We start from the raw sequence: 72,089 nt of genomic DNA, 5'->3' as shown, positions 1-72,089 counted from the left end.
TGCCTGAGCAGAAAATCCCAGACTTCCCTCTCCCCAGCCACTTCGTCCAGCTCTTCTCGGGGTATTCCGAGGCGTTCCCAGGCCAGCCGGGAGACATAGTCTTTCCAATGTGTCATAGGTCTTCCCCGTGGCCTCCTGCCGGTCGGACTTGCCCTAAACACCTCCCTAGAGGCGTTCGGGTGGCATCCTGAGCAGATGCCCGAACCACCTCATTGGCTCCTCTCAATGCGGAGGAGCAGCTGCTTTACTCTGAGTTCCTCCCGGATGACAGAGCTTCTCACCCTATCTCTAAGGGAGAGACCCACCACCCGGCAGAGGAAACGCATTTCGGCCGCTTGTACCCGTGACCTTGTCCTTTCGGTCATAACCCAAAGCTGGGAACGTAGATCAACGGTAAATTGAGAGCTTTTCCTTCTGGCTCAGCTCCTTCTTCACCACAACGGATCGATATAGCGTCCTCAATACTGAAAACGCCGCACCAATCCGCCTGTGGATCTCCCGATCCACTCTATCTTCACTCGTGAACAAGACTCCTAGGTACTTGAACTCCTCCACTTGGGGCAAGATCTCCTCCCCAACCTGTAGATGGCACTCAACCCTTTCCTGCGCGAGAACCATGGACTTGGACTTGGAGGTGCTGATTCTCATCCCAGTCGCTTCACACTCAAGGACCTTGCCGAGAGTATAGACCTGGTCTACCGTTCCACGACCAGGACGAAAACCACACTGTTCGTCCTGGATCCGAGTTTCCTCCTCTCCAGTACACATGAATAGACCTTACTGGGAAGGCTGAGGAGTGTGTTTCACGATAGTTGGAACACACCCTCCGGTTCCCCTTCTTAAAGAGAGGAACCACCACCCCGGTCTGCCAATCCAGAGGTACCGCCCCAATGTCCACGTGATATTGCAGACTCTTGTCAACCAAGACAGCCCCACAGTATCCAGAGCCTTAAGGAACTCCGGACGGAACTCATCAACACCTGGGGCCTTGCCACCGAGGAGCTTTTTAACTACCTAGGCAACCTAAGCCCCAGAAATTGGAGAGCCCACCACAGATTCCCCAGGCACTGCTTGGCCTTTCGGTATGCCCGCTGCCTCTGGAGTCCCATGAGCCAAAAGGACCCGATAGGCTCTTTCTTCAGCTTGACGGCATCTCTCACTGCTGGTAGGATTACCGCCACGACAGGCACCAAACACCTTGCGGCCACAGCTCTAATCAGCCGGCTCGACAAGAGAGGCACGGAACATGGTCCACTCAGACTCAATGTCCAGCACCTCCCTCGTGACATGTTCATAGTTCTTCCGGAGGTGGTAATTGAAACTCTCTCTGACAGGAGACTCTGCTAGCCGTTCCCAGCAGACCCTCACAATGCGTTTGGGCCTGCGAGGTCTAACGCATCATCCACCACCATCGGAGCCAGCTCACCACCAGGTGATGATCGGCAGAAAGCTCTGCCCCTCTCTTCACCCGAGTGTCCAAAACATGAGGCCACAAATCCCATGACACAACTACAAAGACAATCATGGAACTGTGGCCGAGGGTGTCCTGGTGCCAAGTACACATATAGACACCCTTATGTTTGAACATTGTGTTTGTTATGGACAATCCGTGACGAGCACAAAAGTCCAATAACAAAGCACCACTTAGGTTCAGATCCGGGTGGCCATTTTTCCCAATCACGACTCTCCAGGTTTCACTGTCCTTGCCAACATGAGCATTGAAGTCCCCCAACAGAACAAGGGAATCACCCGAGGGAGCACTCTCCAGTTATCCCTCAAGGGAATCCAAAAAGCATGGGTACTCTGAGCTGCTGTTTGGTGCGTAAACACAAACAACAGTCAGGACCCGTCACCCAACCCGAAGGCGGAGGGAAGCTACCATCTCGTCTACTGGGTTAAAGTCCAACGTGCAGGCTTTGAGCAACAACAATTGCCACCCCAGCCTCTCATTGCTTGCAACGCCAGAGTGGAAGAGAGTCCAGCCCCTCTTGAGAGAACAGGTTCCAGAGCCCTTGCTGTGCGTCGAAGTGAGTCCAACTATATCTAGCCGGAACTTCTTCACCTCGCGCACCAGCTCAGGCTCCTTCCCTCCCAGCGAGGTGACGTTCCACATCCCAAGAGCGAGCTTTTGTAGCCGATAATCGGACCGCCAAGTGTCCTGCCTTCGGCTGCCGCCCAGTTCACACTGCATCCGACCTCTATGACCTCAATGGGCCCATGAGTGGTGAGCCCATTGGAGGGTTGACCCACGTTGCCTCTTCGAGCTCCCCATGGAGACAGGCGCCCACCAGTCGCTCGCCATCGTGCCCCACCTCTGCGCCTGGCTCCACAGGGGAGCCACGGTGACCCGTGCCTGGGCGAGAAAAAAATCTAGGTCCTCGATTTGTACTTTTCATAAAGGTGTTTGAGCTGCTCTTTGTCTGATCCCTCACCTAGGACCTGTTCGTCTTGAGGGACCCTACCAGGGGGCATAGAATCCTCGGACAACATAGCTCCTAGGATCAGTGGGACACGCAAACCACAAAGGTGGCGGCTCAGAAAGGGGGTTATATAAACATAACTCCAAAACCAAACATGCAATATGTCTAAACATGCCTGTAATATTGTATTAATGTGAGTTTTACTAGAATCAGTTGTTTTTGTAACGTTTGCAAATACAAAAATTGGGTTTTATGATGGACACAAGTTAGTTTTTTTACTAATTTTAACAGTATAACTGTCATACTAAATATGAAAGTTATATAAACATAACTCCAAAACCAAACATGCATTATGTCTAAAAATGCCTGTAATATTGTATTTGTAGTTTATCTAGATTTAGTTGTTTTTTTAAGGTTTGCAAATACAAAATATGGGTTTTAGTCACTATGACAGTATACTGTCACACTCAATCTGACAGTTATTTAAACATAACTCCTAAACCACACATGCAAAATGGCTAATAATGCCTGGATATATGTATCTTTGTGAATTTTACTGGGAACAACATATTGTGTAAGGTTTAGTTAGTTTTTGTACTCAATATGACAGTATAACTGTCATACTAAATCCATCCATTTTCTTCCGCTTATGGTCGGGTTATGGTCGGGTTGCGGGGGCCGCAGCCTAAGCAGAGAAGCCCAAACTTCCCTTTCTCCAGCCACTTCGTCCAGCTTTTCTCGGGGGATCCCGAGGCGTTCCCAGGCCAGCCGGGAGACATAGTGTTCCCAATGTGTCCTGGGTCTTCCCCGTGGCCTCCTGCCGGTCGGACTTGTCCTAAACACCTCCCTAGGGAGGCATTCGGGTGGCATCCTGAGCAGATGCCCGAACCACCTCATCTGGCTCCTCTCAATGTGGAGGAGCAGCGGCTTTACTGTGAGTTCTTCCAGGATGACAGAGCTTCACCTTCACCAGGGGTGTCAAACTCAAATACAGAGTGGGCCAAAGTTTGAAACTGAACAAAGCAGCGGGCCAAGGTTGAACAAATTAACCTTTTAATAGGGACCCATACAAGTTTTGCATTGAATATTGAACAAGCAAGGATTATATAACTTTATAGTGACATGCAAAATCAAGTTTCAAATAATAATAATACTAATTAAAATATATCAATTGCATATCAAATACAATTTAAATAAAAATTGAATGCCTCTTTTCTATTTGCAGCCTTCTGAGATAAATATCAACATTAACTTTTTCCACAGGCTAATAAATTTAAAAATAAAATAACAATGAATAAAACAACCATTCAGGACTTTATACTGCTCAGTTTGCAACACACTGATCTAATTTGATGTGCCCAAGCCAGATACCTGGCATCTTTTTTTGGATACTAGTTCTTTAATGTTGGGGCTCAGGCTTTGAGCCGAGGCAACTTTCATTATCGAACGAAGCCATATCTCATACACCCAATTCTAACATCGTTCAGACCCAGTCACAAGATATGTGCAGTTTCAGCACGCATACACAAATGAATGCAAAGCATACTTCATCAACAGCGATACAGGTTACACTGAGGGTGCCAGTATAAAAAACGTTAACACTGTTAGAAATATACGCCACACTGTGAACCCACACCAAACAAGAATAAAAAACACTTTTCGGGAGAACATCCGCACCGTAACACAACATAAACACAAAAGAACAAATACCCAGAATCCTTTGCAGCACTAACTCTTTCGGGATGCTACAAAATACACCCCCGCTACCACCAAACCACCCCCACCCACACACACACACACCTTGCAGCGTCCCGGAAGATTTAGTTCTTAGGGCAGTGGTTCTCAACCTTTTTTCAGTGATGTACCCCTGTGAACATTTTTTTAATTCAAGTACCCCCTAATCAGAGCAAAGCATTTTTGGTTGAAAAAAAAGAGATAAAGAAGTAAAATACAGCACTATGTCATCAGTTTCTGGTTTATTAAATTGTATAACAGTGCAAAATATTGCTCATTTGTTGTGGTCTTTCTTGGACTATTTGGAAAAAAAGAATTAAAAATAACTAAAAACTTGTTGAAAAATAAACAAGTGATTCAATTATAAATAAAGATTTTTACACATAGAAGTAATCAACTTAAAGGCCTACTGAAAGCCACTACTACCGACCACGCAGTCTGATAGTTTATATATCAATGATGAAATCTTAACATTGCAACACATGCCAATACGGCCGGGTTAACTTATAAAGTGACATTTTAAAATTCCCGGGAAATATCCGGCTGAAACATCGCGGTATGATGACGTATGCGCGTGACAAAGTCCGAGTAACGGAAGTTATGGTACCCCGTAGAATCCTATACAAAAAGCTCTGTTTTCATTTCATAATTCCACAGTATTCTGGACATCTTTTGCAATTTTTTTAATGAACAATGAAGGCTGCAAAGAAGACAGTTGTAGGTGGGATCAGTGTATTAGCAGCGGACTACAGCAACACAACCAGGAGGACTTTGTTGGAGCGCTAGCCGCGCTAGCCGCGCTAGCCGCGCTAGCCGCGCTAGCCGCCGACTTCACCTTGACTTCCTACGTCTCCGGGCCGCCAAACGCATCGGGTGAAGTCCTTCGTCCTTCTGCAGATCGCTGGAACGCAGGTGAGCACAGGTGTTGATGAGCAAATGAGGGCTGGCTGGCGTAGGTGGAGAGCTAATGTTTTTAGCATAGCTCTGTGCAGTCCGGTTGCTAAGTTAGCTTCAATGGCGTCGTTAGCACAGCATTGTTAACCTTTGCCAGCCTGGAAAGCATTAACCGTGTATTTACATGTCCACGGTTTAATAGTATTGTTAATTTTCTATCTATACTTCCAGTCAGGGGTTTATTTCTTTTGTTTCTATATGCAGTTAAAGCAAGATGCTATCACGTTAGCTCGTAGCTAAAGCATTTCGCCGATGTGTTGTCGTGGAGATAAAAGGCACTGAATGTCCATTTCGCGTTCTCGACTCTCATTTTCAAGAGGATATAGTATCCGAGGTGGTTTAAAATCCAAATCTGTGATCTACAATAGAAAAAGGAGAGTGTGGAATCCAATGAGCCAGCTTGTACCTAAGTTACGGTCAGAGCGAAAAAAGATACGTCCATCGCTGCCTCTCAAGTCATTCACTGTAACGTTCCTCATCTACGAATCTTTCATCCTCGCTCAAATTAATGGGGTAATCATCACTTTCTCGGTCCGAATCTCTCTCGCTCCATTGTAAACAACGGGGAATTGTGAGGAATCCTAGCTCCTGTGACGTCACGCTACTTCCGGTACAGGCAAGGCTTTTTTTTATCAGCGAGCAAAAGTTGCGAACTTTATCGTCGTTTTTCTCTACTAAATCCTTTCAGCAAAAATACGGCAATATCGCGAAATGATCAAGTATGACACATAGAATGGATCTGCTATTCCCGTTTAAATAAAAAAAAATCATTTCAGTAGGCCTTTAAAGTGCCCTCTTTGGGGATTGTAATAGAGATCCATCTGGATTCATGAACTTCATTCTCAACATTTCTTCACAAAAAAAGAAATCTTTAACATCAATATTTATGGAACATGTCCACATGTCTCAGCTGCATTACTGCTACGCTTTAACCACGCCTCCATTGTTTTCTACATGGATAGTTGATTGACAGTTGGTGCCGCGTGGCACCGCCAGGTAGGGTCAAACCATCATGGCATGGGGGAAACTCTGGCTTTATGGTAATGAATGGAATAGCCTACTTGATTAGATGTTCAGTTTATGAACTTACATTCATATTTTGTCGAAGTATTATTCAATAAATATATTTATAAAGGGTTTTTGAATTGTTGCTATTTTTAGAATATTTTTAAAAAATCTCACGTACCCCTTGGCATACCTTCAAGTACTCCCAGGAGTACGCATACCCCCATTTGAGAACCACTGCCTTAGGTAAACAGAGTAAAGAGAGAGCGAGTGAGGTGGCCATTCCAAATACTTTTAAAATGCTACCCATATTGGATACTGTTTAGGAACATAAACTGCATTTGTTGACTGTACCAGTTCCTGGTGACAAAGTCACAATAAAACGTTGGATGATCAGCATGGAAGGTGATGTCATCTGCAAAGGCGTCCAACCTAGCTTCATCTCAGGGCTTGCTGCCCTTCTTGCTTGGTGCTCGGACATTGGAATTTGTTCAAAGATAAATCCTCTCGATACTGTTAAATACTGTTAGGATATTTTATTTTATATTTCTCACCTCTGTTCAGGAATTTGACTTGTCATTTCCCCAATTCTGTGCCTTAAATCAATGACTCTTCTGTTCCTTTGTGGACCTTCTTATTAGGGACCGAAGCACCAGTTTGACTCTAGAATACAGAGAAGGTAGGTAATGTGCAGGTGAAGATATGTTGACTGGGTCAAAGAAGGAAGCACCTGTTTGACCCCAGGATGCAGAGAAGGTAGGTAATGTGCGGGTGAAGATATGTTGAATGGGTAAAGGCAGGGAGCACCAGTGTGACCCCACTATGCAGAGAAGGTAGGTAATGTGCGGTTGAAGGTATGTTGAATGGGTGAAAGAAGGAAGCGCAGGTGTGGTCGACGCAATGCAGACAAGGTAGGTATGTGCAGGTGAAGATATGTTGTATGGTGAAAGAAAGAAGCACCAGTGTGACCCCAGGATGCAGGGAAGGTAGGTAATGTGCAGGTAAAGATATGTTGAATGGGTAAAGGCAGGAAACACCAGCTAGACGCCAGGATACAGAGAAGGTAGGTAATGTGCAGGTAAAGATATGTTGAATGGGTAAAGGTAGAAAGCACCAGCGTGACCACACTATGCAGAGAAGGTAGGTGATGTGCAGGTAAAGATATGTTGAATGGGTAAAGGCAAGAAGCACCAGTGTGACCCCAGGATGCAGAGAAGATAGGTAATGAGCAGGTAACGATATGTTAAATGGGTGAAAGCAGGAAACATCAGCGTAAATACACGGTCCCGTAGATGGAGAGAAAACATAAATAGAGAGAGGGATTGGGGAGGCTTTAGCATTGTCTTCCTCTCTGAATTTGTCTTAATGGGTTTTAGAGCATTAGAGCATTCACTCATCTACAGCTGTGGTTATGGTATAGGCTCACATATATCCTAAAATTGATATTAATATTTGTGCAGTGCATATTCCTAAATAACAATGTGAGTGTAGTTCTGTATCGACTGCAAGTAATCTTCAATCACAACAGAATATCTAATATGCTTTCTCTCTTTTTTAGGCGATTCATTGGCGTTAACCCCGAGAGGGGAACAAAGGCTAGCCAGGGAAAGGTGGTGTCCAAGAAGAGCGGGAAGCTGGTTCAGAAAAAGGCAGCAACTGTAAATCCTCACGTAGCCACCCTTATAAAACATCTCACAGACTTTGAGTGGGGCTTTATGTAGCCGACAACTAAACACTGGACTCGTGTTCAGTGTTTTGTCTCCAGTTTGAAATTAAGTTGACATGTTATAAATGTTAAAATGCTTTACTGAAAATAAGAAGAATGCACTAAATGTACATTGAATGTATTTGATGCACTTTAAAACAATTGGTTAATAAAAGCATTAACTTGCAAGGCCATTTCTCCAGTCATTTTTATGCCAGCAGATTGCAGGGGTTTTGATTTTGAAAATTTAAAAGTTCAATTCATTAACTTCTAGTGGCATTATACTGTAAAGCTCAGTCTATAGTGCTTACAATTATTTTACTGTAATTAACTGTTAATGGATATTAGAGTGGATAGAATAACAGTGTAATGCCGCTAAACAGATGACAGTATTATGCTGTGAAGCGTATATTTGATACAGCACAGTACTGTGATACTTTTTACAGTAATAAACTGTAGTGATAAATCACAGTATGTGTGCTGTAGAAAAACAGTTTTATACTGGAACCAATAGGTGCCAGTAGGTTACTGTAATTAAACGGTGAAAATTCTTACAGTAAGGGAGAGACCCGCCACCCAGTGGAGAAAACTCATTTTGGCCGCTTGTACCCGTGATCTTGTCCTTTCGGTCTTACCCCAAAGCTCATGACCATAGGTGAGGATGGGAACGTAAATCGACCGGTAAATTGAGAGCTTTTCCTTCTGGCTCAGCTCCTTCTTACCACAACGAATCGATATAGCGTCCTCATTACTGAAGACGCCGCACCGATCAGCCTGTGCATATCACGATCCACTCTTCCCTCACTCATGAACAAGACTCCAGGTACTTGAACTCATCCACAAGATCTCCTGCCCAACCTCGAGATGGCACTCCACCCTTTCCCGGGCGAGAACCTCGGACTTGGAGGTGCTGATTCTCATCCCAGTCGCTTCACACTCGGCTGCGAACCGATCCAATGAGAGCTGAAGATCCTGGCCAGTTGAAGCCATAAGGACCACATCATCTGCAAAAAGCAGAGACCTAATCCTGCAGCCACCAAACCGGATCCCCTCAACGCCATGACTGCGCCTAGAAATTCTGTCCATAAAAGTTATGAACAGAATCGGTGACAAAGGGCAGCCTTGGCGGAGTCCAACCCTCACTGGAAAGGGGTCCGCCTTACTGCCGGCAATGCAGACCAAGCTCTGACACTGATCATACAGGGAGCGACCCGCCACAATCAGACATGCCGATACCCCATACTCTCTGAGCACTCCCCACAGGACTTCCCGGGGTGGCCATGGTCGAATGTCTTCTCCAAGTCCACAAAGCACATGTAGACTGGTTGGGCAAACTCCCATGCACACTCAAGGACCCTGCCGAGAGTATAGAGCTGGTCTACCGTTCCACGACCAGGACGAAAACCACACTGTTCGTCCTGGATCCGAGGTTCCTCCTCTCCAGTACACATGAATAGACCTTACCGGGAAGGCTGAGGAGTGTGATCTACGATAGTTGGAACACACCCTCCGGTTCCCCTTCTTAAAGAGAAGAACCACCACCCCGGTCTGCCAATCCAGAGGTACCGCCCTAGATGTCCACGCGATGTTGCAGTCTTGTCAACTAAAACAGCCCCACAGCATCCAGAGCCTTAAGGAACTCCGGACGGAGCTCATCCACCGAGGAGGTTTTTAACTACCTTGGCAACCTCAGCCCCAGAAATAGGAGAGCCTACCACAGATTCCCCAGACACTGCTTCGTCATAGGAAGACGTGTTGGTGGGATTGAGGAGGTTTCGCTTGGCCTGTCGGTATGCCCGCTGCCTCTGGAGTCCCATGAGCCAAAAGGACCAGATAAGCTCTTTCTTCAGCTTGACGGCATCCTGCACTGCTGGTGGACACCAGCGGGTTCTAGGATTACCGCCACGACAGGCACCAAACACCTTGCGGCCACAGCTCCAATCAGCTGGCTCGACAAGAGAGGCACGGAACATGATCCATTCCGACTCAATGTCCAGCACCTCCTTTGTGACATGTTCAAAGTTCTTCCGGAGGTGGAAAAAGAAACTCTCTCCGACAGGAGACTCTGCTAGGCGTTCCCAAAAGACTCTCACAATGCGTTTGGGCCTGCCAGGTCTGTCCGGCATCCTTCCCCACCATCGGAGCCAGCTCACCAGGTGGTGATCGGTAGAAAGCTCGCCCCTCTCTTCACCCGAGTGTCCAAAACATGAGGCCGCAAATCCCATGACACAACTACAAAGTCAATCATGGAACTGCGGCCGAGGGTGTCCTGGTGCCAAGTGCACATATGGACACCCTTATGTTTGAACATTGTGTTTGTTATGGACAATCCGTGACGAGCACAAAAGTCCAATAACAAAGCACCACTTGGGTTCAGATCCGGGTGGCCATTTTTCCCAATCACGACTCTGCAGGTTTCACTGTCGTTGCCAACATGAGCGTTGAAGACCCCCAGCAGAACAAGGGAATCACCCGAGGGAGCACTCTCAAGGGAATCCAAAAAGAGTGGGTACTCTGAGCTGCTGTTTGGTGCGTAAACACCAACAGTCAGGACCCGTCACCCAACCAGAAAGCGGAGGGAAGCTACCATCTCGTTTACTGGGTTAAGTCCAATGTGCAGGCTTTGAGCCGGGGGGCAACAAAAATTGACAACCCAGCCTCTCATTACTTGCAACGCCAGAGTGGGAGAGAGTCCAACCCCTCTTGAGAGAACAGGTTCCAGAGCCCTTGCTGTGCGTCGAAGTGAGTCCAACTTTATCTAGCCGGGAACTTCTCCACCTCGCGCACCAGCTCAGGCTCCTTCCATCCCTGCGAGGTGACGTTCCACGTCCCAAGAGCGAGCTTATGTAGCCGATAATCGGACTGCCAAGTGCCCTGCCTTCGGCTTCCGCCCAGCTCACACTACACCCGACCTCTATGACCCAGCCCATGAGTGGTGAGCCTATTGCAGGGGGGACCCACGTTGCCTCTTCGAGCTGGGCCCCATGGGCACCAGTCGCTCGCTATCGTGCCCCACCTCTGGGCCTGGCTCCACAGGGGAGCCATGGTGAGCCGCGTCCGGGCAAGAAAACAATCTAGGTCCTCGATTTGTACTTTTCATAAAGGTCTTTGAGCTGCTCTTTGTCTGATTCCTCACCTAGGACCTGTTTTTCTTGGGGGACCCTACCAGGGGGCAAAGAAGCCCCTGGACAACATAGCTCCTAGGATCAGTGGGACACGCAAACCATAAAGGTGGCGGTTCAGAAAGCAGGTTATAGAAACATAACTCCAAAACCAAACATGCAAGATGTCTAAACATGCCTGTAATATTGTATCAATGTGGCATCCTGAGCAGATGCCCGAACCACCTCATCTGGCTCCTCTCAATGTGGAGGAGCAGCGGCTTTACACTGAGTTCCTCACGGATGACAGAGCTTCTCACCCTATCTCTAAGGGAGAGACCCACCACCTGGCGGAGGAAACTCATTTCGGCCGCTTGTACCCGTGACCTTGTCCTTTTGGTCATAACTCAAAGCTCATGACCATAGGTGAGGATGGGAACGTTGATCGACCGGTAAATTGAAAGCTTTTCCTTCAGGCTCAGCTCCTTCTTCACCACAACGGATCGATATAGCGTCCTCATTACTGAAGACGCCGCACCAATCCGCCTGTAGATCTCACGATCCACTCAATCCTCACTCGTGAACAAGACTCCTAGGTACTTGAACGCCTTCACTTGGGGCAAGATCTCTTTCCCAACCTGGAGATGGCACTCCACCCTTTCCCGGGCGAGAACAATGGACTCGGACTTGGAGGTGCTGATTCTCATCCCAGTCGCTTCACTGCGAACCGATCCAATGAAAGCTGAAGATCCTGGCCAGTTGAAGCCATCAGGACCACATCATCTGCAAAAAGCAGAGACCTAATCCTGCAGCCACCAAACCAGGCGCAGTCAAAGCCATGACTGCGCCTAGATATTCTGTCCATTAAAGTTATGAACAGAATCGGTGACAAAGGGCAGCCTTGGCGGAGTCCAACCCTCACTGGAAAGGGGTCCGACATACTGCCGGCAATGCGGACCAAGCTCTGACACTGATCATACAGGGAGACACCCGCCACAATCAGACATGCCGATACTCCATACTCTCTGAGCACTACCCTCAGGATTTACCGGGGGCCAAGGCCGAATGTCTTCTCCAAGTCCACAAAACTTATGTAGACTGGTTGGGCAAACTCCCATGCACACTCAAGGACCCTGCCGAGAGTTTAGAGCTGGTCTACCGTTCCACGAAAAGGAAAAACCACACTGATTGTCCTGGATCCGAGGTTCCTCCTCTCCAGTACGCATGAATAGACCTTACCGGGAAGGCTGAGGAGTGTGATCTACAATAGTTGGAACACACCCTCCGGTTCCCCTTCTGACAACCCAGCCTCTCATTACATGCAACGCCAGGGTAATGTAGTATTTTGTGGCTGATGACAGCCACAAAATACTGAAGGTTGTCATCGGCAGGTGTACCAAAGCAGTTAGGACTCATAGCAGACCGGATTGGCAGACCGGGTCTGCCAATCCGGTCTGCCAATCCAGAGGTACCGCCCCCGATGTAGACGCAATGTTGCAGAGTCTTGTAAACCAATACTGCCCCACAGCATCCAGAGCCTTAAGGAACTCCGGACGGAGCTCATACCCCCGGGGCCTTGCCACCGAGGAGCTTTTTAACTACCTTGTCAACCTCAGCCCCAGAAATAGGAGAGCCCACCACAGACTTCCCAGGCACTGTTTCGTCATAGGAAGACGTGTTGGTGGGATTGAGGAGGTCTCGCTTGGCCTGTCGGTATGCCCACTGCCTCTGGAGTCCCATGAGCCAAAAGGACCCGATGGCTCTTTCTTCAACTTGACAGCATCCCTCACTGCTGGTGGATTACCGCCACGACAGGCACCAAACACCTTGCGGCCACAGCTTCAATCAGCTGGCTCAACAAGAGAGGAACGGAACATGGTCCACTCAGACTCAATGTCCAGCACCTCCCTCGTGACATGTTCAAAGTTCTTCCGGACATGTTCAAAGTTCTTCAGGAGACTCTGCTAGGCGTTCCCAGCAGACCCTTACAATGCATTTGGGCCTACCAGGTCAGACCGGCATCCTCCCCTACCATCGGAGCCAGCTCACCACCAGGTGGTGGTTGGTAGAAAGCTCTGCCCCTCTCTTCACAGAGTGTCCAAAACATGAAGCCGCAAATCCCATGACACAACTACAAAGTCAATCATGCGGCCGAGGGTGTCCTTGTGCCAAGTGCACATATGGACACCCTTATGTTTGAACATTGTGTTTGTTATGGACAATCCGTGACAAGCACAAAAGTCCAATAACAAAGCACCACTTGGGTTCAGATCCGGGTGGCCATTTTTCCCAATCACGACTCTCCAGGTTTCACTGTCGTTGCCCACATGAGCATTGAAATCCACCAGCAGAACAAGGGAATCACCCGAGGGAGCACTCTCCAGTACTCCCTCAAGGGAATCCAAAAAGAGTGGGTACTCTGAGCTGCTGTTTTGTGTGTAAACACAAACAACAGTCAGGACCCGTCACCCAACCCAAAGGCTGAGGGAAGCTACTATCTCGTCTATTGGGTTAAAGTCCAACGTGCAGGCTTTGAGCCGGGGGGCAACAAGAATTGCCACCTCTCATTAGTTGCAACGCCAGTGTGGAATCTCTTCCACTCTGAATATGACAATTATTTAAACATACCTCCTAAACTACACATGCAAAACGGCTAATGATGCCTGAAATAATGCATCCTAAGGAGTTTTACTCGAAACATATGCTTTTTTAAGACTTGCAAACACAAAAAGTAGTTTTTTACTCAATATGACAGTAGTGTATTTAAAATACTGAGATAATGCGAAAAAAGCAATAAAAATGCATTCATCATAATTTCTAAACCAAACATGCAAAATGTCTAAAAATAACTGTAATTTTGAATGCATGTGAGTTTTACTAGAATCAGTTGTTTTTGTAAGGTTTGCAAATTTAAAAAAAATGTTTTACCCAATATGACAGTGTCACACTCAATATGTCAGTTATTTAAACATAACTCCTAAACTACACATGCAAAACGGCTAATGATGCCTGAAATAATGCCTCCTCAGGAGTTTTCCTCGAAACATATGCTTTTTTAAGGCTTGCAAACACAAAACGTAGTTTTTTACTCAATATGACAGTAGTGTTTTTAAAATCCTGAGATAATGAGAAAAAAGCAATAAAAATGTATTCCATCCTAATTTCTAAACCAAACATGCAAAATGTCTAAAAATAACTGTAATTTTGAATGCATGTGAGTTTTACTAGAATCAGTTGTTTTTGTAAGGTTTGCAAATAAAAAAACATGTTTTACCCAATATGACAGTGTCACACTCAATATGTCAGTTATTTAAACATAACTCCTAAACTACACATGCAAAACGGCTAATGATGCCTGAAATAATGCATCCTAAGGAGTTTTACTCGAAACATATGCTTTTTTAAAGGCTTGCAAATTTTAAAAAAAAGAGTTTTCTACTCAATAAGACAGTAGTGTTTTTAAAATCCTGAGATAATGAGAAAAAAGCAATAAAAATGTATTCCATCATAATTTCTAAACCAAACATCCAAAATGTCTAAAAATAACTGTAATTTTGAATGCATGTGCGTTTTACTCGAATCAGTTGTTATTGTAAGGTTTGCAATTTTAAAAAATATGTTTTACCCAATATGATAGTGTCACACTCAATATGACAGTTATTTAAACATACCTCCTAAACTACACATGCAAAACGGCTAATGATGCCTGAAATAATGCATCCTAAGGAGTTTTACTCGAAACATATGCTTTTTTAAGACTTGCAAACACAAAAAGTAGTTTTTTACACAATATGACAGTAGTGTTTTTAAAATACTGAAATAATGCGAAAAAAGCAATAAAAATGCATTCCATCATAATTTCTAAACCAAACATGCAAAATGTCTAAAAATAACTGTAATTTTGAATGCATGTGAGTTTTACTAGAATCAGTTGTTATTGTAAGGTTTGCAAATTGAAAAAATATGTTTTACCCAATATGACAGTGTCACACTCAATGACAGTTATTTAAACATACCTCCTAAACTACACATGCAAAACGGCTAATGATGCCTGAAATAATGCATCCTAAGGAGTTTTACTCGAAACATATGCTTTTTTTAAGACTTGCAAACACAAAAAGTAGTTTTTTACTCAATATGACAGTAGTGTTTTTAAAATCCTGAGATAATGCGAAAAAAGCAATAAAAATGTATTCCATCATAATTTCTAAACCAAACATGCAAAATGTCTAAAAATAACTGTAATTTTGAATGCATGTGAGTTTTACTAGAATCAGTTGTTTTTGTAAGGTTTGCAAATAAAAGAAAAATGTTTTACCCAATATGACAGTGTCACACTCAATGTGTCAGTTATTTAAACATAACTCCTAAACTACACATGCAAAACGGCTAATGATGCCTGAAATAATGCCTCCTCAGGAGTTTTACTCAAAACATATGCTTTTTTAAGGCTTGCAAACACAAAAAGTAGTTTTTTACTCAATATGACAGTAGTGTTTTTAAATTCCTGAGATACTGCGAAAAAAGCAATAAAAATGTATTCCATCCTAATTTCTAAACCAAACATGCAAAATGTCTAAAAATAACTGTAATTTTGAATGCATGTGAGTTTTACTAGAATCAGTTGTTTTTGTAAGGTTTGCAAATAAAAGAAAAATGTTTTACCCAATATGACAGTGTCACACTCAATATGTCAGTTATTTAAACATAACTCCTAAACTACACATGCAAAACGGCTAATGATGCCTGAAATAATGCCTCCTCAGGAGTTTTACTCGAAACATATGCTTTTTTAAGGCTTGCAAACACAAAAAGTAGTTTTTTACTCAATATGACAGTAGTGTTTTTAAATTCCTGAGATAATGCGAAAAAAGCAATAAAAATGTATTCCATCATAATTTCTAAACCAAACATGCAAAATGTCTAAAAATAACTGTAATTTTGAATGCATGTGAGTTTTACTAGAATCAGTTGTTATTGTAAGGTTTGCAAATTAAAAAAATCTGGTTTACCCAATATGACAGTGTCACACTCAATATGTCAGTTATTTTAACATAACTCCTAAACTACACATGCAAAACGGCTAATGATGCCTGAAATAATGCATCCTAAGGAGTTTTACTCGAAACATATGCTTTTTTAAAGGCTTGCAAATTTTTAAAAAAAATGAGTTTTCTACTCAATAAGACAGTAGTGTTTTTAAAATCCTGAGATAATGAGAAAAAAGCAATAAAAATGTATTCCATCATAATTTCTAAACCAAACATGCAAAATGTCTAAAAATAACTGTAATTTTGAATGCATGTGCGTTTTACTCGAATCAGTTGTTATTGTAGGGTTTGCAAATTAAAAAAATATGTTTTACCCAATATGACAGTGTCACACTCAATATGACAATTATTTAAACATACCTCCTAAACTACACATGCAAAACGGCTAATGATGCCTGAAATAATGCATCCTAAGGAGTTTTACTCGAAACATATGCTTTTTTAAGACTTGCAAACACAAAAAGTAGTTTTTTACTCAATATGACAGTAGTGTTTTTAAAATACTGAGATAATGCGAAAAAAGCAATAAAAATGTATTCCATCATAATTTCTAAACCAAACATGCAAAATGTCTAAAAATAACTGTAATTTTGAATGCATGTGAGTTTTACTAGAATCAGTTGTTATTGTAAGGTTTGCAAATTAAAAAAATCTGGTTTACCCAATATGACAGTGTCACACTCAATATGTCAGTTATTTTAACATAACTCCTAAACTACACATGCAAAACGGCTAATGATGCCTGAAATAATGCATCCTAAGGAGTTTTACTCGAAACATATGCTTTTTTAAAGGCTTGCAAATTTTTAAAAAAATGAGTTTTCTACTCAATAAGACAGTAGTGTTTTTAAAATCCTGAGATAATGAGAAAAAAGCAATAAAAATGTATTCCATCATAATTTCTAAACCAAACATGCAAAATGTCTAAAAATAACTGTAATTTTGAATGCATGTGCGTTTTACTCGAATCAGTTGTTATTGTAAGGTTTGCAAATTAAAAAAATATGTTTTACCCAATATGACAGTGTCACACTCAATATGACAATTATTTAAACATACCCCCTAAACTACACATGCAAAACGGCTAATGATGCCTGAAATAATGCATCCTAAGGAGTTTTACTCGAAACATATGCTTTTTTAAGACTTGCAAACACAAAAAGTAGTTTTTTACTCAATATGACAGTAGTGTTTTTAAAATACTGAGATAATGCGAAAAAAGCAATAAAAATGTATTCCATCATAATTTCTAAACCAAACATGCAAAGTGTCTAAAAATAACTGTAATTTTGAATGCATGTGAGTTTTACTAGAATCAGTTGTTTTTGTAAGGTTTGCAAATAAAAAAAAAATGTTTTACCCAATATGACAGTGTCACACTCAATATGTCAGTTATTTAAACATAACTCCTAAACTACACATGCAAAACGGCTAATGATGCCTGAAATAATGCCTCCTCAGGAGTTTTACTCGAAACATATGCTTTTTTAAGGCTTGCAAACACAAAACGTAGTTTTTTACTCAATGTGACAGTAGTGTTTTTAAAATACTGAGATAATGCGAAAAAAGCAATAAAAATGTATTCCATCCTAATTTCTAAACCAAACATGCAAAATGTCTAAAAATAACTGTAATTTTGAATGCATGTGAGTTTTACTAGAATCAGTTGTTTTTGTAAGGTTTGCAAATAAAAAAAATATGTTTTACCCAATATGACAGTGTCACACTCAATATGTCAGTTATTTAAACATAACTCCTAAACTACACATGCAAAACGGCTAATGATGCCTGAAATAATGCATCCTAAGCAGTTTTACTCGAAACATATGCTTTTTTAAAGGCTTGCAAATTTTTAAAAAAAAAGAGTTTTCTACTCAATAAGACAGTAGTGTTTTTAAAATCCTGAGATAATGAGAAAAAAGCAATTAAAAATGTATTCCATCATAATTTCTAAACCAAACATCCAAAATGTCTAAAAATAACTGTAATTTTGAATGCATGTGCGTTTTACTCGAATCAGTTGTTATTGTAAGGTTTGCAAATTAAAAAAATATGTTTTACCCAATATGACAGTGTCACACTCAATATGACAGTTATTTAAACATACCTCCTAAACTACACATGCAAAACGGCTAATGATGCCTGAAATAATGCATCCTAAGCAGTTTTACTCGAAACATATGCTTTTTTAAGACTTGCAAACACAAAAAGTAGTATTTTACTCAATATGACAGTAGTGTTTTTAAAATACTGAGATAATGCGAAAAAAGCAATAAAAATGTATTCCATCATAATTTCTAAACCAAACATGCAAAGTGTCTAAAAATAACTGTAATTTTGAATGCATGTGAGTTTTACTAGAATCAGTTGTTTTTGTAAGGTTTGCAAATAAAAAAAAAATGTTTTACCCAATATGACAGTGTCACACTCAATATGTCAGTTATTTAAACATAACTCCTAAACTACACATGCAAAACGGCTAATGATGCCTGAAATAATGCCTCCTCAGGAGTTTTACTCGAAACATATGCTTTTTTAAGGCTTGCAAACACAAAAAGTAGTTTTTTACTCAATGTGACAGTAGTGTTTTTAAAATACTGAGATAATGCGAAAAAAGCAATAAAAATGTATTCCATCCTAATTTCTAAACCAAACATGCAAAATGTCTAAAAATAACTGTAATTTTGAATGCATGTGAGTTTTACTAGAATCAGTTGTTTTTGTAAGGTTTGCAAATAAAAAAAATATGTTTTACCCAATATGACAGTGTCACACTCAATATGTCAGTTATTTAAACATAACTCCTAAACTACACATGCAAAACGGCTAATGATGCCTGAAATAATGCATCCTAAGCAGTTTTACTCGAAACATATGCTTTTTTAAAGGCTTGCAAATTTAAAAAAAAAAAGAGTTTTCTACTCAATAAGACAGTAGTGTTTTTAAAATCCTGAGATAATGAGAAAAAAGCAATTAAAAATGTATTCCATCATAATTTCTAAACCAAACATCCAAAATGTCTAAAAATAACTGTAATTTTGAATGCATGTGCGTTTTACTCGAATCAGTTGTTATTGTAAGGTTTGCAAATTAAAAAAATATGTTTTACCCAATATGACAGTGTCACACTCAATATGACAGTTATTTAAACATACCTCCTAAACTACACATGCAAAACGGCTAATGATGCCTGAAATAATGCATCCTAAGCAGTTTTACTCGAAACATATGCTTTTTTAAGACTTGCAAACACAAAAAGTAGTTTTTTACTCAATATGACAGTAGTGTTTTTAAAATACTGAGATAATGCGAAAAAAGCAATAAAAATGTATTCCATCATAATTTCTAAACCAAACATGCAAAGTGTCTAAAAATAACTGTAATTTTGAATGCATGTGAGTTTTACTAGAATCAGTTGTTTTTGTAAGGTTTGCAAATAAAAAAAAAATGTTTTACCCAATATGACAGTGTCACACTCAATATGTCAGTTATTTAAACATAACTCCTAAACTACACATGCAAAACGGCTAATGATGCCTGAAATAATGCCTCCTCAGGAGTTTTACTCGAAACATATGCTTTTTTAAGGCTTGCAAACACAAAAAGTAGTTTTTTACTCAATGTGACAGTAGTGTTTTTAAAATACTGAGATAATGCGAAAAAAGCAATAAAAATGTATTCCATCCTAATTTCTAAACCAAACATGCAAAATGTCTAAAAATAACTGTAATTTTGAATGCATGTGAGTTTTACTAGAATCAGTTGTTTTTGTAAGGTTTGCAAATAAAAAAAATATGTTTTACCCAATATGACAGTGTCACACTCAATATGTCAGTTATTTAAACATAACTCCTAAACTACACATGCAAAACGGCTAATGATGCCTGAAATAATGCATCCTAAGCAGTTTTACTCGAAACATATGCTTTTTTAAAGGCTTGCAAATTAAAAAAAAAAAAGAGTTTTCTACTCAATAAGACAGTAGTGTTTTTAAAATCCTGAGATAATGAGAAAAAAGCAATAAAAATGTATTCCATCATAATTTCTAAACCAAACATCCAAAATGTCTAAAAATAACTGTAATTTTGAATGCATGTGCGTTTTACTCGAATCAGTTGTTATTGTAAGGTTTGCAAATTAAAAAAATATGTTTTACCCAATATGACAGTGTCACACTCAATATGACAGTTATTTAAACATACCTCCTAAACTACACATGCAAAACGGCTAATGATGCCTGAAATAATGCATCCTAAGCAGTTTTACTCGAAACATATGCTTTTTTAAGACTTGCAAACACAAAAAGTAGTTTTTTACTCAATATGACAGTAGTGTTTTTAAAATACTGAGATAATGCGAAAAAAGCAATAAAAATGCATTCCATCATAATTTCTAAACCAAACATGCAAAATGTCTAAAATTAACTGTAATTTTGAATGCATGTGAGTTTTACTAGAATCAGTTGTTTTTGTAAGGTTTGCAAATTTTAAAAAAATGTTTTACCCAATATGACAGTGTCACACTCAATATGTCAGTTATTTAAACATAACTCCTAAACTACACATGCAAAACGGCTAATGATGCCTGAAATAATGCCTCCTCAGGAGTTTTACTCAAAACATATGCTTTTTTAAGGCTTGCAAACACAAAACGTAGTTTTTTACTCAATATGACAGTAGTGTTTTTAAAATACTGAGATAATGCGAAAAAAGCAATAAAAATGTATTCCATCCTAATTTCTAAACCAAACATGCAAAATGTCTAAAAATAACTGTAATTTTGAATGCATGTGAGTTTTACTAGAATCAGTTGTTTTTGTAAGGTTTGCAAATAAAAAAAATATGTTTTACCCAATATGACAGTGTCACACTCAATATGTCAGTTATTTAAACATAACTCCTAAACTACACATGCAAAACGGCTAATGATGCCTGAAATAATGCATCCTAAGGAGTTTTACTCGAAACATATGCTTTTTTAAATGCTTGCAAATTTAAAAAAAATGAGTTTTCTACTCATTAAGACAGTAGTGTTTTTAAAATCCTGAGATAATGAGAAAAAAGCAATAAAAATGTATTCCATCATAATTTCTAAACCAAACATCCAAAATGTTTAATTATGCCTTTAATATTTAATACATGTGAGTTTTACTAGTCAGTTGTGTTTGTTAGGTTTGCAAATACAAAAATTAGGTTTTACTCACTATGAGAGTATACTGTCACATTCAATATTACAGTTATTTAAACATAACTCCTTAATTACACATGCAAAACGGCTAATGATGCCTGAAATAATGCATCCTAAGGAGTTTTACTCGAAACATATGCTTTTTTAAGACTTGCAAACACAAAAAGTACTTTTTTACTCAATATGACAGTAGTGTTTTTAAAATACTGAGATAATGCGAAAAAAGCAATAAAAATGCATTCCATCATAATTTCTAAACCAAACATGCAAAATGTCTAAAAATAACTGTAATTTTGAATGCATGTGAGTTTTACTAGAATCAGTTGTTTTTGTAAGGTTTGCAAATTTTAAAAAAATGTTTTACCCAATATGACAGTGTCACACTCAATATGTCAGTTATTTAAACATAACTCCTAAACTACACATGCAAAACGGCTAATGATGCCTGAAATAATGCCTCCTCAGGAGTTTTACTCGAAACATATGCTTTTTTAAGGCTTGCAAACACAAAACGTAGTTTTTTACTCAATATGACAGTCGTGTTTTTAAAATACTGAGATAATGCGAAAAAAGCAATAAAAATGTATTCCATCCTAATTTCTAAACCAAACATGCAAAATGTCTAAAAATAACTGTAATTTTGAATGCATGTGAGTTTTACTAGAATCAGTTGTTTTTGTAAGGTTTGCAAATACAAAAATTAGGTTTTACTTACTATGACAGTATACTGTCACACTCAATATGACAGTTACTTAAACGTAACTCCTAAACTACACATGCAAAATGGCTAATGATGCCTGAAATAATGCATCCTTATGAGTTTTACTCGAAACATATGCTTTTTTAAATCTTGCAAACACAAAAAGTAGTTTTACTCAATATGACAGTAATGTTCTTAAAATCCTGAGATAATATGAAAAAAGCAATAAAAATGTATTCCATCATAATTTCTAAACCAAACATGCAAAAGGTGTAAAAATGCTTGTAATATTGAATCCATGTGAGTTTTACTAGAGACAGATGTGTTTGTAAGGTTTGCAAATCTCTTCTCTGAGCTGCCACCTTATCGTGGTAGAGGAATTTGTGTGTCCCAATGATCCTAGGAGCTATGTTGTCCGGGGGCTTTATGCCACCTGGTAGGGTCTCCCAAGACAAACTGGTCCTATGTGAGGGATCAGACAAAGAGCAGCTTGAAGACCTCCATGAAAAATAAACACAAAGGACCCAGATTTCCCTCGCCCGGACGCGGTTCACCGGGGCCCCACTCTGGGGCACGATGGCGAGTGCCTGGTGGCCAGGCCTGTCCCCATGGGCCCGGCCGGGGCCGGGCACAGTCCGAAGAGGCAACGTGGGTCCCCCTTCCAATGGGCTCACCACCCATAGCAGGGGTCATGGAGGTCGGGTGCGATGTGAGCTGGGCGGCGGACGAAGGCAGGGCACTTGGCGGTCCGATCCTCGGCTACAGAAGCTAGCTCTTGGGACGTGGAACGTCACCTCGCTGGGGGTGAAGGAGCCTGAGCTAGTGCGCGAGGTGGAGAAGTTCCGGCTAGATATAGTCGGACTCACTTTGACGCACAGCAAGGGCTCTGGAACCACTTCTCTCAAGAGGGGCTGGACTCTCTTCCACTCTGGCGTTGCCGGCAGTGAGAGGCGACGAGCTGGGGTGGCAATTCTTGTTGCCCCCCGGCTCAGAGCCTGCATGTTGGAGTTCAACCCGGTGGATGAGAGGGTAGCTTCCCTCCGCCTTCGGGTGGGGGACGGGTCCTGACTGTGGTTTGCGCTTATGCGCCAAACCACAGCTCAGAGTACCCACCCTTTTTGGACTCACTCGAGGGAGTACTTGAGAGTGCTCCCCCGGGTGATTCCCTCGTTCTACTGGGGGACTTTAACGCTCATGTTGGCAGCGACAGTGAAACCTGGAGAGGCGTGATTGGGAAGAATGGCCGCCCGGATCTGAACCCGAGCGGTGTTTTGTTATTGGACTTTTGTGCCTGTCACAGATTGTCCATAACGAACACCATGTTCAAGCATAAGGGTGTCCATATGTGCACTTGGCACCAGGACACCCTAGGCCGCAGTTCCATGATCGACTTTGTAGTTGTGTCATCGGATTTGCGGCCTCATGTTTTGGACACTCGGTAGCTTTCTACCTATCACCACCTGGTGGTGAGTTGGCTGCGATGGTGGGGGAGGATGCCGGACAGACCTGGCAGGCCCAAACGCATTGTGAGGGTTTGCTGGGAACGTCTGGCAGAGTCTCCTGTCAGAGAGAGTTTAAATTCCCACCTCCGGAAGAACTTTGAACATGTCACGAGGGAGGTGCTGGACATTGAGTCCGAATGGACCATGTTCCGCGCCTCTATTGTCGAGGCGGCTTATTGGAGCTGTGGCCGCAAGGTAGTTGGTGCCTGTCGCGGCGGTAATCCTAGAACCTGTTGGTGGACACCGGCGGTGAGGGATGCCATCAAGCTGTAGAAGGAGTCCTATCGGGTTCTTTTGGCTCATAGGACTCCTGAGGCAGCGGACGGGTACCGACAGGCCAAGCGGTGTGCGGCTTCAGCGGTTGCGGAGGCAAAAACTCGGACATGGGAGGAGTTCGGGGAGGCAATGGAAAACAACTTCCGGACGGCTTCGAAGCGATTCTGGACCACCATCCGCCGCCTCAGGAAGGGGAAGCAGTGCACTATCAACACCGTGTATGGTGAGGATGGTGTTCTGCTGACCTCAACTGCGGATGTTGTGTTGAGGGAATACTTCGAAGACCTCCTCAATCCAACCAACACGTCTTCCTATGAGGAAGCAGTGCCTGGGGAATCTGTGGTGGGCTCTCCTATTTCTGGGGCTGAGGTTGCTGAGGTAGTTAAAAAGCTCCTCGGGTGGATGAGACCCGCCCGGAGTTCCTTAAGGCTCTGGATGCTGTGGGGCTGTCTTGGTTGACAAGACTCCGCAGCATCGCGTGGACATCGGGGGCGGTACCTCTGGATTGGCAGACCAGGGTGGTGGTTCCTCTCTTTAAGAAGGGGAACCGGAGGGTGTGTTCCAACTATCGTGGGATCACACTCCTCAGCCTATCCGGTAAGGTCTAGGAGGCTACGCCGGATAGTCGAACCTCCGATTCAGGAGGAACAGTGTGGTTTTCGTCCTGGTTGTGGAACTGTGGACCAGCTCTATACTCTCGGCAGGGTCCTTGAGGGTGCATGGGAGTTTGCCCAACCAGTCTACATGTGCTTTGTGGACTTGGAGAAGGCATTCAACCGTGTCTCTCGGGAAGTCTTGTGGGGAGTTCTCAGAGAGTATGGGGTATCGGACTGTCTGATTGTGGCGGTCCGCTCCCTGTATGATCAGTGTCAGAGCTTGGTCCGCATTGCCGGCAGTAAGTCGGACCCCTTTCCAGTGAGGGTTGGACTCCGCCAAGGCTGCCCTTTGTCACCGATTCTGTTCATAACTTTTATGGACAGAATTTCTAGGCGCATTCAGGGCGTTGAGGGGGTCTGGTTTGGTGGCTGCAGGATTAGGTCTCTGCTTTTTGCAAATGATGTGGTCCTGATGGCTTCATCTGGCCAGGATCTTCAGCTCTCACTGGATCGGTTCGCAGCTGAGTGTTAAGCGACTGGGATGAGAATCAGCACCTCCAATGTGATGTTTGTAGCCCGGAAAAGGGTGGAGTGCCATCTTCGGGTTGCGGAGGAGACCCTTCCCCAAGTGGAGGAGTTCAAGTACCTCGGAGTCTTGTTGACGAGTGAGGGAAGAGTGGATCGTGAGATCGACAGGCGGATCGGTGCGGCGTCTTCAGTAATGCGGACGCTGTATCGATCCGTTGTGGTGAAGAAGGAGCTGAGCCGGAAGCAAAGCTCTCAATTTAACGGTCAATCTACGTTCCCATCCTCACCTATGGTCATGAGCTTTGGGTTATGACCGAAAGGACAAGATCACGGGTACAAGCGGCCGAAATGAGTTTCCTCCGCCGGGTGGCGGGCTCTCCCTTAGAGATAGGGTGAGAAGCTCTGCCATCCGGGAGGGGCTCAAAGTAAAGCCGCTGCTCCTCCACATCGAGAGGAGCCAGATGAGGTGGTTCGGGCATCTGGTCAGGATGCCACCCGAACGCCTCCCTAGGGAGGTGTTTAGGGCACGTCCGACCGGTAGGAAGCCACGGGGAAGACCCAGGACACGTTGGGAAGACTATGTCTCCCGGCTGGCCTGGGAACGCTTCGGGATCCCCCGGGAGGAGCTGGACGAAGTGGCTGGGCAGCGGGACGTCTGGGCTTCCCTGTTTAGGCTGCTGCCCCTGCGACCCGACCTCGGATAAGCGGAAGAAGATGGATGGATGGATGGATGGATGTTTGCAAATACAAAAATTGTTTTTTTTTTCACTATTATAGTGTCACACTCAATATGACAGTTATTGAAACATAACTCCAAACCACACATGCAAAATGGCTAATAATGCCTGTAGAAATGTATCTTTGTGAGTTTTACTGTAAGGTTTGTAAAGATACAAGTTAGTTTTTTTTACTCAATATAACAGTATAGCTGTCATACTATATATGAAAGTTATATAAACACAACTGCAAAACCAAACATGCATTATGTCTAAAAATGCCTGTAATATTGTATCCATGTGAGTTTTACTAGAATCAGTTGTTTTTGTAAGGTTTGCAGATACAAAAATTGGGTTTTACTCACTATGACAGTTTTTTAAACATAACTCCTAAACAACAAATGTGAAATGGCTAATAATGCTTGGAGAAATGTATCTTTGTGAGTTTTACTAGAAAAAATATATTTTGTAAGGTTTGCAAAGACACATTAGTTTTTTACTCAATATGAAAGTATAACTGTCATACTAATTCCATCCATTTTATTCCGCTTATCCGAGGCCTAAGCAGAGAAGCCCAGACTTCCCTCTCCCCAGCCACTTCGTCCAGCTCTTCTCGGGGGATCCCGAGGCATTCCCAGGCCAGCCGGCTGACATAGTCTTCCCAATGTGTCCTAGGTCTTCCCCGTAGCCTGCTTCCGGTCGGACTTACCCTAACGCAGGGGTCGGCAACCCGCGGCTCCGGAGCCGCATGCGGCTCCTTGACCACTCTGATGCGGCTCAGCTACATACATGCCGACCCCCCCGATTTTCCCAGGAGATTTATGGACCTCAGTGTCTCTCATAGATTACTCCCAGGGAAAAGATAATCCTATTTACACTCTAATTACTAAATAAAGGGCGTGCCCTAATTGCACTGCAGTAATTGTCCTCTATAGCATTTACATACAGCGTGCCAGTCCAGCCACATGTTGCATGTTGTTATTACTTGCACACACAGGAGACAGCAAAGCATACTTACTCATCAGCCACACAGCTTACACTGACGGTAGCTGTATCAAACAACTTTAACATTGTTACGTTACAAATATGCGCCACACTGTGAACCCACACCAAAAAAGAATGAAAAACACATTTCTGGAGAACATCCCACCGTAACACAACATAAACACAACACAACCATTACCCAGAATCCCATGCAGCCCTAACTCTTCCGGTCTACATTATACACCCCCGCTAACAACAAATCCCCCCACACATCAAACCCCCCCCCCCCCCTCCGTGCATTGGTTGAGCGGAAGAGTTAGGGCTGCATGGGATTCTGGGTATTGGTACCGTCAGTGTAAGATGTGTGGCTGCTGAGTTAGTACGCCTTGCTGTCACTTACGTGAGCAAGCTGAAATTGCATTCTACGTGTGGTCGAGCAGGTACACTGTTAGGGCAGACTGTAGAGGGTGCCAAATGCAGTGTCATCACGCTCTGATATTCGGGAGTCTCCCGGGAAAAATGAGAGGGTTGGCAAGCGTGACGCTATCAAGCGCCATTCATTCAAAACTCGCGGGCTGCACTAACATCAAATTTCCACATTAAAGTGCGTGCCGGTGCGTGTGTCGGAGACCCCTGGTTAACATAGCACAAAGCATTTAAGCTTTGTATGCAATGTTTTTCATTTTAAATTTTTTTTTTTTTTTTGTGGCTCCCATTACTTTCTTTAATTTGTGAAACTTGCCAAAATGGCTCTTTGAGTGGTAAAGGTTGCCGACCCCTGCCCTAACGAAAAAAGCAATAAAAATGTATTCAAACACAACTCCTAAACCAAACATGTAAAATGTCTAAATATGCCTGTAATATTGAATCTATGTGAATTTTACTAGAATCAGTTGTTTTTGTAAGGTTTGCAAACACAAAAATTAGGTTTTATGACAGTATAACTGCCACTCAATCTGACAGTTATTTAAACATAACTCCTAAACAACACATGCAAAATGACTAATAATGCCTGGAGAAATGTATCTTTGTGAGTTTTACTGGAAAAATATATTATGTAAGGTTTGCAAAGACACAAGTTAGTTTTTTTACTCAATATGACATTTTAATTACAGCAAGGTGGTCTTGCCGCTGGGCCTTAGGCCTGTCACACCTCCACCGTTGCCTGTGGTGGGCTGCGCATGGCAGGGACGTCTTCTTCCCTGAGGCAGGCCTAAACCTGACCGCATACCAGAAAAGGTTGTGCTGCAGGGTCTTCAGCTGGGGACCACCTCTCATTGATGTTTCGCCCCTTAGCCCAGAACATCTCCCGGTGGCGGGGCAGTGAACAGGGACGTCTCCCTGACACCCCCTGCAGCAAAACCTACTTGGATGTTGCTCCCCAAGCCTTGTCACGTCTTTGAGCCAGAGCCAGTGGCTAGATTTCTCTGCTACTTCTGAAAGCTCCTTGGTGGATCTGCTCAGGGTGGCTCCACGTAGTCCCAGGTCCTTGAGCTGGCGTGGTGTTGTTCTGCCCACAAAGCCTTTGGCTCCCACCTCCACCAGATACAGTCTCACCCTCCATCCACTTTCTCAGCACTGCGCGACCAGGTCTGCATACTTTGCCTTCTTTCTCTCATAGGCAGCTTGCAGTCCCTCCTACCATGGCACTGTCAGCTCAATCAGTACTACTGACTTCAGAGCTGCAGACCACAGCACCACATCTGGTCTTAAGGTGGTGCTGAATATCTCCTGTGGGAACTGGAGCTGCCTACCCAGGTCCACTTCAATCTTCCACGCCGCCCCTGGTGTTAATAGCTTGGCGGGTGGTCTCTTGCTGGAATGTGTCGCAGGTTCCCCCTGCCTTAGGAAGTGGATCCTGCATTGGCTTTCTGCTGGACTCTGGTTGTTTGCCTCCTGCCGACTTTTCTCCAGCACCTCTGCCAGCTTGCTGAGCACTTGGTCGTGCCGCCATCTGAGCCGACCCTGTGTCAGCGCCATTTTGCAGCCTGACAGAACGTGCTGGTCCGCAGAGGTCGCAGGATTGCTCTGTGCCAAGCCACTGGTGGAGGTTTTTAGGGGTCGGGAGGGTGTCATATGTTGCCCTGATGAGGAAACTGAGCCGACCCTGTGGCAGTTTCCAGAAATCTGCCCAGCTGATTGCTCGGTTCGATACACCCTCCCAAGTTTTCCACCTCCCCTTCTGCCCCTGTGCCACAGACCTTTCTCTGAGCTCCTCCTGCACAATCCTGGTGACCTCAGCAACAACAAGGTAATTCCTCTCTTTCCTGCCTGCCTTGGACCATAGGATGGGTGGATCACTCCATCCAAGGCCTGCCCGGCCTGTCTGGACCATGCCCTAGACTTCTTGATGTTGCAGTCTCCCCATCGCCTTCTGGACCTCCTCCTTGGCCCTCCACTTCCTTCCAGTCTCGACTCTGGCATTTGCATCCGCCACTGCCCTGTCGGAGGAGTCCCTTAGCTCCATCACCAGCCTTGCCTTCTCCTGCCTGTAGCCCAGTGTTATAGATTTCAGGGGCAGCTGGAGTGAGTTCCATCCATACAGGCCAGCAGCTGAGAAGCACCGTGGCAGGCCAAGCCATTTTCGGATTAAAGAGTTGGCTTTTGCTTCCATCCGGCTTACGGCTGATGACGTGACTTCGCATAGCTTCAGAGGCCACATCATCCTTGGGTACAGGGTGAAGTGGTAACACCACACCTTGTACTTCCCAGGTAGCTGGCCTGCATCGATCTTGGACAGGCCCTCTGAAATCTGCTGGAGGATGATTTTTTTCCCATGTCCTTGTCTGAGAGACCAGGTATATAGAGTCTTCCCAGGCTTCGGATGGGCTGATCCAAGGGCATGGGATGTCTTCTCCGTTGACGGTGAAGGTGACTCTGTCGTTTCTCTTCCCCTTTCGCATAACTGTCATACTAAATCCATCCATTTTCTTCCGCTTATCCGAGGTCGGGTTGTGGGGGCAGCAGCCTAAGCAGAGAAGCCAGACTTCCCTCTCCCCAGCCACTTTGTCCAGCTCTTCTCGGGGTATCCCGAGGCGTTCCCAGGCCAGCCGGGAGACATAGTCTTCCCAATGTGTCCTGGGTCTTCCCCGTGGCCTCCTGCCGATCGGACTTGCCCTAACGAAAAAAAGCAATAAAAATGTATTCAAACACAACTCCTAAACCAAACATGTAAAATGTCTAAAAATGCCTGTAATTTGAATCTATGTGAGTTTTACTAGAATCAGTTGTGTTTGTAAGGTTTGCAAATACAAAAATTAGGTTTTACACATAATGACATTATAACTGCCACACTCAATATGACAGTTATTTAAACATAACTCCTAAACCACACATGAAAAATGTCTAATAATGCGTGAAGAAATGTATTTTTGTGATTTTTGTTTGAAACAGTTTCCTTTGTAAGGTTTGCAAAGACACAAGTTAGTTTGTTTTACTCAATATGACAGTATAACTGCCACACTCACTATGACAGTTATTTAAACATAACTTCTAAACTACACATGAAAAATGGCTAATAATGCCTGAAACAAGGCATTCTTGTGAGTTTTACTCGAAACATATGCTTTTTTAAGGCTTCCAACACAAAAAGTATTTTTTTTCCTCAATATGACAGTAAAGTTCTTAAAATCCTGAGATAATGCAAAAATAGCAATAACATTGGCGTTGTTAGGCCTATTTTAGGGGGGCTCAAGCCCCCCTAAAATATTCTTAAACCCCCCTAAATAATTTGGTGTTAAAAAAAAAAAAGAAAACATTTTTTTTTTTTTACAAATACATGCCGACATATTCATTATAAAGTGGCCCGAATATGAGTTTAAATAAATAATCATGTAACCTGTCATTATTCACTCAGTTTCCCCTCACTTCATCGCGTAAGGTATAGGTTTAGTGCGTCGGTATCCAATCCATTCCACTTGTTCATATAGAAAATGCCCATATCACTCAAAATCCAGTCTGCATTTTCTCTGCGACCTTGCTTGCGGTCCTTGGACTTGTTCGTATAGAAAATGCCCACATCACTCAAAATCCAGTCCGCATTTTCTCTGCGACCTTGCTTGCGGTCCTGCAGGTGTACGAATCACATTAGCACACAGCACTGCAGAACAAGAATGTAAACGGATGCAAAATGGACAGAAGAAACTTTTTCAAGAAAGTACTGCTTGTAGTAAAATGTATTAGCTCCACTTTACACCAGGTCTGTGTTTGACAAAAAGTTACATTCCCGCTCTAAAACAATGCTGCTACTTAGTTAGCTATTTAGTCTGAAATGCATCATGAGGGTCCCGGTTATTTATAGTTAAATGTGCACTCTTTTTTACCATTTGCTATCTTGGGGGTTACTTCCAACTGGAGCATCAGCTGTGTTTCTCACTTTACAAATGGAGGAGAACAGGAGCTGACCTCATTCACGTATGACTATTATCAGTAGATAATAATAATAATCACCCCTAAATATTAAAACAAATTGTTTTTTAAATGGCTTATCAATAAGCCATTTGTTTTATTTATTTCTGGGTGGATCATGTTGACTATTGGTCCTCCTAATTGTCAATCATTCTGGTGATGTTACGTAAGGACATATATATATATATATATATATATATATATATATATATATATATATATATATATATATATATATATATATATATATATATATATATATATATATATATATATATATACATATATATACATATATATACATATATATATATATATATATATATATATATATATATATATATATATATATATATATATATATATATATATATATATATATATATATATGTATATATATATATATATATGTATATGTAAAGTAGATTACAAATACAATCTATTATATAAATAAATAATATATATATATATATATATATATATATATATATATATATATATATATATATATATATATATATATATATATATATATATATATATATATATATATATATATACATATATATATATATATATATATATATGTATATATATATATATATATATATATATATATATATATACATATATATATATATATATATATATATATATATACATATATATATATATATATATATGTATATATATATATATATATATATATATATATATATATATATATATATATATATATATATATATATATATGTATATATATATATATATATATATATATATATATATATATATATATATATATATATATATATTATTTATATAATAGATTGTATTTGTAATCTACTTTACATTTGATTCCAAATCTCAAAGTGCTACAGAATTACAACCAATTTTGGCGTTGTAATAAATAAATAAATAAAAAATGGCTTATCGATAAGTCATTTGTTTTATTTGACATATATATATATATATATATATATATATATATATATATATATATATATATATATATATATATAGATATATATATATATATATATATATATATATATATATATATATGTTTTATTTTATATATATATATATATATATATATATATATATATATATATATATATATATATATAATAAATAAATAAAAAATGGCTTATCGATAAGTCATTTGTTTTATTTGACATATATATATATATATATATATATATATATATATATATATATATATATATATATATATATATATATATATATATATATATATATATATGTTTTATTTCATATATATATATATATATTTATATATCAAATAAAACAAATGACTTATCGATAAGCCATTTTTTATTTATTTATTTATTACAACGCCGAAATTGGTTGTAATTCTGTAGCACTTTGAGATTTGGAATCAAATGTAAAGTAGATTACAAATACAATCTATTATATAAATAAATTATATATATATATATATATATATATATATATATATATATATATATATATATATATATATATATATATATATATATATATATATATATATATATATATATATATATATATATATATATATATATATATATATATATATGTCCTTACGTAACATCACCAGAATGATTGACAATTAGGAGGACCAATAGTCAACATGATACACCCAGAAATAAATAAAACAAATGGCTTATTGATAAGCCATTTAAAAAACAATTTGTTGTAATATTTATTTATATGTATCATTACTCTCCTACTCACCTTTCCAGTAGAGGCCTCTCCCCTCTCACTTTCTGTGCTCCTCTGCCCTGACTCCTACAGGTCAGTAGGGGTTGTGGAGTGATTATTATTATTATCTACTGATAATAGTCATACGTGAATGAGCTCAGCTCCTGTTCTCCTCCATATGTAAAGTGAGAAACACAGCTGATGCTCCAGTTGGAAGTAACCCCCAAGATAGCAAATGGTAAAAAAGAGTGCACATTTAACTATAAATAACCGGGACCCTCATGATGCATTTCAGACTAAATAGCTAACTAAGTAGCAGCATTGTTTTAGAGCGGGAATGTAACTTTTTGTCAAACACAGACCTGGTGTAAAGTGGAGCTAATACATTTTACTACAAGCAGTGATGAATACATTGACAATTAGGAGGACCAAGAGTCAACATGATCCACCCATATATATATATATATATATATATATATATATATATATATATATATATATATATGTATATATATATATATATATATATATATATATATATATATATATATATATATATATATATATATATATATATATATAGAAAGAAAAACCCAGACACCATCTTTGTAGTCATTTTTCTCCTGCGTGGACTTCTGTCTTCCTTTACAATGAGTGAAAATTGTAAATAATTTAGTTTTTAAGTTTTGTGTTTTTTGTAGAATCTATATAAAGTAATATACGTACATTAGCCTATTGTTAAAATAATGAAAAGAACATCATTAAATAATAAATATATTTGTTTTATTGTATTGTTACATTAATAGCTGTTGTATTATAATAGGATGGCTTGTTAAACATTTCATAGGATTTTCAGAGGGAGGAAAAACCAAGACATTTAATATAAAATGTAAAATGAATAAATACATTAAAAAGAAAAAGAAAAAAAATTGGTTAAAAGCCATCGTCCCGGGGAGCATTTAATTTCGTCCCGTGCATTTTTTTTACCGTCCCCGGGACGACGGGACTACATTCATCTCAAGCCCTGGAAGTTACATTTTATTGTTTGCATTATTTGTTTCAGCATTGCACTTTGAAGATGGTCCCTCAGCTCTTTGACAGCTTTGGCTCTTTTTCAGATCAGCAGACGGACTCTAAGTCTTTCTTATTTACAGTATATATAAACCTTTCTCATTTCTATTCAGACTTCCATATATATTTAATTTCCTTAACGGCTTGCCATAATATATATATATATATATATATATATATATATATATATATATATATATATATATATATATATATATATATATATATATATATATATATATATATATATATATATATATATATATATATATTATATATAAGCCAAATCATCCCGATCCAGATATTACTTTAATTCAAGTAATTAAGCAATATTTCCAGGGCTTGAATTTACAACCATTTTAGTCACATATGTGCCCAAAATGTAATCTGTGCAACTTCAAAATATTTGGGAACAAACAATTATTGCATTGTGAGCGAAAGTCGTGGCATTAGCCTCTATGTTGTGAATGAATAACATAGAGGCTAATGCCATGACTTTCATTGTGTTTCAGTGTATCTTGAAGGATCATGCAAGTAATTGTTTCTTGTTGATACTGTAAACAAAATGTCACTGTGCAAACCCATGTTTGTTGTTGTACTGAACACAGATTGAAAATAAGCCGACTGAAATAATAATAATAACAATGAATAATTTCTAAGTCTTTGTTAGCCGTTTGTGAAGTTTTGTGCTCGTGCGCTAAGTTCGCTCGCATCCTGTGCATCTCCTGGGGGCTAAGCCCCCCTGTCCTTAAAAGCTAGTGATGCCCCTGAATATGAGTTTTACTGCCATACTAAATGTGAAAGTTATGCAAACATAACTCCAAAATCAAACATGCAATCTGTCTAAAAATGCCTGAAATTGTGTATCTTTGTGAGATTTACTAGAATCAGGTGTTTTTGTAAGGTTTGCAAATACAGAATATAAGTTTTACTCAATATGACATATAGTCACACTATTAAAACCGAACATGCAAAATGTCTAATAATGCCTGGAATAATGTATCTTTGTGAGTTCTACTAAAAAAAAAGATGTTTTGTAAGGTTTGCATAGATACAAACATTTTTTATTTTTTTTTAACTTAATATGACCATATAACTGTCACACTCAGTATGACAGTTATTTAAACATAACTATTAAAACCAAACGTGCAAAATGGCTAATATGCCTAGAATAATGGATTTTTGGAGTTTTACCAGAAAAATTATTTTGTAAGGTTTGCAAAGACACAATGTAGTTTCTTACACGATGTGACAGTAATGTTCTTAGAATCATGAGATAATGCGAAAAAAGCAATAAAAATGTATTCAAACAGAATTCCAAAACCAAACATGCAAAATGTCTAAAAATGTATATTTGTGAGTTTTACTAGAATCAGGTGTTTTTGCAAGGTTTGCAAGTACAAAAAGTAGGTTTTAATCAATATGACAGTTATTTAAACTTAACTATTAAAATCAAAAATAGCTAATAACGCCTGGATTAATGTAGCTTTGTGAGTTTTTACAGAAAAATTATATTTTGTAAGGTTAGCAAAGACACAATTTTTTTTTAACTCATTTTGTCATACTAAATATTAAAGTTATATAAAACTACTTTAAAACCAAACAATTGATCTAAAAATGCCTGAAATAATGTATATTTGTGAGATTTACTAGAATCAGGTGTTTTTGTAAGGTTTGTAAATACAGAATATAGGTTTTACTCAATATGACATATGGTCACACTATTAAAACCAAACGTGCAAAATGGCTAATAACGCCTAGAATAATGGATTTTTTGGAGTTTTACCATAAAAATTATCTTTTGTAAGGTTTGCAAAGACACAATGTAGTTTCTTACACGATATGACAGTAATGTTCTTAGAATCCTGAGATAATGCGAAAAAAGCAATTCAAATTTATTCAAACATAACACCAAAACGAAACATGAAAAATGTCTAATAATGCCTGGAATAATGTATCTTTGTGAGTTCTACTACAAAAGTGATGCTTTGTAAGGTTTGCATAGAAACAAAAAATTTGTTTTTTTTTACTTAATATGTCCATATAATTGTCACACTCAGTATGACAGTTATTTAAACTTAACTATTAAAACCAAACGTGCAAAATGGCTAATAATGCCTGGAATAATGGATTTTTGGAGTTTTACCAGAAACAATATTTTGTAAGGTTTGCAAAGACACAATGTAGTTTCTTACACGATATGACAGTAATGTTCTTAGAATCCTGAGATAATGCGAAAAAAGCAATAAAAATGTATTCAAACATAATTCCAAAACAAAACATGCAAAATGTCTAAAAAAGTATCTTTTTGAGTTTTACTAGAATCAGGTGTTTTTGTAAGGTTTGCAAATACAAAAAATAGGTTTTAATCAATATGACATAAAAACTGTCACACTCAATATGACAGTTATTTAAACATAACTCCTAAACCATACATGCAAATGTCTAATAATGTCTGAAATAATGTATCCTTGTGAGTTTAAAAATAAGTTTTACTACAAAATCACATTTTGTAAGGTTTGCAAAGACACAGGTTTTTTTTTTTTTTACTCAATATGACAATAAAACTGTCATACTATATATCAATCAATCAATCAATGTTTATTTATATAGCCCTAAATCACAAGTGTCTCAAAGGGCTGTACAAGCCACAACGACATCCTCGGTACAGAGCCCACGTACGGGCAAGGAAAACTCACCCCAGTGGGACGTCAATGTGAATGACTATGAGAAACCTTGGAGAGGACCGCATATGTGGGTAACCCATATATGAAAGATATATAAACATAACTCCAAAACCAAACATGCAATCTGTCTAAAAATGCCTGTAATATTATATATATGTGAGTTTTGCTAAAATCAGTTGTTTTTGTAAGGTTTGCAAATAAAAAAATTAGGGTTTACTCAATATGACATTATAACTGTCACACTCAATATGACAGTTATTTAAACATAACTCCTAAACCACACATGCAAAATGGCTAATATTGCCTTGGAAATGTATCTTTGGAGTTTTTTTGTAAGGTTTGCAAAAACAAAAAGTAGTTTTTTACTCAATATGAGAGTAATGTTCTTAGAATCCTGAGATAATAGCAATAAAAATGTATTCCATCATAATTCCTAAACCAAACATGCAAAATATCTAAAAATCCATGTGAGTTTTACTAGAATCAGTTGTTTCTGTAAGGTTTGAAAATACAAAAATGAAATATGTCTAAACATGCCTGAAATAATGTATCTATGTGAGTTTTATTTGGATCAGGTGTTTCTGTAAGGTTTGCAATACACAATTGTGTTTTTACTCAATATGACATTATAACTGTCACCCTCAATATGACAGTTATTTAAACATAACTCCTAAACCATACATGCAAATGTCTAATAATATCTGAAATAATGTATCCTTGTGAGTTTAAAAAGAAGTTTTACTACAAAATCACTTTTTGTAAGGTTTGCAAAGACACAGGGTTTTTTTTTTTTACTCAATTTGACAATAAAACTGTCATACTATATATGAAAGATGTATAAAAATAACTCCAAAACCAAACATGCAATCTGTCCAAAAATGCCTGTAATATTATACATATGTGAGTTTTGCTAAAATCAGTTGTTTTTGTAAGGTTTGCAAATACAAAAATTAGGGTTTATTCAATATGACAGTTATTTAAATATAACTCCTAAACCATACATGCAAAATGGCTAGTAAAGGATGAAATAATGTATCTCTGTGAGTTTTAAAATAATACGATTTTGTAAGGTTTGCAAAGACAAAAATGTGTTTTTTACTTAATATGACAGTATAACTGTCAAACTAAATATGAAAGTATATAGACTAACTCAAAACCAAACATGAGATATGTATAAAAAAATGCCTGTACTAATGTTCATATGTGATTTTAACTAGAATCAGATGTTTTCGTAAGGTTTGCAAATACAAAGATGACAGTATGACAATATGACAGTATATCTGTCACACTTAATATGACAGTTATTTAAACATAAGTCCTAAACATACATGCAAAATGGTAGACATGTTGTATATTTGTGTGTTTCAAAAGAAACATAAGATTTTGTAAGGGTTACAAATACAAGATTTCGTTTTTTACTCAATATGACTGTAATGTTTTTAGAATCCTGAGATAATACGAATAAGCAATTAAAAAATGTTCAAACTTAACTCCAAAACAAAACATGCAAAATGTCTAATAATACCTGGAATAATGTATCTTTCTAAGTTCTACTAAAGAATGATCTTTTGTAAGGTTTGCAAAGAAACAATGTAGTTTTTTTTTCTCTCAATATGACAGTATAACTGTCATAATAAGTTTTTTTACTCAATTTTTAAGGAGCGCCGTAAGTGGCTGATCCGTTGGCGGTCACGTCTTGTCCCCTTGTAACGTATGTCTGCTTTAGTGGGACTGTGCCGAAAATAAAATTTCAGTTCATCTGTGTCTTGTACATGTTAAAGAATGGACAACAATAAAGCATCTTGAATCTTGAATCTTGAATCAATATGAGTATAACTGCCATACTAAATATGAAAGTTATGTAAACATAACTCCAAAACCAAACATGCAATCTGTCTAAAAATGCCTGAAATTGTGTATCTTTGTGAGATTTACTAGAATCAGTTGTATTTGTAAGGTTTGCAAATACAGAATATAGGTTTTACTCAATATGACATATGGTCACACTATTAAAACCAAACGTGCAAAATGGCTTATAATGCCTAAAATAATGTAACTTTGGAGTTGACCATAAAAATTATCTTTTGTAAGGTTTGAAAAGACACAATGTAGTTTCTTACACGATATGACAGTAATAATCTTAGATCCCTGAGATAATGCGAAAAAAGCAATAAAAATGTATACAAACATAATTCCAAAACCAGACATGCAAAATGTCTAAAAATGTATATTTGTGAGTTTTACTAGAATCAGGTGTTTTTGCAAGGTTTGCAAATACAAAAAGTAGGTTTTAATCAATACGACAGTTATTTAAACTTAGCTATTAAAATCAAAGATAGCTAATAACGCCTGGATTAATGTAGCTTTGTGAGTTTTTACAGAAAAATTATATTTTGTAAGGTTAGCAAAGACACAATTTTTTTTTAACTCAATATGTCATACTAAATATTAAAGTTATATAAAACAACTTTAAAACCAAACAATTGATCTAAAAATGCCTGAAATAATGTATCTTTGTGAAATTTACTAGAATCAGGTTTTTGTAAGTTTTGCAAATACAAAAAATAGGTTTTACTCCATATGACAGTATAACTGTCACACTCAATATGACAGTTAGTTAAACATAAACCAAACGTGCAAAATGGCTAATAATTCCTGGAATATTGTATATTTGTGAGTCTTACATGAAAAAGTATCTTCTGTATGGTTTGCAAAGACACAAATTAGTTTTTTTTACTTAATATGACAGTATAACTGCCATACTAAATATGAAAGTTATATAAACATAACTCCAAAACCACATAAGAAATATTCTGATAACTTCTCAGTTTTCAGAAAGGACAGGAATAAACATGGTGGGTGTGTTTGTATGTATATTCACCAGGATAAAAAAATACATAATTTGCACTGATCTAACCACAATGCCCTTGAATCTGTGTGGGAGGAAATCAAATTCAAAAACGCTAAACCAGTACTGATAGGGACTGTATATACGACCCCCTAATCAGAGTGATTTCTATGGTGCTCTCGAGGAGTGCTAGCTCAAATCTTGCAGCCAGCTTTGTAATCTGCAGGGTCTCACCCAGCTAATAACACTACCCACAAAGGTGTGTGATTCCACCCAATAAACCATAGATCTCATTCTCACATCAGACCGGCCTAACATAAAAAATAGTGGGGTCATGATCTGTGGTTTTAGCGACCACTATCTAACCTTCTGCACCCGCAAAATAGCTAAACCCAAAGCCAACGTCAGTCTTAATCCAGATCCCTTAAAACATACTCCAGTGATAATTTCAACCTAAAACAAGATGATTGGGACCCTGTGCTCAGAGCAACCTGGTCGATGATGCTTGGGATCGCTTTAAAACAGCTTTCCTCGCGACACTAAATGATATGGCTCCCGTGAAACAGTCAGGATCAATTGATCAGGTAACAAGTGAACGTTATGTGAACGTTAGGAGAACGTAGTGGCATTGTTCTGGGAACGTTAGTTTGTAACGTTCAAAGAACTTGAGATTGTGGAGTTCTTGCTTGGTTAGCAGAACGTTAGCCATGAACGTTTGGCTAGAACGTTTAGGAACTGTTTAGGAACATGCTATTTACGTCTGTTTTTGTGCTATATTGTCAGGACTAACACTCAAACAGAAAATTCAACTCTAATTCTTTATTAGTGATAATTATAATACAATAGAAATGGAATGCAGTGGTCTTGGTCGTGCGCGTCAGTGTACTCATGCCCCTTCTTGTTGGTTCTCTTCCTGGAAGTAAATAATTATAGATATTCACATATACAACAAAGACAGCACTGGAATGTAGATGAATTGAATTCAATTAAACATGGCATAATTTACTCTTTGTTTACCTGCTCAATGTTCACTGGTCTCACTGTCCCGTTTGCTTGGTTCTTTTCCCTTTCCCTTTCCCTGTTTTCTTCTTCTTCGCTTCCTGCAAGTAGTTATAATCGCAAATTCAACAAAGAACTAGGATCTTAATGAATTCAAATGAAGAATTGGCATAATTACTTCTCATTTACCTGGTCACTCATCTCACTGTCACTCTCACTGTCCCTTTCCTTTGTACACTTCCCTTTGCCCTTCTTCGCCGTCGCTTCCTGCAAGTATTTATTTATAATTGTAAATTCAACAAAGAACTGGGTTCTTAATTAATTGAATTTAAAAAATTGGCATAATTACTTTATCATTTACCTGGTCACTCATCTCACTGTCACTATCTCTGTTCTTTTGCTTGTTTCTTTTTCCTTTTTTGCCCTCCCTCTTAATTCCTCCTCTTCTCCTGCAAGTAGTTATAATTGCAAATTCAAAAGACATGCAGTGGAACTTCAATAAAATGGAATTCAAAATTGGGATATTTTATCTTCTCTTCAAAGTGGCCAGTTTCAGGACCTCTCCAAGCTCACAATTCACTTCAGCTGTGGTCGTCTGTTTGTAAACACCCCTGCATGCCTCTGGAATCACCAGCACAATTTAGAATTCCCTTTAGAATAAATACCGTAATAATAACAGCTAGATCGACCTTGTGAGCATACATGCAACATATGTTCAAAGATGCAAACCTATTATTAACACTTACTATTTATTATTCTATAAATAGAAAAAAAAAAATGGACTTGAAGTGGGTGTGGCATGGATGATTGTTTGGCGCCCAATAAAAGACTTGATGGAGGATTCTTCAGTCAGCAGATGTTAAAGCAGCATAAATCTACTGGAGCCTATCCCAGTGCACCTTGGCACTGGGATAAACGCCACTTTTCCTGTCTTTCCACGGAGGCCAAGCTGCTCCAGGACTTTGTTTGTGGCAATTTTTCTCAGCATTGTACCACCGTGTCTGCCAAATTCTGCCCACCAAGAGCAGTAAGAGCTTTCACCTATACAAATAAATAAACAACAATATTGTACTTGATTAGAACATGTTTTTTGATAACTGGGCAGGATAATTTTGCAGTGGGGAATTAAAACTAATTACCAGCTGCTTTCTGAGCAGAAGATCAGTGTCGAGCCGTTCACAGAAGGCCTTAAGCTGCTCAAGAGTCTCGAAAGGTGTAAATGGTCTGAAATTAATTATGTTGGTTGGAAATTGTTATACAAACGTGCTTCATATTTCACTCTATCTACACTCTTAAAACGAATGTGTTGGAAATAACACAATTTGTGTTGTTTTTTTACACATCTCCATGTCCAGAGGGGGACAACTCAATTTTTGTTCATTTTAACACATAACTTTGTTACTTATATTAACACAGTAAATGTGTAGGTTTTAGTAACAAATGTTTGTGTTACTTACTTATTTAAAAGCAACACATTGTGTATATTGGCAACACGTGTTTGTTTGTGTGTGTGTGTGTGTGTGTGCATGCTATGCTATATAAAAAACAACATAATTGAAATTTAATTGGCATTTAATTCAATAATTCCTTCTATTCATTACATTTACTTTTACCATTTTACCATACCAGTCACAACATTTAGGAAATAAGTCTGTATCTTGTCAGTAAGTGCAATTCAGAATCTCTCAGCTCATATACATCAAGTGGCAAAGCATCAGTTGCATCTTTCAGATTATCACTTGAAATTAATTTGTCATTTCAATCACATAAGTGTGATGGTGGTCATCAAAATACTTAGGAACTCTCAACAAAATGAACACCTCATCACTGTCTCTCCAAAGATATGTTCGTTGTCTAGATCACATTTTAAGGAAACCACACAACCAGGTCTGTAGCAATGACCAAATATAGACACACAACTGGCCACACTTATCATACTCAAAATGTTTAAATCATGTCCACAGCCTGCCATTTTTTCAATCAACAACTCATACTTTACCAAACAGGCAAGGTTACAAACCCAATACAACTTGAAGAGTTTGTCCAGACTGCAGGTGAGACCCTCTTCCTGAAGTGGAATGACATCATTGGCAGCCACGATGACATATTGTGTTGATGTTGAGCTGGGATGTCCAATGCTCACCAAACGAGGTTGCATCACTGCAGCAGGGTCAGTGGTTTGTAGGAGGTAATGGAAGTTTGTTCCTGGCTAAAAACACAGTGTATGCAACACATTTTATTACATCATGCCACAGATGATCTTTACAAGTTATGAATAATTTACTTATTAAGATATATTTGATTCTGTAGAAATAGAAAAATATACATACTTTGTACAACTGACATGTTGTACACTGTAAGATTAAATGTGTGTCAACTTGGGGAGTCTTCTATGCACCGAGGATAACACAAAAAGCATGATAATCCTCCATAAATAAACTAAATATTACCAGCACTCTCAGCTTCTGGTGGTTCAGCTTTTCCTTCAAGAGCAGCCAGCTTCAACAACTTTGGGACCATGGTTGGGTCCCATTTGCGTAGAAAGATATCTGTCTTGTTTGGAAACATCTTCTCAAACTCTCTGTCAATCTGTTAAGTTTTACCAACGGACATCACAAGGGTGATTAGATAAGGTTGTATGCAAATCCATTTGAGAGTGCAGGTGGTGATTAAATTTACTGCCTTACCAGATATAGCATAACGAGGGTAGTTCTCAACAATCTCTGCCAGAGTAGGTGACTGATTAGATATCCAGTATCTTCGGTGAAAGTCGGTTTTGTCCATACCCATCTTAATCGAAGAATGGTTCTCCGGACTAAGCTTCATCCTTTTGATCACAGTTATCCATTCTTGGACAGACTCATCACTTTCTGTAACTTCTTCAAGTCGAACAGTGACTTCAGATGAGCCACCCCTTCTGCAATAACGGCGCCGATCATCCCTTAGTTTTCGGCTGATATTCCTCAGCTTATCTTCCAGAAAGCCAGTGTGGCAGTTGGATCATAGAAGTGTTCCTTTACAACACAGAGTACAAGTACAACGCAAATAAAACGGTGATCTAATGAGCTACTATCAGAATCAATCGACGTAATGTGTGTTTCTCACTCTTAAAATCATTTCCTTACATATCCCTCATTTTCGTCATCCATTTTGATGTTAAGTGATGGGTAAAGTGTCACAATGGTTCTGGCGAGAAGTTTTTTGTCCGCACTTACTGGATAACTGAGGAAAAACATACTGAACAAGAAAAAGGACACATTAACATTGGGCATAACATTATACCTCCTGTAGTTCAAAATAAAAGTGACAAATGTCTACATACAATTCTATTTTTTCAACAAGGAAACTGATGGCAGTTGTTACCAGTACCCTTCTTCATTTTTGGGTCCCATTCTCCTCGTAGAATGCAAAAATCCTGGGATCTTTTTGTTGGAGGTGAGTCTTCGCACTCTCAGGATCAAGATCACCGGCTGCTGTTGAAATCTGAAGGTCCATATATACAGTATATTATTTTAACTAGTATACTGCATTAGAGATATTACCACTTAATCTAAGCACTGGGATAATAATACTACACATTAAAGGCACATAGGCTCACTAAACAGAATATTATGTTTAGTGACCTTCCATAAATTAACAGACATGAACAAATGAACAAACATACCTGCTGTACTTCTATTTCCTGTGTGGTGACAGCAGTGGCACTGACATCACAAACATCTGATTGAATGGACTTGAATAGAATTTGGAATGTATCCATGTTTTCAACTTTGCAGTTCACATCAGTGTCAATGTATTTATTAAAATCTGAGCAGAACTTCAGAATTCTGGTCATTTCTGCTTTGCACGACAGTGCAGATGTACACGCCTCTGTAATGTCCTTGACATTACCAAGAGTGTAAGTCTTCTTGAAAATGTCTCTGCCATCCAGGAGGACTGTTGTGAGAGATCTGGGAGAAGCCATTCTTTTACATGTGTATAAACAAAAATGTACAGAGAAATAACACTAACACAACAAATTCAATACAACTCCAAGTTGACAACAGAAGGACTAAGTGTAAAAATAATAAACATTTAATTATAGCCTAACAAGAAAGTATAATACACATAGTAGTTAGAACAAGCTACATTTTAAGACATTTTGAACCACTATGAGCCATTATTAGTCCAGTGCAAATATGTTTACATGGCATGAGATGAACTGACCATAGGTGACTTGATTTCTGAGACAACATTGAATATGACTGGAAATGGCCTTTAATACCTATGCAACATATGGACAGATTAAAAACTTAAAAAAGGGAATTTAAAATTGAGATGATAACATACCCAAAAGAAACCATGAATAGTCTTAAAGTCAACCAGTGCAGTTTTGACAAACAGTTTAATTGATACTGTGGATACCTTCTTACCCTCAAACCTTACCTTAGTAATGTTAGCTAACTTGTGGAAACAAACCTGCAAAACAAAAAGCCAAAATGAATTTAGTCATTAACCAACATTTTACCGTGGGGGAAGCAGCCTAAGCAGGGAAGCCCAGACTTCCCTCTCCCCAGCCACTTCGTCCAGCTCTTCCCGGGGGATCCCGAGGCGTTCCCATAGTCTTCCCAACGTGTCCTGGGTCTTCCCCCTGGCCTCCTACCGGTCGGACGTGCCCTAAACACCGGCCGCTTGTACCAGTGATCTTGTCCTTTCGGTCATAACCCAAAGCTCATGACCATAGGTGAAGATGGGAACGTAGATCGACCGAAAAATTGAGAGCTATGCCTTCCAGCTCAGCTCCTTCTTCACCACAACGGATCGATACAGTGTCCACATTACTGAAGACGCCGCACCGAACCGCCTGTCCATCTCACGATCCACTCTTCCCTCACTCGTAAACAAGACTCCGAGGTACTTGAACTCCTCCACTTGGGGCAGACTCTCCTCCGCAACCCGGAGATGGCACTCCACCCTTTTTCGGGCGAGAACCATGGACTCGGACTTGGAGGTGCTGATTCTCATCCCAGTCGCTCTACACTGAGCTGCGAACCGATCCAGTGAGAGCTGAAGATCCTGGCCAGATGAAGCCATCAGGACCACATCATCTGCAAAAAGCAGAGACCTAATCCTGCAGTCACCACCGGATCCCCTCAACGCCTTGACTGCGCCTAGATTCTGTCCATAAAAGTTAACAGAATCGGTGACAAAGGGCAGACTTGGCGGAGTCCAACTCTCACTGGAAACGTGTCCGACTTACTGCCAGCCAAGCTCTGACACTGATCATACAGGGAGCGGACTGCCACAATCACACAGTTCGATACCCCATACTCTCTAAGCACTCCCCACAGGACTTCCTGAGGGACACCATCGAATTATTTGACTTTCATATTTAAAATCTACAATTTGTCTTTGCAAACCTTAGAAAATATATTTTTTTAGTAGAACTCACAAAGATACATTTTTCCAGGCATTATTAGACATTTAGCATATTTGGTTGTGGAGTTATGTCTTAATAACTTTTATATTTAGTTTGACATGTATACTGTCATATTGAGTTAAAAAACGAATATGTGTCTTTGCAAACCTTACAAAATATATTTTTTTCTGGTAAAAACTCACAAAGATACATTACTCCAGGCATTATTAGCCATTTTGCATTTTTGGTTTTCATAGTTATGTTTAAATAACTGTCATACTGAGTGTGACAGTTATACTGTCATATTGAGTAAAAAAAAAAATGTGTATTTGCAAACCTTACAATAACACCCGATGCTGGTAAAACTCAAATAGCTACATTATTACAGGCATTTTTTACAAATATTGCATGTTTGGTTTTGGAGTTATGTTTCAATAATTTTTTGTATTGCTTTTTTTGTATCTCAGGATTCTAAGAACATTTCTGTCATATTGAGTAAAAAAATAATTTGTGTCTTTGCAAACTTACAAAGATAATTTTTCTAGTAAAACTCACATTATTCCAGTCATTTTTAGCCATTTTGCATTTTTGGTTTTAATAGTTATGTTTAAAAAACTGAATGCAGCTGAGATAGGCTCCAACACCCCCCGCGACCCCAAAAGGGACAAGTAGTAGAAAATAGATGGATGATCCATCCATCCATCCATTTTCTACTGCTTGTTATGTATAAATAACTGTCATACTGTGTGTGACAGTTATAATGTCATATTGAGTAAAACCAAATTTTTGTATTTGTAAACCTTACAAAAACCCCCGATTCTAGTAAAAATCACTTAGATACATTATTATGGGCATTTTTAGACCAATTGCATGTTTGGGTTTGGAGTTATGTTTAAATAACTTGTATATTTATTATGACACTTATACTGTCATATTGAGTTAAAAAACTAACTTGTGTCTTTGCAAACTTTACAAAATATATTTTTTTCACAAAGAGACATTATTCCAGGTATTATTAGCCAGTTTGCATTTTTGGTTTTAATAGTTATGTATAGCACGGTGGCACAGGGGTTAGTGCATGTGCCTAACCCCTGTGCCACAAGCGGTAGAAAATAAATGGATGGATGGATAGTTATGTATAAATAACTGTCATACTGTGTGTAACAGTTATACTGTCATATTGAGTATTTTTTTTATTTGCAAACCTTACAAAAACACCTGATTCTAGTAAAACTCACAAAGATACATTATTCCAGGCATTTTTAAGACGTTTTGCATGTTTGGTTTTGGAGTTATGTTTTAATAAATTGTTATTGTTTTTTCGCATTATCTCAAGATTCTAAGAACATTACTGTCATATTGTTTAAAAAACTAATTTGTGTCTTTGCAAACCATACATAAGATACTTTTTCAAGTAAGACTCACAAATATACAATATTCCAGGAATTATTAGCCATTTTGCACGTTTGGTTTGAATAGTTATGTTTAACTAACTGTCATATTGAGTGTAACAGTTATACTGTCATATGGAGTAAAACCTATTTTTTGTATTTGCAAAACTTACAAAAACCTGATTCTAGTAAATCTCACAAAGATACATTATTTCAGGCATTTTTAGACATATTGTTTGGTTTTAAAGTTGTTTTATATAACTTTTATATTATTTAATATTTAATATTTAGTGTGACATATTGAGTTTTAAAAAAATGGTGTATTTGCAAACCTTACAAAATATAATTTTTCTGGTAAAACTCACAAATATACATTAATCCAGGCGTTATTAGCTATTTTTGATTTTAATAGTTAAATTTAAATAACTGTCATATTGATTAAAACCTAATTTTTGTATTTGCAAACCTTACAAAAACACCTGATTCTATTAAAACTCACAAAGATACATTTTGCATGTCTGGTTTTGGAATTATGTTTGTATACATTTTTATTGCTTTTTTCGCATTATCTCAGGGATCTAAGATTATTACTGTCATATCGTGTAAGAAACTACATTGTGTCTTTACAAACCTTACAAAAGATAATTTTTATGGTCAACTCCAAAGTTACATTATTTTAGGCATTATTAGCCATTTTGCACGTTTGGTTTTAATAGTGTGACCATATGTCATATTGAGTAAAACCTATATTCTGTATTTGCAAACCTTACAAATACAACTGATTCTAGTAAATCTCACAAAGATACACAATTTCAGGCATTTTTAGACAGATTGCATGTTTGGTTTTGGAGTTATGTTTATATAACTTTCACATTTAGTATGGCAGTTATACTCATATTGATTCAAGATTCAAGATGCTTTATTGTTGTCTATTCTTTAACATGTACAAGACACATAAGAACTGAAATTTCATTTTCGGCACAGTCCCACTAGAGCAGACATACGTTACAAGGGGACAAGACGGAACCGCCAACAGATCAGCCACTTACGGCGCTCCTTAAAAATTGAGTAAAAAAACAAATTTTGTGTCTATGCAAAAGTTACAAAACATAATTTTTGTAGTAGAACTCATAAAGATACATTATTCCAGGCATTATTAGACATTTTGCATGTTTCGTTTTAATAGTTATGTTTAAATAACTGTTATATTGAGTGTGACAGTTACACTGTCATATTGAGTAAACCCTAATTTTTGTATTTGCAAACCTTACAAAAACACCTGATTTTACTAAATCTCACAAAATACCTTATTTCAGGCATTTTTAGACATATTTTATGTTTGGTTTTGGAGTTGTGATTTTATAACTTTCATTTTTAGTATGACAATTACACTATCATATTGAGTAAAAAAAAATACATTGTGTCAAACCTTACAAATGATACATTTTCTGGTAAAACTCCAAAGATCCATACTGTCATACTGAGTGTGACAGTTATATGGTCATAAGAGTAAACCCTATCTTTTGTATTTGCAAATCTTACAAAAACACCCAATTCTAGTAAATCTCAACTTAATTTCAGGCATTTTTAGACGTATTGCATGTGTGGCTTTGGAGTTATGTTTATATTACTTTCATATTTAGTATGGGAGTTATACTGTCATATTGAGTAAAAAAAAACCAACTAATTTGTGTCTTTGCAAACCTTACAAAACATCTGTTTTTTTTTTTGTAAAAATATCAAAGATACATTATTCGAGGCATTATTAGACGTTTTGCATGTTTGGTTTTGGAGTTATGTTTAAATAAATTTGTATTGCTTTTTTCGCATTATCTCAGGATTCTGAGAACATTACTGTCATATTGAGTAAAAAACACACTTTTGTATTTGCAAACCTTACAAACACTTCTGATTCTCGTAAAAATCACATATATACATTATTACAGAAATTTAAGACATCTCATGTTTGGTTTTGGAGTTATTTCTATATAACTTTCTTATTTGTTTGACATTTATACTGTCATATTAATTTAAAAACAAATTTTTGTCTTTGCAAGCCCTATAAAATATTTTGTTCTAGTTAAACTCACAGACACATTGTTCCAGGCATTATTAGACATTTGGCATGTTTTGCTTTTTTTGAGTTAAAAACTAATTTTCTGTCCTTGCAAACTTTGGCAAAATATACTTTTTCTAGTAAGACTCACAAACATACAATATTCCAGGCATTATTAGCCATTTTGCGCCTTTTGGTTTTAATATTTATGTTTAAATGACTGTCATATTGAGTGTGACAGTTATCCTTTCATATTGAGTAAAACCTATATTTTGTATTTGCAAACCTTACAAAAACACCTGATTTTAGAAAATCTTACAAAAATACATAAATTTATATTTATATTTTTTTATATTTATATAACTATATAACTTTCATATTTAGTTTGACAGTTATACTGTCATATTAAGTAAAAAACACATTTTTGTCTTTGTAAACCTTATAAAATATTTTGTTCTAGTTAAACATCGACACATTGTTCCAGGCATTATTAGACATTTTGCGTGTTTTGCTTTTTTTGAGTAAAAAACTAATTTTCTGTCCTTGCAAACTTTGGCAAAATATAATTTTTCTAGTAAGACTCACAAACATACAATATTCCAGGCATTATTAGCCATTTTGCGCCTTTTGGTTTTAATATTTATGTTTAAATGACTGTCATATTGAGTGTGACAGTTATCCTTTCATATTGAGTAAAACCTATATTTTGTATTTGCAAACCTTACAAAAACACCTGATTTTAGAAAATCTTACAAAAATACATACATTTATATTTATATTTTTTTATATTTATATAACTATATAACTTTCATATTTAGTTTGACAGTTATACTGTCATAATAAGTAAAAAACACATTTTTGTCTTTGTAAACCTTATAAAATATGTTGTTCTAGTTAAACATCGACACATTATTACAGGCATTATTAGACATTTTCCATGTTTGCTTTTAAAGTTATGTTTGAATACATTTGTATTGCTTTTTTCAAATTATCTCAGGATTCTAAGAACATTATTGAGTAAAAAACGAAATTTTGTATTTGCAAACCTTACAAAATCTTATTATTTTAAAACTCACAAAGATACATTATATCATGCATTACTAGCCATTTTGCATGCATGGTTTAGGAGTTATATTTAAATAACTGTCATATTGAGTAAACCCTAATTTTTGTATTTGCAAACCTTACAAAAACAACTGATTTTAGTAAAACTCACATATATATAATATTACAGGCATTTTTAGACAGATTGCATGTTTGGTTTTGGAGTTAGTTTATATATCTTTCATATATAGTATCAGTTTTATTGTCATATTGAGTAAAAAAAAAAAAAACCTGAGTCTTTGCAAACCTTACAAAATGTGATTTTTTAGTAAATCTTCTTTTTAAACTCACAAAGATACATTATTTTAGACATTATTAGACATTTGCATGTATGGTTTAGGAGTTATGTTTAAATAACTGTCATATTGAGTGTGACAGTTATAATGTCATATTGAGTAAAAACACAATTGTGTATTGGCAAACCTTACAGAAACACCTGATCCAAATAAAACTCACATAGATACATTATTTCAGGCATGTTTAGACATATTTCATTTTTGTATTTGCAAACCTTACAAAAACAACTGATTCTAGTAAAACTCACATGGATTTTTAGATATTTTGCATGTTTGGTTTAGGAATTATGATGGAATACATTTTTATTGATTTTTTCTTATTATCTCAGAATTCTAAGAACATTACTCTCATATTGTCTAAAAAAACTACCTTTTGTTTTTTCAAACCTTACAAAAAAACTCCAAAGATACATTTCTCTATCATTTCTCTAACTAGTTTTCGTGTTTGCAAGCCTAAAAAAAAGCATATGGTTGTGTGGTTTAGGAGTTATGTTTAAATAACTGTCATATTGAGTGGGATAGTTTAGTGTATCATAATTAGTCAAACCTAATTTTTGTATTTGCAAACCTTTCCAAAACACCTGATTCAAGTAAAACTCACATAGATACAGTTTACAGGCATTTTTAGACGGATTGCATGTTTGGTTTTGGAGTGCTTTTAATATAACTTTTATATATTTTTATATATATTATACTTTCATATTGAGTAAAAAAAAAACTAATGTGTCTTTTCAAACCTTGTCTAGTAAAACTCATAAAAGATACATTTCTGTAGGCATTATTATACATTTTGCATGTGTTGTTAGGAGTTATGTTTGAATACATTTTTAATGCTTTTTTCACATTATCTCATGATTCTCAGCATATTGCTGTCATATTGAGTAAAAACCTACTGTTTGCAAGCTATGTAAAAATAAAAATAAAATATTTGCAAACCTTACAACATTTTTTTGGTTTCTTTGGTTTTGGAGTTATTTTATATAACGTTCATATTTAATATGAAAGTTATCTCATATTGAGTAAAAAAAACGAACTTGTGTATTTGCAAACCTTACAAAATAGTTTTTTCTAGTAAAACTCACAAAGATACATTTTGTCAGGCATTATTAAACATTTTGCATGTTTGGTTTAGAATTTATGTTTGAATACCTTTGTATTACTTTTTTCGCATTATCTCAGGATTCTAAGAACATTTCTGTCATATTGAGTAAAAAAACTACTTTTTGTGTTTGCAAGGTTTAAAAAAGTATATGTTTCGAGAAAAACTCAAGGATGCATTATTTCAGGCATAATTACTGGGAACCAGCATTACTCCTCTCTAGTCAGTTCACTAGTCACTTTATACTTTTTACTGTCTCGTTTTTTTACATTGCCTCTTAGAGTGGTCTTAGGCCATATTGCATATTGTGTATATTGTGTTGTTTTTGTATATTGTGTGGTTTCTTCTTCTTCTTTTTTTTTTTTTTAAATGCAAAGCACCTTAGGGAAGCAACCTAAATTTCGTTGGATCTGTACCTGTACATGCACAATGACAATAAAGATCATTCATTCATTCATTCATTCATTCATTCATTCATTCATTCATAATTAGCCATTTTGCGTGTTTGGTTTTAATAGTTATGTTTAAGTAACTGTCATACTGAGTGTGACAGTTACCTAATTGTTATATTTGCAAATCTTACAAAAACAACAGATTCTATTAAATCTCACAAAGATACATAATTTAAGTCATTTTTAGACATATGTGTGGTTTTGGATTTTCTGTTTGTATCACTTTCATATTTAGTGTGGCAGTTATCTGTCATATTGAGTTAAAAAAACAACTTATTTGTGTCTTTGCAAACTTACAAAGATACAATATTCCAGGCAATATTAGACATTTTGAATGTTTGGTTTTGGAGTTATTTTGAATACATTTGAATTGCTTTTTTCGCATTACATCAGGATTCCAAGAACAATACTGTCATATTGAGTAAAAATTAAATTTTTGTTTTTGCAAACCTTACAAAGGTCCCTTTTCTAATAAAACTCACAAAAATACATTGATCCAGGCATTATTAGCGATTTGGCATTATTGGGTTTTAATAGTTATGTTTAAATAACTGTCATACTGAGTAAAACCTAATTTATGTATTTGCAATTTGTACAAAAACACTTGATTCTAGTCAAACTCACATAAATACATATTGTAAGTTTGGTTTTGTAGTTATGCTTATATAACTTTCATATTTAGTATGCTGTCATATTAAGTAAAAAAAACTACTTGTGTCTTTCACATTATCTCAGAATTCTAAGATATTTACCGTCATATTGAATTAAAAACTAATTTGTGTATTTGCAAACCTTACAAAATATGTTTTTTCCAGTAAAACTCACAATGATACATTTCTCCAGGCATTATTAGCCATTTTGCACGTTTGGTTTTAATAGTTATGTTTAAATAACTGTCATATTGAGTGTGACAGTATACTGTCATATTGAGTAAAACTTAATTGTTGTATTTGCAAATCAACAAAAACTACTGATTCTAGTAAATCTCAAAAATATACATAATTTAAATTTGTATACATATTTCATGTGTGGTTTGGAGTTTCCTTTCATATCACTTTCATATTTAGTAAAAAAAAAATAATAATGTGTGTCTTTACAAACCTTACAAAATATATTTTTTTAGTAAGACTCGAAAAGATAGGCAATATTATACATTTAGCATGTTTGGTTTTGGAGTTATGTTTTAATAAATTTCAATTGCTTTTTCGCATTATCTCTGGATTCTAAGAACAATACTGCATATTGAGTAAAAATGTCATTTGTGTCTTTTCAAACCTTCAAAAGATAATTTTTCTAGTAAAACTCACATGAATACAATATTACAGGCATTCTTTAATATATTGCATGTTTGGTTTGGAGTTATGTTCAATAACTTTCATATTTAAAAAATAATACATATTGTCTTTGCAAACCTTACAAAAAATCATTGTTCTAGTAAAACTCACAAATATACATTATTCCAGGCATTATTTGCCATTTTTGCTGTTTGGTTTTAATAGTTATGTTTAAAAAACTGTCATACTGAGCGTGACAGTTTAATATTATACTGTCATATTACGTAAAACCACATTTTTGTATTTTCAAACCTTATAAAAATACCTTATTGTAGTAAAACTCACATGATACATTATTACAGGCATTATGTTTCTATAACTTTCATATGTGGTATGACAGTTATACTGTCATATTGAGTGAAAAAATATTAATTTGTGTCTTTGCAAACGTTACCAAAGGTCATTATTCTAGTAAAACTCACAAAGATACATTGATCCAGGCATTATGTTTAAATAACTGTCATACTGAGTGTGACAGTTATACTGTCATTGATTAAAACCTAATTTTTGTATTTGCAAACTTTACAAAAACACCTGATTCTACTAAAACTCACATGGATACATTATTACAGGCATTTTTAGACATATTGCATGTTTGGTTTTGGAGTTATGTTTAAATAAATTGTTATTGCTTTTTACTGCATTATTTCTGGATTCTAAGAACATTACTGTCATATTAAGTAAAAAACATTTTTTGTGCTTGCAAGTCTTAAATAAAGCATATGTTTCGAGTAAAACTCACAAATATACATTATTTCAGGCATTATTAGCCATTTTGCATGTTTGGTTAGGGAGTTATGTTTAAATAAGTGTTATATTGAGTGTGACAGTTATACTGTCATATTGAGTAAAAACTAATTTTTGTATTTGCAAACCTTACAAAAACACCTGATTCTAGTAAAACTCACATAGATACATGGAGTTATGTTTATATAACTTTCATATTTAGTATGACAGTTATACTGTCATATTGAATTAAAAAAAATATTTTTGTCTTTGCAAACCTTACAAAAAAAATATTTTTCTAGTAAAACTCACAAAGATACATTATTCCAGGCATTATTAGACATTTGCTTGTTTGGTTTAGGATTTATGTTTAAATAAATTTGTATTGCTTTTTTCGCATTAACTCAGGATTCTAAGAACATTACTGTCATATTGAGTAAAAAACTAATTTTTGTGCTTGCAAGCCTTAAATAAAGCATATGTTTCGAGTAAAACTCACAACTATACATTATTCCCAGGCATTATTAGCAATTTTGCATGGTTTTAATAGTTATGTTTAAATAACTGTCATATTGAGTAAAACCTACTTATTGTATTTGCAAACCTTACAAAAACACCTGATTCTATTAAAACTCACAAAGATACATTTTTAGACATTTTGCATGTCTGGTTTTGGAATTATGTTTGTATACATTGTTATTGCTTTTTACCTTGTTATAGGCATTTTTAGACATATTGCATGTTTGGTTTTGGAGTTATGTTTATATAACTTTTATATTTAGTATGACAGTTATACTGTCATATTGAGTAAAAAAACTATTTTTTTGTCTTTGCAAATCTTACAAAAGATAATTTTTCTAGTAAAAGTCACAAAGATACATTATTCCAGGCATTATTATACATTTGCATGTTTGGTTTCGGAGTTATGTTTATATAACTGTCATATTGAGTGTGAGATAATTGAATAAACTTTTACAGCTTTACAGCCCGCAGGCCACGCCCCCCTCTACACTGTCATATTGAGTAAAACCACATTTTTGTATTTGTAAACCTTACAAAAACACCTGATTCTAGTAAAACTCACATAGATACATTATTACAGGCGTTTTTAGACATATTGCATGTTTGGTTTTGGAGTTATGTTTAAATAACTTTTATATTTAGTATCAACCAATCAATGAATTGATTTACATGGACCCTGACTAAAACAAGTTGAAAAACTTATTCAGGTGTTACCATTTAGTGGTCAATTGTACGGAATATGTACTGTACTGTATTTGTAAACCTTACAAAAACACCTGATTCTACTAAAACTCACATAGATACATTATTACAGGCATTTTTAGACATATTGCATGTTTGGTTTTGGAGTTATATTTAAATAACTTTTATATTTAGTATCAATCAATCAATGAATTGATTTACGTGGACCCTGACTAAAACAAGTTGAAAAACGTATTCAGGTGTTACCATTTGGTGGTCAAGTGTGTACTGTACTGTACAATCGACTAATAAAAGTATCAATCAATCAATCAATCAATGTTTAGCCCTAAATCACGAGTGTCTCAAAGAGCTGCACAAGCCACAACAACATCATCGGCTCAGATCTCAAATCAGGGCAAGAAAAAATGCAATCCAGGTCAGCAGCGCAGCGACGTCCCCAACTGATGCACAGATGAGTGGTCCACCCTGGGTCCCGACTTTGGACCCAGTGGTCACTGAATTTGTGCCTCCCCCCTCCACAAAGGAGAGGGGGGCAGAGCAGAAAAGAAACGGCAGATCAACTGGTCTAAAAGGGGGGTCTATTTAAAGGCCTACTGAAATGATTTTTTTTTATTTAAACGGGGATAGCAGATCTATTCTATGTGTCATACTTGATCATTTCGCGATATTGCCATATTTTTGCTGAAAGGATTTAGTATAGAACAACGACGATAAAGATCGCAACTTTTGGTATCTGATAAAAAAAGGCTTGCCCCTACCGGAAGTAGCGTGACGTAGTCAATTGAACATACACGCAAAGTTCCCTATTGTTTACAATGATGGCCGCATGAAGTGAGAGAGATTCGGACCGAGAAATCTAACCCAATGTTTAATTTGAGCGAGGATGAAAGATTTGTGGATGAGTAAAGTGCAAGTGAAGGACTAGTGGGGAGTGGAAGCTATTCAGATAGGGAAGATGCTGTGAGAGCCGGGGGTGACCTGATATTCAGCTGGGAATGACTACAACAGTAAATAAACACAAGACATATATATACTCTATTAGCCACAACACAACCAGGCTTATATTTAATATGCCACAAATTAATCCTGCATAAAAACACCTACGTGTTTGTTATGCTAGCTCCTAGCTCCTCTGCTAGCTCCTAGCTCCATAGAACGCGCCAATACAATTCAAACACCTGATCAACACACACAATCACTCAGCCCAAAAGACCGTTCACCTAACCCAAGGTTCATAAAGCTTATATATTTTTAAAAAGTTACGTACGTGACGCGCACATACGGTCAAGCTATCAAATGTTTAGCAGCCAAGGCTGCATACTCACGGTACCTGATATTCAGCTGGGAATGACTACAACAGTATATAAACACAAGACATATATATACTCTATTAGCCACAACACAACCAGGCTTATATTTAAAGGCCTACTGAAATGAATTTTTTTTATTTAAACGGGGATAGCAGATCTATTCTATGTGTCATACTTGATCATTTCGCGATATTGCCATATTTTTGCTGAAAGGATTTAGTATAGAACAACGACGATAAAGATTGCAACTTTTGGTATCTGATAAAAAAAAAGGCTTGCACCTACCGGAAGTAGCGTGACGTAGTCAGTTGAACATATACGCAAAGTTCCCTATTGTTTACAATGATGGCCGCATGAAGTGAGAGAGATTCGGACCGAGAAAGCGACAATTTCCCCATTAATTTGAGCGAGGATGAAAGATTTGTGGATGAGTAAAGTGCAAGTGAAGGACTAGTGGGGAGTTGAAGCTATTCAGATAGGGAAGATGCTGTGAGAGCCGGGGGTGACCTGATATTCAGCTGGGAATGACTACAACAGTAAATAAACACAAGACATATATATACTCTATTAGCCACAACACAACCAGGCTTATATTTAATATGCCACAAATTAATCCTGCATAAAAACACCTGCGTGTTTGTTATGCTAGCTCCTAGCTCCTCTGCTAGCTCCTAGCTCCATAGAACACGCCAATACAATTCAAACACCTGATCAACACACACAATCACTCAGCCCAAAAGACCGTTTACCTAACCCAAGGTTCATAAAGCTTATATATTTTTAAAAAGTTACGTACGTGACGCGCACATACGGTCAAGCTATCAAATGTTTAGCAGCCAAGGCTGCATACTCACGGTACCTGATATTCAGCTGGGAATGACTACAACAGTATATAAACACAAGACATATATATACTCTATTAGCCACAACACAACCAGGCTTATATTTAAAGGCCTACTGAAATGAATTTTTTTTATTTAAACGGGGATAGCAGATCTATTCTATGTGTCATACTTGATCATTTCGCGATATTGCCATATTTTTGCTGAAAGGATTTAGTATAGAACAACGACGATAAAGATTGCAACTTTTGGTATCTGATAAAAAAAAAGGCTTGCACCTACCGGAAGTAGCGTGACGTAGTCAGTTGAACATATACGCAAAGTTCCCTATTGTTTACAATGATGGCCGCATGAAGTGAGAGAGATTCGGACCGAGAAAGCGACAATTTCCCCATTAATTTGAGCGAGGATGAAAGATTTGTGGATGAGTAAAGTGCAAGTGAAGGACTAGTGGGGAGTTGAAGCTATTCAGATAGGGAAGATGCTGTGAGAGCCGGGGGTGACCTGATATTCAGCTGGGAATGACTACAACAGTAAATAAACACAAGACATATATATACTCTATTAGCCACAACACAACCAGGCTTATATTTAATATGCCACAAATTAATCCTGCATAAAAACACCTGCGTGTTTGTTATGCTAGCTCCTAGCTCCTCTGCTAGCTCCTAGCTCCATAGAACACGCCAATACAATTCAAACACCTGATCAACACACACAATCACTCAGCCCAAAAGACCGTTTACCTAACCCAAGGTTCATAAAGCTTATATATTTTTAAAAAGTTACGTACGTGACGCGCACATACGGTCAAGTTATCGAATGTTTAGCAGCCAAGGCTGTATACTCACGGTACCTGATATTCAGCTGGGAATGACTACAACAGTAAATAAACACAAGACATATATATACTCTATTAGCCACAACACAACCAGGCTTATATTTAATATGCCACAAATTAATCCTGCATAATAACACCTGCGTGTTTGTTATGCTAGCTCCTAGCTCCTCTGCTAGCTCCTAGCTCCATAGAACACGCCAATACAATTCAAACACCTGATCAACACACACAATCACTCAGCCCAAAAGACCGTTCACCTAACCCAAGGTTCATAAAGCTTATATATTTTTAAAAAGTTACGTACGTGACGCGCACGTACGGTACGGTACGTGTTATGCTAGCTCCTAGCTCCTCTGCTAGCTCCTAGCTCCATAGAACACGCCAATACAATTCAAACACATGATCAACACACACAATCACTCAGCCCAAAAGACCGTTCACCTAACGCAAAAAAAAGCCAAAGCTGCATACTCACAGTAGCACGTCTGCGTCTTTGTCATCCAAATCAAAGTAATCCTGGTAAGAGTCTGTGTTGTCCCAGTTCTCTACAGGCGTCTGTGTATCCAAATCAAAAGTCCTCCTGGTTAGAGTCTCTGTTATCCGAGTTCTTCCATCTTGACTGCATCTTTCGGGAATGTAAACAAAGAAGCGCCGGCTGTGTACTGTTGTGGCTGACTACGTTCGAAAAATACGTCCATTTCGCACCGACAACTTTCTTCTTTGCTTGCTCGGCTTCCTTCTCCATAATGCAATGAACATGATTGAAACAGATTCACGAACACAGATGTCCAGAATACTGTGGAATTATGAAATGAAAACAGAGCTTTTTCGTATCGGCTTCAATGTGGAAGGCATACCCGTGTTCGCCGGGCTACGTCACACGCATACGTCATCCTCAGAGGCGTTTCGAACCGGAAGTTTAGCGGCAAATTTAAAATGTCACTTTATAAGTTAACCCGGCCGTATTGGCATGTGTTATAATGTTAAGATTTCATCATTGATATATAAACTATCAGACTGCGTGGTCGGTAGTAGTGGGTTTCAGTAGGCCTTTAATATGCCACAAATTAATCCTGCATAAAAACACCTACGTGTTTGTTATGCTAACTCCTAGCTCCTCTGCTAGCTCCTAGCTCCATAGAACACGCCAATACAATTCAAACACCTGATCAACACACACAATCACTCAGCCCAAAAGACAGTTCACCTAACCCAATGTTCATAAAGCTTATATATTTTTAAAAAGTTACGTACGTGACGCGCACATACGGTCAAGCTATCAAATGTTTAGCAGCCAAGGCTGCATACTCACGGTACCTGATATTCAGCTGGGAATGACTACAACAGTATATAAACACAAGACATATATATACTCTATTAGCCACAACACAACCAGGCTTATATTTAATATGCCACAAATTAATCCTGCATAAAAACACCTACGTGTTTGTTATGCTAGCTCCTAGCTCCTCTGCTAGCTCCTAGCTCCATAGAACACGCCAATACAATTCAAACACCTGATCAACACACACAATCACTCAGCCCAAAAGACAGTTCACCTAACCCAATGTTCATAAAGCTTATATATTTTTAAAAAGTTACGTACGTGACGCGCACATACGGTCAAGCTATCAAATGTTTAGCAGCCAAGGCTGCATACTCACGGTACCTGGTATTTAGCTGGGAATGACTAAAACAGTAAATAAACACAAGACATATATTTACTCTATTAGCCACAACACAACCAGGCTTATATTTAATATGACACAAATTAATCCTGCATAAAAACACCTACGTCTTTGTTATGCTAACTCCTAGCTCCTATGCTATCTCCTAGCTCCATAGAACACGCTAATACAATTCAAACACCTGATCAACACACACAATCACTCAGCCCAAAAGACCGTTCACCTAACCCATGGTTCATAAAGCTTATATATTTTTAAAAAGTTACGTACATACGCAAAAAAAAAGTTGCGCACATACGGTCAAGCGATCAAATGTTTAGAAGCCAAAGCTGCATACTCACGGTAGCACGTCTGCGTCTTTGTCATCCAAATCAAAGTAATCCTGGTAAGAGTCTGTGTTGTCCCAGTTCTCTACAGGCGTCTGTGTATCGAAGTCAAAAGTCCTCCTGGTTAGAGTCTCTGTTATCCGAGTTCTTCCATCTTGACTGCATCTTTCGGGAATGTAAACAAAGACGCGCCGGCTGTGTACTGTTGTTGCTGACTTCATTCGAAAAATACGTCCGTTTCGCACCGACAACTTTCTTCTTTGCTTGCTCAGCTTCTTTCTCCATAATGCAATGAACATAATTGCAACAGATTCACGAACACAGATGTCCAGAATACTGTGGAATTATGAAATGAAAACAGAGCTTTTTCGTATTGGCTTCAATGTGGAAGGCATACCCGTGTTCCCCGGGCTACGTCACGCGCACACCTACGTGTTTGATCAGAGGCGTTTCGAACCGGAAGTTTAGCGGCAAATTTAAAATGTCACTTTATAAGTTAACCCGGCCGTATTGGCATGTGTTATAATGTTAAGATTTCATCATTGATATATAAACTATCAGACTGCGTGGTCGGTAGTAGTGGGTTTCAGTAGGCCTTTAAAGGTTAGAGTATACAAATGCGTTTTAACAAATGAGTTTTAAGATGGGACTTCAATGCTTCTACTGAGGTAGCATCTCTTACTGTCATATTGAGGAGGTAAAAAATTAATTTGTGTCTTTGCAAACCTTACAAAAGATCATTCTTCTGGTAAAACTCACAAAGATACATTATTCCAGGCATTTTTAGCCATTTTGCATTTTTTGGTTTTAGTAATTATGTTTAAATAACTGTCATACTGAGTATGACAGTTATACTGTCATATTGAGTAAAACCAATTTTTTGTATTTGCAAACCTTACAATAACACCCGATTCTAGTAAAACTCACATTGATACATTATTACAGGCATTTTTAGACCAATTGCATGTTTGGTTTTGGAGTTAAGTTTAAATAACTCTCGATGTGGAGGAACAGCGGCTTTACTTTGAGCTCCCCCCGAATGGCAGAACTTCTCACCCTATCTCTAAGGGAGAGCCCCGCCACCCGGCGGAGGAAGCTCATTTCGGCCGCTTGTACCCGTGATCTTGTCCTTTCGGTCATAACCCAAAGCTCATGACCATAGGTGAGGATGGGAACGTAGATCGACCGGTAAATTGAGAGCTTTGCCTTACGGCTCAGCTCCTTCTTCACCACAACGGATCGATACAGCCTCCGCATTACTGAGGACGCTGCACCTATCCGCCTGTCGATCTCACGATCCACTCTTCCCTCACTCGTGAACAAGACTCCGAGGTACTTGAACTCCTCCACTTGGGGCAGACTCTCCTCCGCAACCTGGAGATGACAATCCACCCTTTTTCGGGCAAGAACCATGGAATTGGACTTGGAGGTGCTGATTCTCATCCCAGTCGCCTCACACTCAGCTGCGAACCGATCCAGTGAGAGCTGAAGATCCTGGCCAGATGAAGCCATCAGGACCACATCAGCTGCAAAAAGCAGAGACCTAATCCTGCAGTCACCAAACCGGATCCCCTCAACGCCTTGACACGCCTAGAAATTCTGTCCATAAAAATTATGAACAAAATAGGTGACAAAGGGCAGCCTTGTCCTCCTTGTCCAACCCTCACTGGAAACGTGTCTTGGAGTTATGTTTGAATAAATTGTTATTGTTTTTTTCCCGCATTATCTCAGGATTCTAAGAACATTACTGTCATATTGTGTAAAAAACTAATTTGTGTCTTTGCAAACCTTACCAAAGATCATTTTTCTGGTAAAACTCACCAAGTTACATTATTCCAGGCATTATTAGCCATTTTGCACGTGTTGGGTTTTAATAGTTATGTTTAAATAACTGTCATATTGAGTGTGACAGTTATACTGTCTATTTAGTAAAACCTAATTTTTGTATTGGCAAACCTGACAAAACATAATTTTTTAGTAGAACTCACAAAGATACATTATTCCAGGCATTAGTAGACATTTTGCATGTTACGTTTTGGAGCTATGTCTGAATACATTTTTCCAGGTGGCCCAGCAGAGCCAGATTCTGCAATCGCTGGCAGACCGTGTCGGAGCGGCAGCGCCAACATCAGTGGCCGTCTCCGTTCAGCGCATGGCAGAGACGGAGGACCCCCAGGCCTTCCTGGACATTTTTGAGGCCACGGCGGTGGCGTGCGGATGGCCGGAAGAGGAATGGAGAGTGCGGCTGCTGCCACTGCTAGCAGGAGAAGCGCGGCGGGTGGTGCTTAGCCTGCCGGCGGCCTCCCACGTGCGCTTCCCGGACCTGAGGCAGGCGGTGCTGGACACACCCCTTAATCTTGGGTACCAATTGGGCAGGGTTTGATGAGCTAGTGAAGCAGTGTGCAGGGGCGCGTTCACTACCAGTAGGAAAATGGAATGTCTGCGCTGTTCTCAGCGGTGACGCGAGAACAAAGGGTAGGGGAACTTTGTGTCTTTCCAAACCTTACCAAAGATTGTTTTTTTTAGCATAACTCACAAAGATACATTATTCCAGGCATTATTAGACATTTTGCATGTTTCGTTTTGGAGTTATGTTTGAATAAATTTTAATTGCTTTTTTCGCATTATCTCAGGATTCTGAGAACATTACTGTCATATTGTGTAAAAAACTAAATTGTGTCTTTGCAAACCTTACAATATATATATTTTTTAGTAAAACTCACATAGATACACTATTTCAGGCTTTATTAGCCATTTTGCACGTTTGGTTTTAATAGATATGTTTGAAAAAACTGTCATATTAAATGTGGCAGTTATACTGTCATATTGAGTAAAACCTATTTTTTGTATTTGAAAAACTTACAAAATTACCTGATTCTAGTACATCTCACAAAGATACATAATTTCAGGTATTTTTAGACATATTGCATATGTGGTTTTGGAGTTATGTTTATTTGATTGATTGAAACTTGTATTAGTAGATTGCACCCGCTAGAATCTTCATGGTGCTTTTTTGACCAGAGAGGAGATTTTGTTGAGAAATCTTGTTCGTTGGTTGACCTTTTTAATTACCTTTGTTGCCATGTTATCACAGGAAAGATTAGCCTCTAGAATGGAACCTAGGTATTTGACTGTGGGGGGGGCTTCAAGACTAGTGACAGGTGCGTAGCACTCACAGCTGCTTGTCTGATCACCTGTCGCTCTGTTAAAGGCAGCAGTCGGGAAGGAGAGGAGGTGGTTGATGGTGGAGAATGAGCGAGAGAAACGGTAACATGGTTGAAAAGCTCAATTTATTGCAAAATAAATCATTGTTCGCAAACATAAACACGGCTGTCATGTCCGTCATTGGTGGTCCAAAGAACCCGTAGGAGCAAGACCTCCACAATTTAGCGCCCAATCTGGCCGTACAACAATCTGGAGGTGGCACCTCGTCAGCTGAGACCATTTCTAATTTGAAATCGTTGTTAAATACTCCTAGCTTTCTGTAGTAGGCTTTAATGTGTTGTACACCAAAACGACCAGAGTGGTAGGACAGCTTGTTAACTAGGGTTGTGGCTATGCTGGTGAAAAAGTAATAATAATAATACTAATAATAATAATAATAATGGATTAGATTTTATATTTTTCCATTATTATATACTCAAAGTGCTCACAGAGAAGTGGGAACCCATCATTCATTCACACCTGGTGTGAATGAAGGTGTTAAGTCTGCTTGCTACCTCCAGTTTGTCTGTAATGAGGGATTCGCCCTCCTGATGTTGATGTGGGTGAGTCTTGTTTTAAGTTTATGGCTGCAGCCAAGAAGCTGGTTGTTGATGATTTTCCAGAGCTCACGTGGCTTATTTGTGTTTTCCTCTATTTTGTCGTAATGTAATTTTTTTATAGGATTTGTCAGGTTGTTTGCCTTATGTCTTAATTTATTGCATTGCTTTTTGAGTGTTGTAAGGAGTGATTTGAGGTTATCATTGGGTTGATTATCCACTTCGGTTTTGCACTTTTGGTATTCGGAGTATTTTCTGTCTCTGTATTTTATGGCAGCTAATAGGTCCAGTTATAATTTTCTCCACGTTGTCTACCTCAGCTAGCACTCCTCTAGAGCACCGTAGAAATCACTCTAATTAGGGGGTCCCTATCAGTACCGGTTAAACGTTTTTGAATTTGATTTCCGCCCACACAGATTAAAGGGCATTGTGGTTAGATCAGTGCGAATTATGTATTTTATATCCTGGTGAATATACATACAAACACACCCACCATGTTTATTCCTGTCCTTTCTGAAAACTGAGAAGTTATAAGAATATTGCATATGTGGTTTTGGAGTTATGTTTATATAACTTTCATATTTAGTATGGCAGTTATACAATATGGCGTCACATTAGTGCCAAAAATCCAAGCGCATAAAAACTGTTATCGCGCGCTGATTCTCCACTTCGTGCGCGCGCGCGACACCCTTTTGCGCGAGCGTGGTGCCTTCCCAGGTAACACCTAACGTTAACGTAACGTTACTGTATGGTTCTCTTTTGGTTATGCAAGATGAGAACGTTCTAAGAACGTTCTTAGAACATATCAAAAACTAAGTTTTTGATATGTTCTAAGAACGTTCTCATCATCACCAAATATAATTTGCTTGCAATGGAAACAGCAACTGTTAGGCTTTTATAAGTGTTTTTTTTTCGCAAATTTACTTTTTATACAGTATGTTGTAACGTTTCCCTAACTTTCTGCGAAAGTGTTGTGTTTTGTGAACAATCTGACGCAGGCTGAGTCAAGGCTGCACGCACAGTAGGTGGCGGTAATGCACACACAAGGTTGCTTGCCAACCGCCATATAAATCAAAAGAAGAAGAAGAAGAAGGAGAAGAAGAAGAAGACTGCACGCATGCACAATTGAAGCTGCTCCGTGAGACAAAGAAGGACGAGGGCTAACTACTTCCAGAATCCCGATTTTAAAGCAATTTGGTGCGCCATCCATTTATCACAAGTATAGAAAGAGTGAAATACGAAGCACGTTTTTGTATAACAATTTCCAACCTACATGATTAATTTCAGACCATTTTACGGTTTTAGTGTTGTGTATAAATGCGCGCCATGCGCCGGCGCTAACTAGCATACATTTCTCGTGCAGGTTGGCTGTTATAAAGTTTCCAAACTGACCAAAGACCAACGAATGACTTCTGAAGAAGGGTGGATTTATCTGTAGCCTAGTTAAACAATAATTTGCCCCGTCAGTGATATGGTTTGAATGCTGCCTGAACGTTCCGTGAACGAAAAGTTGTCCTTCGTGGAATTCTTAGACCAGATCTTTATGATAATTTCATGACACTGAGTGTTGCTGTGTCAATACTTGGGCACCCTAGCTTGCTGAAACTCACATGATAGATTATGCTCACCAACTCCTTGTCCACTTTGTTACACAAGCTCGCAATCTGTATGGTGTTGCGTTTCTAGTATACAATGTGCACTCTTCACTTCACTTAGCTGATGAAGTGAGGGAACATGGATCATTGGATGCATGTGCAGCTTTCCCTTTCGAGAACTTCATGCACAAAATGAAGAAACTTGTGAGATCAGGAAAAAGGCCCTTGGCACAAGTTGTCAAACGGCTTAGTGAAAGGAGCAAGAAAACAGAGCTTGAACTGAAGGACAGTCCAAAAGTGTGTACGAAACCACCAAATAATGCTTATGTACTGGAAGATGGGACATGTTGTGAAGTGACTTTTGCTGAACAAAGGGACTTCTTCTTGTGTCTATGAACGTCCTGAAGCTCTCTTCATTGAACCCTGTGACTCTAGGGTCCTTAGAGTGTACAGAGTACATAGGAGGTACACACGCATGCGAGTCCTTTCGGCAGAACGCCTCAGAACCAGTGCCATCAAACTGGACGAAGATGAAACGGGCCATAGCATATTCATGGGGATACTGCATGAATTTTGAACAGATCAATAACCAGTAGTAAGTATAGAAGGTCTGCTTGGAGCATGTCTAACCAGAAGAGTGTGTGCAGACTAAGAATAACTGACTAACTGTATCAGGATTCATAAATAACTCTTTGATGCAGTATTGAAATGGTAATATTATCTGATTGTTTTCCAGATGGCTCCTTCTTTTGTGGTCGTTGAGTTCCTTGGTGAACATTCAGTCGCTGTTGTCCCAACCAAATGGACAGAAGATGATGGAAAGGTTATTACTTTTTCTGAAAAGTACTGTACATAGGCATAATATTGTAGCTATTATTAATTATTATGTCATTCATCATGATTATTTTATCTTCAGAATACCTTCTGCTTTTGGCCAAGGCCAAATCCTAACCACTCCAGAATCCGGAAAGCTGAGATTCCTGACAAACAATTCTGGGAGAGGCTGCCAATTCGGGTTTTCAGGAAAACATTGACTGGTAAGGGAATATTGTCTAAGTCATATCATGTATATTTTAAACAACATAAGTTAAATTCATCTTGAGTCATCGGCATACTTTGAAATTTTGCAGAAGACTTTGACAAGGCCCTTCAATACGAAAAACAAGCTGAAATTTTTTCGAGCCCAGAAGAAGAAGTGTTAACCAAACGGAGCCACATCACCCCTGAACGTTATAGAAACGATGAGGAAGATGTGTTTGATGCTGACGGTATAGTCACTTTTCAAAGACTGTTTACTTACAATACTCAAACACTACTTAGTGGTGCATACATTTTTTTGTCTTCGTTGGTTTAGATGAAGAGGAAATTCGGCCAAAAAAAGAAGTGCAGAAAAGAGAAAACACAGATCTTCGTCCAGGCACCCCCACTGCCAGAGCTCCCAACCTTTAACTTTCCAATCTCCAGCGAGTACCAGACCACTTCAGCCAGTACCAGCCAATACCAGACCACTCCAAGGCATCCAGGCCAACCTCACAGCCCAGCGAGAAGCAGCACTTCCAGGCTCAGTCCAGACAGGAATGCATCCAGCTCAAGCCAGTACCAGACCACTCCAGCCAGCTCAAGCCAGCACCAGACCACTCCAGCCAGTACGAGTCAGTACCAGACCGCTCCAAGAAGCAGCAGGAATGCCCTTGACAGTGAACGTTAGTTGGCTATTTAACTGTTGATAGGTAGTGTTAAACAGGCTGTTACAACGGGCAGTAATACGAATTACCTCTTTGACTTTTGTTGTCTTTGCAGTTTTCCAGTTGAACATGAAAGTTCAAAATATACTTGAGAACCAGGGAGAAATTATGTGCATGCTGAGAGGGCTGGCAGCACAGTCTGTGGGGCCAGAATCTGTGGATGTTCAAGATCTCATTGATAAGCCTTTCGAGACTCTTGAGCAGCTGAAGGCCTTCTGTGAACGGCTCGACACTGATCTTCTGCTCAGAAAGCAGCTGGTAATTAGTTTTAATTCCCCACTGCAAAAATATCTTGCTCAGTTATCAAAAAACAATTTCTAATCAAGTACAATATTGTTGTTTATTTATTTGTATAGGTGAAAGCTCTTACTGCTCTTGGTGGGCAGAATTTGGCAGACACGGTGAGGACAATGCTGAGGAAAATTGCCACAAACAAAGTCCTGGAGCAGCTTGGCCTCCGTGGAAAGTCAGGAAAAGTGGCGTTTGAAGACTTGCCCCTTTACAGAATAATAAATAGTAAGTGTTAATAATAGGTTTGCATCTTTGAACATATGTTGCATGTATGCTCACAAGGTCGATCTAGTTATTATTACAGTATTTATTCTAAAGGGAATTCTAAAATGTGCTGGTGATTGCAGAGGCATGCAGGGGTGTTTACAAGCAGACGACCACAGCTGAAGTGGATTGTGAGCTTGGAGAGGTCCTGAAGCTGGCCACTTTTCGAAAGGGAGGTTCAAAATTTGAGGTACCGAGAAGATAAGATATCCCAATTTTGAATTCCATTTTATTGAAGTTCCACTGCATGTCTTTTGAATTTGCAATTATAACTACTTGCAGGAGAAGAAGAGGAATTAAGAGGGAGGACAAAAAAGGAAAAAGAAACAAGCAAAAGAACAGAGTGAGATGAGAGGTAAATGATAAAGTAATTATGCCAATGTTTTAATTCAATTCAATTAATCTACATCCCAGTGCTGTCTTTGTTGTATTTGTGATAATTATTTACTTCCAGAATTTGGGTTTCCCTGCTTGGGCTGCTGCCCCCGCGACCCGACCTCGGATAAGCGGAAGAAGATGGATGGATGGATGGATGGATTTACTTCCAGGAAGAGAACCAAGAAGGGGCAGGATACACTGACGTGCACGACCAAGACCACTGCATTCCATTCCATTTGTATTATAGTTATCACTAATAAAGAATTATTTCTGTTGAAATCACTATCACTAATAAAGAATTAATTCTGTTGAAATTTCTGTTTGAGTGTTATTCCTGACAATATAGCATAAAAACAGATGTAAATAGCATGTTCCTAAAAAGTCCCCTAAACGTTCTAGCCAAACGTTCTTGGCTAACGTTCTGCTAACCAAGCAAGAACTCCACAACCAGACGTTCTTTGAACGTTATAAACTAACGTTCCCAGAACAATGCCACTACGTTCTCCTAACGTTCACATAACGTTCCCTTGTTACCTGGGTTTGTGCGTGCGCGCGGTGCCTTTCTGCGCGCGCGCCGTCTCGTCTGTGCGCTCTCTGTGTACTCCTGGCATCTCTCCTCGCGTTGTCATGTTTCGTTTTGGCACTTTGGGGGCGGGCATGCTTAGACAGCCCCTTCTTTCTGATTGGCTCTGAGCATTTTTCATATGAGCCAATTAGAAGTATAGCAGGGCGGGTCATCGTCAATATGTATCAAGATTTACGGAGGAAGAAGTGGATAAAAAATGTCGACTGAAAAAGAGGTAAGTTGAAAGACACAGTCATTTACATTATTGAACTGGTTTGGAGTGATTGTAAGGGTTTACTGACTTGTTAGAAGAATGGAGGCTCCACTGCTTCTTAGTTGAAAATATTAAATGAGTTAATCACATGAGTTAATAAAAAAAGCACCTGGACTTGCTAGTTCACACAGCATCCGTGCTGTTAGCCATTCATGTGTGTTGTTTCGCTTTTATTACTTTTCTTCTCATCATAGTCCAAATACTAGTCAAGTATCCCGTTTTGGCCAGAAACATCCTGTATTTTACTCCTCTTTCCTAGCCTGACTAGCCAGCCCATCTCTTTTGCATTCTGTTCGATTGCATTACGAAATTTGAATGTAAATGAAAAATCGTGTGGGTTGGCATTCCAGGCTACCTCTTTCCCGCCATACTAGCATTTTCCTTTAAATGTCATGTATTTTAATGTAGTAATGATTTAAATACAAGCTAAGAAAAAAAAAACATTTCTCTGCCTCTCTTTTTCATTAACATGTGAAAAAGAGAAAAGTGTCATATTGAACCTGTGTGGTATTTTGCATTAGCAAATTTAACAGTAATTGTCTTTATGATAGGACTTAATTTGAAATAATATTATCAAGATTGAAGTAGTAATATAACCATTTGGATAAAATATGGTGGGACGACTCAATACAATTTCCCATTTTTTTAAATCCAAAACTTCACAGGTAAGCCTTATTATAGGGGTGTTGAAAATAAATCGATTCTGGGAGATATGGCAATATTACGTTGTGCGATTCTCGTATCTATTCAAAATGCATCCATATCGATTTTTATATTTTTTTATTTTTAATTAGTTAGTTAGTAGTGATTTATTCTTGAAGATAAAGCCGTTAATTTGGTGGATTACATATATTTGTCCCATATAGTCCTTTACATAGCAGTCAACATCAACACTTACATTATAATCATACTGCCTTTTAATGCTTAAACTGAAGTTTGTTTTGTATCATCAATTCCATCATAAAACTTCCTGTTTCAACATAAAAAAAACTAAACTAAAAACTTTTTATCACTTTTTCAGAAGAGGATGAACACAACTCAGAGACCAGAGAAGAAGATGAGGTCAACAAGGCTGAAAAACAAAACAATGAGACACATATTAATGTTGGCAAGTTCTGCCAGTGGCTCACAGGACAGTCTCATATTCCTTTAAGTTATGCAAACGTAAACACTTTAAAATAGTCATGGCATTTGACAATGACTGTGAGGTTTGTTATGGTGCAATCATACCATCTGCTATCCTGTGGTTAATGCATGTTCCTGTTCAGTTTAATTCCCAGTTGCACACCTGAGAACATATGCAGAGTTTAACCTTCGTCTTGTGTTAGGGTCGGCACCGACCCGTTTTAGTTTTTGAATGCATAAAAGAACCACACAAATTTATTTTTTTGCATCAAGGCTTTTTGACTTTGTCAGGAACCTCTATTTCAACAAAATAAAACTGGTTGAAATTATGACCTTGGTGGTGTTAGGGTCGGTTTCGACCCGATTATAAAAATAAGATAATAAAACAATAATTAGAGCCAAAACTGAACACACTGACAGCCAGCTCCTCTACCAATCATGTGAGCTTTAGGGGATTCTCATTTTACCTTGTTATCCAGTACTAAAACATGACATGTGAGGTCAATTCAGTATAGAGTTGGTGACTTGCAGAGTGCAAATCTCCAATTTTATACCAAAGACTATAAAAATGGGACCCATTACCTCCCTGCTTGGCACTCAGCATCAAGGGTTGGAATTGGGGGTTAAATCACCAAAAATGATTCCCGGGCGCGGTACCGTTGCTGCCCACTGCTCCCCTCACCTCCCAGGGGGTGAAAAGGGGATGGGTCAAATGCAGAGGACAAATTTCACCACACCTAGTGTGTGTGTGACTATCATTGGTACTTTAGATCGGTAGGTTGTGAGTTCAAACCCTGGCCAAGTCATACCAAAGACTATAAAAATGGGACCCATTACCTCCCTGCTTGGCACTCAGCATCAAGGGTTGGAATTCGGGGTTAAATCACCAAAAATGATTCCTGGGCGCAGCCACCACTGCTGCTCACTGCTCCCCTCACCTCCCAGGGGGTGAACAAGGGAATGGGTCAAATGCAGAGGACAAATTTCACCACACCTAGTGTGTGTGACAATCATCGGTACTTTAGTAGGCCGAGTCATACCAAAGACTATAACAATGGGAGCCATTACCTCCCTGCTTGGCACTCAGCATCAAGGGTTGGAATTGGGGATTAATTCACCAGAAATTATTCCCGGGCGTGGCCACCGCTGCTGCTCACTGCTCCTCTCACCTCCCAGGAGGTGATCAAGGGTGATGGGTCAAATGCAGAGAATAATATCGCCACACCTCGTGTGTGTGTGACAATCATTGGTACTTTAACTTTAACTTAACTTAACTTAAATTGCTTGATTGGTTGTTGTTTGTTTGACCTTGCATATCTATATTTTGTGTTATGACTTGTTCTGCTTTTCATTTTGTGTTTGTATTAAAGTTCTGTTGCTGAAAAAAATACTTTTTAACCTTTTTCTTTTTTTTTGGAAGATCGATAATTGTTTTTAGTGTATTTTACAGCTGATTTAAGACATGGGTCCAAACCGACCCGTTAACATAAGAGATGGTAACAGAAAGCTAACACAAGAGGAAGGTTAAAACGGTACTCTCTCAGGCCATTGTCAATGGCTTTGAATTTAGCCGGTATTGAGGGGTTTAAGTTTAAGGAGGAGACCCACTGTGCAACGAGTGGTCCAGAACATGTCTATAAGGCGTCATCAATAAAACCTACAGGAGATGTCCTCAGGGAGGCCACAGTGAAAGCTTTACTATGTCTTTCCATGGAGGTCTTGTCTTGATGTGAAATTGAATCTCACCTGTCATGCAGGACAGATGAGATTTCTACCATCTGGACCACCAGTGCATCCGAGGTAAGCATCACATCACAGATATG

General features: G+C 38.2%; 1 long non-coding RNA gene across 7 annotated transcripts; it reads right to left on the bottom strand.

Moving 5' to 3' along the window:
* Positions 1 to 40,032: 40,032 nt before the first annotated feature.
* On the bottom strand, positions 40,033 to 68,911 carry LOC133651608 (uncharacterized). Of its 7 annotated transcripts, none has more exons than XR_009826462.1 (12): positions 43,846 to 44,926; positions 43,504 to 43,664; positions 43,287 to 43,418; positions 42,869 to 43,195; positions 42,632 to 42,770; positions 41,321 to 42,390; positions 40,928 to 41,222; positions 40,741 to 40,802; positions 40,543 to 40,630; positions 40,371 to 40,448; positions 40,200 to 40,282; positions 40,033 to 40,095 (listed from the first exon to the last, which is right to left on the bottom strand). It is a non-coding gene; the product is annotated as an uncharacterized LOC133651608 (long non-coding RNA). The 7 variants fall into 7 exon arrangements; XR_009826464.1 differs by having other exon boundaries at positions 40,543 to 41,222; positions 41,321 to 41,405; positions 42,202 to 42,249; positions 42,325 to 42,390; XR_009826460.1 differs by adding an exon at positions 68,837 to 68,911 and having other exon boundaries at positions 40,543 to 41,222; positions 43,846 to 44,639.
* Positions 68,912 to 72,089: the final 3,178 nt, after the last annotated feature.

The sequence above is a fragment of the Entelurus aequoreus genome, linkage group LG06, assembly GCF_033978785.1.
Source record: "Entelurus aequoreus isolate RoL-2023_Sb linkage group LG06, RoL_Eaeq_v1.1, whole genome shotgun sequence".
Classification (NCBI taxonomy): Eukaryota; Metazoa; Chordata; class Actinopteri; order Syngnathiformes; family Syngnathidae; genus Entelurus; species Entelurus aequoreus.
The sequence above is the reverse complement of the archived record's forward strand: the minus strand, read 5'-3'. Positions and strand labels throughout refer to the sequence as shown.